The sequence below is a fragment of the Acartia tonsa genome, chromosome 9 (genome assembly GCF_053477335.1).
Source record: "Acartia tonsa isolate MP-2025a chromosome 9, ASM5347733v1, whole genome shotgun sequence".
Classification (NCBI taxonomy): Eukaryota; Metazoa; Arthropoda; class Copepoda; order Calanoida; family Acartiidae; genus Acartia; species Acartia tonsa.
The window spans coordinates 12,464,851-12,536,939 of NC_137268.1; the positions used below are offsets into that span (position 1 = coordinate 12,464,851).

General features: G+C 32.6%; 2 protein-coding genes across 2 annotated transcripts; one reads left to right on the top strand and one right to left on the bottom strand.

The window, feature by feature from the left end:
• Nucleotides 1-5,301: 5,301 nt before the first annotated feature.
• Nucleotides 5,302-37,222, bottom strand: LOC145328232 (uncharacterized). The gene is made up of 12 exons (XM_080171840.1): nucleotides 37,132-37,222; nucleotides 33,191-33,295; nucleotides 25,528-25,604; nucleotides 24,642-24,681; nucleotides 24,044-24,095; nucleotides 23,785-23,843; nucleotides 23,009-23,124; nucleotides 21,651-21,729; nucleotides 19,859-19,934; nucleotides 18,751-18,830; nucleotides 11,448-11,512; nucleotides 5,302-5,454 (listed from the first exon to the last, which is right to left on the bottom strand). The coding sequence occupies exons 1-12, from the start codon at nucleotides 37,174-37,176 to the stop codon at nucleotides 5,364-5,366; spliced, it is 885 nt and encodes a 294-aa protein (XP_080027966.1). The 5' UTR covers nucleotides 37,177-37,222; the 3' UTR covers nucleotides 5,302-5,363.
• Nucleotides 37,223-64,418: 27,196 nt separating this feature from the next.
• On the top strand, nucleotides 64,419-67,405 carry LOC145328236 (pro-resilin-like). The gene is made up of 3 exons (XM_080171851.1): nucleotides 64,419-64,488; nucleotides 66,083-66,313; nucleotides 66,672-67,405. The coding sequence occupies exons 1-3, from the start codon at nucleotides 64,483-64,485 to the stop codon at nucleotides 66,822-66,824; spliced, it is 390 nt and encodes a 129-aa protein (XP_080027977.1). The 5' UTR covers nucleotides 64,419-64,482; the 3' UTR covers nucleotides 66,825-67,405.
• The last annotated feature ends 4,684 nt before the right edge of the window (nucleotides 67,406-72,089 follow it).

Consider the following 72,089-nt stretch of genomic DNA (forward strand, 5'->3'; position numbering starts at 1 on the left):
TACAACCGCTGCACATTGATGGCGGCTGTATTCCCAAACTTTCAGTACTCAGGAACTCCATCTTGCTGACCTCCAACTTCACAGCTTTACAGGCGACAGGATTTGCAACAGTCCTGCCATCTGCAGACACAACTAAATAGCCTGTACCAAATAAGCTTCTGTACAGTCTAGAATCACCAACCATTTTATCTGCACACGGGAACATAGCTGGTGTTAAATGGCCGATAAGAATATCAATCTTACCGTCGACCATAGAAAAATTATCAGGCTTCATGTTGAAAATGTCGGCGGCGGCTGTAGGATCAATAGAACGCAACCCTTCTTCAGTACCAATGCTGGGCACTACCGCCCACAGTTATGGAATCTCAGCAACAAAGATTTTTTTATCCAATCTTGACAAGTGAGGTATTTTTGGAAAGAGGAATATATATAGAAAACGCCTATGAAAATTAGAAAATCCGCAGAAATCATATTTGCAAGTTATTTGCAAAAATCTGCAATGCTAATTTGCAAAATTAATTTCATGCCTTAAATGACTTATTTAGAAAAAAATCTTTTTATGAAATGTGTTTATTTGTAAGTTTAGAACATAATTAAGGCAAAAAAAATTTCTTTAGTGTTACTTTTTTCACCTTATATATGAAAAAAGCAGTTTCTCACATGTTATGATAAAAAAAGGTATAGGAACAAAAAATTTGTTTTTTCTTGATGTAAACACAATAATTGGCATAAAATCTATCATCCTAAATGTAAAAATCAGATATAGAATCCTATTTAGAGCTAATATAGTGCAAAAAGCAACCAAGACATTTTTGCAAAGTATGAAAATCTGAAGAAAATAGTTCTTTTTGCATTTGATATACATATCAGATAAATGTATATAAAATTAGTGATTAAAAACTATAAAACATGTTATAAGTTTTTTCAACACTGTCATTGATTAAATTGCACTTTTAGGTTTAAGAATTACCGAAGTAGTACATAAAAACTCTTTTTATGATGTGATTAAACAAAATAAATGCCAAAAAACCAACTACAAAATGGTCTACTGCATTATAAAAAACGCCTAATTGTTGATTTGAATTTATTTTGTTTAATAACTTAATAAAAAGAGTTTTTATGTGCTAATTTGGTAATAAGTAAACCTAAAAGTGTATTTTAATCAATGATAGGGTTGAAAAAGTTATAACTTGTTTTATAGTTTTTGATCACTAATTTTATAAACATTTATCTGATATGTATATCAAAATCAAAAAGAACAAATTTTTTCAGATTTTCATACTTTGCAAAAATGTCTTGGTTACTTTTTGCACTATTTTTGCTCTAAAAAGGATTCTATATCTGATTTTTAAATTTAGGATGATAGATTTTTTGCCAATTATTGTGTTTACATCAAGAAAAAACATATTTTTTTTGTTCCTATACCTTTTTTTATCATAAAATGTGAGAAACTGCTTTTTTCATATATAAGGTGAAAAAAGTAACACTAAAGAAATTTTTTTGCCTTAAGTATGTTCTAAACCTATAGATAAACACATTTCATAAAAAGATTTCTTTTTAAAAAAATCATTTAAGGCATGAAATTAATTTTGCAAATTAACATTGCAGATTTTTGCAAATAACTTGCAAATTTGATTTCTGCGGATTTTCTAATTTTCATAGGCGTTTTCTATATATATTCCTCTTTCCAAAAATACCTTACTTGTCAAGATTGGATAAAAAAATCTTTGTCGTCGAGATTCCATAACTGTGTGCCGCCTCCAGAATATGTGAATTCCGGTTGCGGTCAACCAAACAAATCTTGACTGTAGGACATGCTTGGCTCTTTCCATCTGCCAGAGAAATAGTAGCTGTGCGACCAGTTGATGGCAACTCTAACTTCTTGGCAATACTTCTAGAAATCAACGTCAAATTTGCTCCAGAGTCCCACATGGCATTGACGGTGACTTGACGTTTGTCAGCCGCCAATGCCGTGAGCTGCTGCAACATCAGCATAAAATTGTTCTTGCTAAACAATTGTGATTCATACACTGCCGCAACTTGTCCACCAGCAACAGATTCGTGTAACAATGAATTATGAGGCTGGTTGCAGCTGTCTATGGTACAGCTGCCAAGTTTATCGGCTCTGGGACAATCGGCCACCCGATGCCCTTTTTGTAAGCAGAGCAAACAGGCGCCTATCTTCTTGATGAAGACTTTGCGTTCAGGAACAGACATATCCCTAAACTTGGAGCACTTAAACAACAGGTGATCAGAGTTACAACCTTCCGACGGGCAAGGCTGTTTCTTCTTGGTCTTAGCTGGAGACCCAGGTTTACCAACGGCTGTAGCTGCGGCCGCAGGATTACCTTTCTTCTTGGAGGGGGTGTCTACATCGATTGAACACCTCATCAAAATGGCGCCACGCTGTTCCTCTATAATCTTCAACAGCTTAGGAATATTTGGGGTATCCATCGAGCCCAACGCCAGGTTGAGCTTGTCTTGAAAATCACGTGGCAACTTCTTGGATAACATCTCCAGAAGGATCACGGTCAACCACTGGCTTGTGGTGACTTCCTCATCATCATCATCTTTAGTCAGCTGCTCGAGCTGGCTAACTGCACCACCAAACTCTGCTAAGACTGTCACAATCTGGTTGGAGTCCGACGGTTTAGGCTTCTTCTCCCATTGGTTGAAAAGGCAGAGCATCTGACGTGTTTTGGACTTAAAACGTGCGTCGAGGTAAGCCCATTGAGATTCATGCGATTGAATCTGAATTAACTGAAGTCTCAACTCTTTATTTTTGCAAACCTTTTCACTGCTCAACAATAACTGTAAATATGACGGGTCCTGTCCTACGGTAAGCTTTTTAAAATTGTCCTTGAAACTTACGTAGGCTGACTCTGAGCCGTCAAAGCTTGGAAGAAGGCGTTCGTCGACACGATTCATATATCCTGGCGTGAATATAGAACCGGTGCCGAACTGTGGTGTGCCAAATGGCGACACAAATGGCGATGCTGTCGAAGCACCCGCCGTCGTTGTAGGCGGCTTCACAGGTTCAAGCTTAACCTCAGCCAGCCGTTTCATCAAAGCAGACAAAGTGTTTATAATTGGTTCTGGTAAGGGAAAGTATGACCCTTTAATAACTTTCACAATCTTTAAGCATCGATCATATAGTTCAGCCTTATGGTCAGGCAAATTATCACCAACTAAATCAACAACACTTTGAATGTCACTAAGCTCCTCCATAGCATCTAGAGCATCTTTCAGAGCGTTATAATCCTTTTGCACAGTAATTATATTAGAATAAATGTCACTAAACTCCTCAAGCTCTTGGATTCTCACACCAAGCTTGCTAAAACCGACCATGATGCTATCAAATGTCTCGAACTTGTCATGGACAAGGATTGACTCCTTAGTGAAATGTCTAACATCAAGCTCTGAAGATTCACTGACCAACTTCATCACTTTATTTAGTTCACTGGTTAGGGCCTCGACAGCTGGGCGCAGCCGTAATCCCAGTTGAGCGCCTTTATTCTTTTTAGGACCCATGATTGTCACAATAATTAACTGTACTGATTACGATTATAATAATGCGTGGTAAGGTATCACAACCAACACATTCACAAAACTTCACAGATATTTTCTTAGCCGCATCTGTTCTGTCTTGTTTTCATTGTTTCGGAACGCATGCCTTGCCGTTCTCGAAATCTTATCTCCAAGCCCTCCGAATGACCAACATAGCGAAGTTTACAAATGTGTATTTATTACCATGAAAACAGTGAGTCTAAAACAAAAATATAAAAATTAATTACATAATATTAATGGTTTATTATTTTTGTAAGATCGAGGTTGCGTGATTTCAATTTAATTAAAAATATAAAATTTCTAAAAAACTTTAAATTGGCACGAAACATATTAAATAGCATCAGAAATTGATAATTTTAGATTCAAATGATCAATAAAATTAAGGAAAATATTCGTATGTCAAAAGTTAGCAGTTAAATGGTCTATTTGTTGAAAAATTAATGTTTTAGATTTCTTCGTAAAAATATACCATACTACGCTTATTATTAAGAATTAAAGATAAATTTTTACCACATATGATGTCAAACTAAGCAGGAAGGCTTATTTGAGATCTTCCACGGATTAGAGGGCATGTATATTCAACCAATACATTATTTTCATTCACGTAGCTCTTCACATGGGAATCATCAAAGGAAAAATGCGCGGCTTCTTGTTTGTTTACAAGCGACGCGCGGAGATAGTTAGGAATGCCGCGTAACACACTCATTCTCTGGTGTAAGGAAAGGGGAATTAATGGGTTCGAACTTGCCAGGGAATACAAGAAAAATCATTCCAACACAATATGTCAAACTTGACATGATGGTATCCGAAAAAATAATTACAATTTAGAAACCAATTTTAAACTTATTTTTTAACATCTTATTTTTTTGCTTTTTAATTTTGAGGAAGATTAAAACAGTATTATAAAAGAAGAATAATTATAATAAAGTCTTTAAATAGCAACTGTGTAATGTTCGTTTGTCTGTCTGTCTGATTTGTAATTACATTCCTCTTTATGGATGTTGTCATCCTTGTTTTTATATTTCATCACATAATGTATTGTGTACCTATGTATTAATATGATGCAATTTCCATTCGAGCTAAGAATAGAATATCAATGATGTATCATATTTGTTGGTTTTATCATCTTAAATTTGTTTTTTTGATCTTTAAAGTAAAAAAATAGAGGGGGCATGAGCTATATGTAACTCTACCCATAAGGAGGGGGACACTAATAGCGTCACAAAAATAAACACAGCCGACATAATAACAGAAAACAATTTGCAAGCAGACGAAAAGGGAAGGGGATCATTGCTAAACAGGAACTTTGTGTCAAAGTACTAAATAAAATATGTAGAAATAAAATATATACATGAAAAGATGGAAAAGAGTAAACGGCCCGGGACAAAGTTTAAACATGAACACAAGTGATGAAAGTCACGTAGAAAAGTTTTACAGTACAAAGTGCAGAGATTTCAAACACAAATCGGAACACAGACATATACAGTTTTCTAAGGAATACGACAATGGCTGATAAATTGATGTACTGTACATCCCAATACATACAAAAAGTTCCCTTTTTGTAGATACAACTAGTGGTTGAAACGTTTGTACACTCAACTTAATGAACAAACCAATTCATATATTAGTTTTACTTATTTAGAAGTGAAAACCATCTTTCTGAAAATAATGGCCGCACCCCGCTCTCTCCCAAAAAGTCCAAAATGGCTAAAGGTGAATTTTAAAAACAACATATTATCAAACAAATATTTATTAAAACATTTTACATTAACAAAAACAACATATGATAGAAATCTTTAAAAATCAATAATTATAATTCTGGGTACATTTTCACTCTCCATATGTTCGCATTTATCAAACAGTAGACTATGCTTCTTACAAGTTGTTCTAAAATAAAACAAGAATGACAAAATTCATAAAAGCGAAGCTTTACAAATTTGACAGTAGAACAAACGAATATCAAGAAATATAGAGTAGCAACGCATTTTATTTTAAACATTATTTGAGGAAAATTGCGTTTAAATCTATCCCAAAATTACGTGGAGGATGCTTGATGATATGGCCATGGACATTCTGACTTGATCGTAGAGATGCTTTGCTTATAAAATCATACAAAATTACCATGGTAATCCTCATTCTTAGACGAAGTGAATAGGATTCATATAAAATATTGTTTTAAAATGTACCTCACTGTTATAGGAACATCGAAATGACATGTCGTTTAAGGACTAATGTACTGATCCAACCAAATTTAGAAAAGCTTCTCTTATAGATAGATAGATGTATTTCAACATAAGCATACAAAATGATAATAATATTTCTTACACATATTTACAAAATTTTATGCATAGTTTGGTACTTTCATAACCTGGGTTGGCCGTTGCAAAAGCTGGAAGTACCGATTTAAGACAAACATATTCAAATGATTTTTTAATGTTTCTAGCTACATAGAAATTTTAATCAGATAATTAAATTGGATATATACATATAACATATAAATAGGTTTAAATAGTATAAATAAATAGTAAGGTATTAATGATGCTATTTACACTATGATACAATGGGGTTAGAGAAATTCAAATTTTGATAGTAAATTAAGGCAAATTTTAATTATTTTTACAGACAAAACATTTTTGCTTATTACAATTAAAACTCTTATATTTATCTAAAGCTTTCTTTTTGATGAGATTTTTAGTGGAATTTTTAGTTTCAGCACACCTTATAGCAGTGTCTAGGTTGTTCCATATTTTAACAAAGCAAACATTAGGAAAAGTTTCTAGAGCTTTATGTTTAGGTAAAGGTACTTTTAATTTCATTACTCTGTTGGATAACATTGGTTCAAAAATATTATTGAATGAGTCTGGCATTTGTCCTGCAAGGAAACTTTTTACAAAGCTACCTATGTTAACAGTCATAATATCTTCAAGTTTAAGTAAATCAAGTTTTTCAAGTAATGGATCTACATGAGCATTGTACTTTGCATTAGCGACATATCTCACAGATTGCTTTTGTTTTAATAATAATCTACTCATTCCCTCACATTTAGCATTACCCCATGTTGTAATAGAAAATTCCAAGTGCGATTTTACAAGGGAATTATAGATAGATTTACGAATTTTAGTTGGTGCAAACTTTTTCAATTGATTTAATACAAAATTAGCACTAGATACTTTGTTAATAACTGAGTTTATATGGTGTTCCCACGTTATAAACTCATCTAGATGAACACCTACAAATTTAAAAGATTTAATATTACAATCATTTCCAATTCTTTCAATCTTTTCACCACCAATTTTTATGACTAGAGAATCTTGGACACACTGCATTTTTTTGGTTCTAAAAACCATAAACTTAGTTTTGGCAACATTAAGTGAAAGTTTATTTGCTTGAAACCAAAGTTTAGCTTTTTCTAGTTCAATGTTAACCCTTTCCTCTAATCTTTTTAAATTGCTATCACTGTGTGCAAAAATTGTGTCATCAGCAAAAAGTGAAGAAAATATATCAATTGCATTTGGCAAGTCATTTATATATAATAAAAACAGTATAGGACCCAGAACACTACCCTGTGGGACTCCATGGGTTATGTTTTGAATAGATGATTTGACACCATTAATTTCTACATATTGAGAACGATTATTTAAATAAGAATGAAACCATTTATTTGATAAACCTTTAAAACCATAATGGTTTAGCTTGGTTAAAAGAATTTGGACATTGCAAGTATCAAATGCCTTTTTTAAGTCAATGAAGCACCCCAGTGTGTATTCTGGTGTTTGAGAATCAAGACCTTGGTATATTTTATTCAATAATTGAATTAAGGGCTGTGTTGTGTTGTGCTTGGGTCTAAATCCATACTGATGTTTATAAAGAATATTGAACTTATTTAAGTATTTAAACATTTGACAGGCAACTATTTTTTCCAGTAGTTTAGAAAAGGCATTTAATATACTAATAGGTCTATAGTTATCAAATGAATTATTCCTTCCTGATTTAAAGATTGGCAAAATTTTAGCGCATTTATAATTGTTTGGAACAAAGCCATGTTTAAATGAAAGATTAAATAGGTGAACAACAGGATCTATAATACTTGGCATAATTTCTTTTAAAAGTTTAGTAGAAATATTGTCAGGTCCACAACTTAGTTTAGGTTTTAGCTTATTGAGAGTAGAAAAAATTATTTGAGGGGTGATTTTTTGAAAGACAAAATTTTCATTGACTGGAACCCCAAGGTAGTCATTAAAATCATTTTCGCAAAATGGAATTTCATCTGCTAGGCTGGGACCAACATTAATAAAAAAATTGTTAAAACCCTCACAAATATCTTGAAAGTTTTCATAAGATCTGTTATCATCAGTAAAAAGATTTGGGATAGAATGCGTTTTTTTATTCTTGTTAATAAGTTGATTAATTGTAGACCAAGTTTTTTTCATGTTAGACGAAAATTCATTGAATTTAGAAAAATAGTACTCTTTTTTGGCTTTCCTAACTGCAGATTTATAAATATTATTTGCAATGACAAATTTTCTATTGCTATCAACGGTTTTATCCTTAAATTTTTGTCTTAATAACATTTCTTTTTTCTTTCTTAGGTTTAATAAAGCTGGTGACATCCAGGGATTTTGGGGGATAACTCTTTTGTTGGGTTTTATAGTTTTAAAAGGGAAACATTTTTCAAAGTTTTCATTGATAACATTAGAAAAGTTTTCAAAAGCACTCTCTGGATTACAATCTGTAGTTATGTCAGACCAATCAAAAGAGGATAAGGATTGCTTAAATATTTCAGTATTTTCATTAGACATATTTCTTTTTTGTATAAAAGAATCTTTGTTTTGCTTAGGATTACTAACATTTAAGTAAAATATAGGGAGATGGTCAGATAGACTTGAGTAAATAAGTCCGGCATTGTAATTATCCATCCTTTTATTTGTAAAAATGTTATCAATCAAAGTGGCACTTGTTGGTGTAATTCTGCTAGGTAATGTAATAACTGGTAAAAAAGAATGAGAGATTAACATATTTAAAAAGTCGTTGGTTGGAGAATGTTCATTATATTTAAGCAGATTAATATTTAAGTCAGAGCAAAGAATTATTTCTTCTGCATTCATAATTTTGAGCGAAGTTAGAGTTGTATTAAGCCAATCAGAAAAAAATTGTATATTGCTATTAGGTATTCTATAAATATTTGCGATTATCTTAAACTTGTTTCTTGAAATGTAAACTTTAATTATTAAAGATTCAAAATTGTCATTAAAGCACGAGAATTCTTTGATAATTTCATAGTTTTTTAAGTTAGATAAATAAATAGCCAAACCCCCTCCCCTCTTTACTTCCCTATCTTTTGAGATTAGATTATAATTATTTAGACAGACTAAATCTTGATTTTTGATTCCCCACGTCTCTTGGACACATAAACAAGAGAAATTAAAGTCTTTGTTTTTGGATTCCTCTATCAAGTCTCTAAGATCATTTGATTTATTTGAAATACTGCGAATATTTAAGCTTAAAACGGAAAAAATTTCACTTTTATTACTAACTAGCGATTTAAATTCATTTTGATCAACATACTTACAACTATGCCCAAAATCACTATTCAATACAAGCTCATTCTGACCATTACTTGAAATTAAATCTATATCATCATCAAAGCCCTATAATAACAGATAAGTTTAAATTTTACAATTAAAAAGTGCCAGTTTGGAAAATTAATTTTATAAGTTATACTATTAAACCCCAAAATAGTAAACTTGATTATCATATAGTAAGAGATTGGTGACATACAATAGAGATAAAGTGTAGAGTGGTGACGTTAGTTTAGACATATATTAGATTTGATATCAGAGAATGATTTTTAAATTTAGAATCAATTTAATTCTTTTTCACATATTTTGGCTTTGTATCAGATTTAACACCAACATGGTTAGGCAGATAGCTGTCGATATCACTTATGGTGTAAGTAAACGAATTTTCACTTTTGGGATAGTAAGTTAGCCAAACGGGTTTTTCGCCTTCTTTGACAGTCATGTTAATGTCTCCATTTTGGTTTGTATCAAATTTGTGAATGGATCCTTTTTTCTTTAGAAATTTGATATGACCTAAAATCTTATAACGATTTTTAGTTAGCTGGAAGTTTATAAAGAACCTTTGTCTGGGAATGTATGACTTTACCTTCGGCCCAGGATGTGAAGAGTCACATTTCTTGGTCATATCCTCCCCCTCCTTCTTGTCCCCCTCCCCCTCCTTCTGGTCCCCATACCCCTCATTCTTGACCCCTCCCCACGCAGAGCCCCGCCTCCATTTTTCGGTATATCTGACTTCTTTACTCCTCCTCTTTTGACAGCGGAAACCAAATCAAAATAGGGTGACCCATTTTTTCTGTTCCAAATTTTTAGCAGGACTGAGTTGTTTTTTAGTTCATGTACTGCTGTTATGTCAGGTTCAGGAATTCTGACTCCGTAGCACTCCTGGACAAGATCTAATGTCCTTTCTGTCAGAGTTCTTGTGTCCTGTTCACCATGGGGTTCAAAGAGACTTTTCCATCCTTTTTCAACATTAGGCGGGCTAGTAAGTATAAAGTTGCCCTTAAGATTACGTTGCAATGAGTAATCTGCCGTATTCAACGCTTCTTTAGCCTCAGCCTTAGCAGTCTTCACATCATCCTTCAGATTTGTGCATTTGCCATCTTTGCCAACAGTTTTCCACTCTGATCCACTAGTGGAAATTATGTGCTGGCAAACAATAAATAGGTAGTTTAAAAGGGCTTTGTTGTTATTAACATCGACTTCACACTTTTCTCTTCCTATTTTCTTGTTTTAAAATGTACCTCACTGTTATAGGAACATCGAAATGACATGTCGTTTAAGGACTAATGTACTGATCCAACCAAATTTAGAAAAGCTTCTCTTATAAAAAATTTACTGAAAGCTGTTCAATTTAAATCTTCTTCCTTTTGATTTATGTCATATTATTTGAATTTTAGGAATATTTTGGGGAATAAAAATGTTTCCTAGAAAAACTTTAAAAAAGAAATTGTTGATTTTTTTCTCAAAGGCCATTATAAAGTTCATATCAAAGTCCTTATAAAAGCAACATTTTCTATGTTTCATAGTATCATACTTTCCATATGCTTGGCAGTCAATGTCAATAAATCTCTCAATGTGACATTTTTGATAGATTTTAACAAAAACAAGGATGACTACATCTATAAAAGTGGAGCTCTGAAACAGTAGGCCAAACAAACATTTACACTTTAACGAGTGTCAGAACTGAATAAGCAGAATATAAATGTTAAGTTTTAACAAAATGGTCATTTAATTTTGTGACAAAACTTCTTGAATACAGAATGCTGTTTAAGGACATACTTAGATTTATAGTACTTGATCATAGAGATGCTTTACTCATAACATTGTACCTTTTTGTAATATGAATTAGTACTCCAAAATCAGATAAATAGGATAATTATATCATACAAAAAATCTGCATTTTAGAAAAGTACGTACGGACTTTCAGATAAAACAATTCCGGGACTTATGTAAAGCTTCCCTAAAAGGGAGAGCCCGATTGGTTCAGTGGTTAACTAAATCTTAATCCTTTATATAATAATAGCGGCTACGCCTCTAGAGGCCTCTATTGACACTTTGAATTTAAAAAAAATAAATACGTAACATTTCTATGTTGCCTTCAAGTCTCTACGTAATATTTCTATGTTACGCTTAAGTCTCCACGTAAAAACATTTTGATTTTTTTCTGATTTCTCTTGGGAGGGTGGTGGTACCCTCCCCCAAAATAGTCCCGGGACCGATCGGTTCAGCGGTTAGCGAGATCCTTCGGTACAGACATACAGACAAACACACATCCTGTTACTGTATTATGAGGATGATTACCTTGTAGATTTAGTGTAGCATCTACCAATCTTTCTCCATATCTCTATCATTCTTGAAGCAACCTCCTAAAAAATTAAGATTAAGTAAAGCAAAACAAACGTTCAACGCCACCCCTGCTGTTTATTCTATCTCATTTACTGTGTGTGAAAGATAAAGTGCCCAAACTGAGTGACTTTTAAAATATGGGTATGACACATAATTGAAAGTTGGAATTTTTTTAATATTTCAATCCTCGTGGATACAGGATGCCTGCAAACTTTGCAGAGTCATCCAGGTAAAGAGCAAAAAATATTTTTTGACTTAAACAAAGCAATGTTTGTTACCAAAATACTAAAATATCCTCTAGTAGTACATCCTTATATGAAATACAGTTGTTCAAGTCAATTCAGGTTCCAGGTATAATCCTGCAGCTCCTGATCCTCCAGGCCTCCAGAAATCTTTAAAAGGCTCCTGTGACCACAATTTTGAACTTAGAGACTTCAAATTTTAAACCTTAGCTTTTCTTACGTGTTTATGTGGTACACCAACAGCTGACCGATCCCCTAATAGCTATGCTCCTACCCTGTTTATTTGCCTTTGTTATCAAGAGAAGCGGGCTATAAATAGAATCTAGATAAAGGCATTGTCCTGTGTCATTGTTTAGCAGCTGCAGCACACCAGAGGGGCAAGGGGGAACTGCCTTCCTCTTTCCCCTTCCCTTACCAGCTATGGAGCCTTCCCCTTTCACCCCAACTACACCTTCACCCACAGATTACTTCACAGATGACGCCTACCACCACCCAGGCATGGTGACTGTTGAATCCACCGCCCTCTGTTATCTTTTTATATCTTGTACAATTTACTATATATAATACTCTGTTTCATGTTAAAAGTTAGTTCTAAATAAACCACATTTGAATCAACAACTGCAGTTTTACTCCGGCCGCCGATTAAGCCCGCGGAATTTATCAGACCTTACGCCACTTGGGTAGGGATTCGAACCGGCACCCTACAGCATTTAAAAAACATATTAAGATATCCGCCGCAGTTTTCCTGCCGACCTGCCAAGTACAGCTGCGGCCGCCGAAATTTATGTTTTGATATTTTTAATATAAAAATACATAAAAATAAACATTTTCTGAGAGTAAATTGTTCTTCTAGCTTCAAAAATAAGAAAATTACAACCGTTTGAAATTTTTAAGTAAACAAGGATGACAACATCCATAAAAGCGAAGCACTGAAACGGTAGGACAAACCGACATTAATACTTGTCTAGTGTCAGAACTGAATAATCAGAATATAAAAGTATAAGAGTCGAAAAAATTGTAAGTAAATTTGATGAAAAACTGCCTGATACTGGATAATGTTTATGGACATACTTACATTTTTAGGACTTGGTTATAGAGTTGCTTCGCTTATAATATTGTACTTTGTTGTCCCAGGAATCAATATACCAAAAATCAGATCAAACGGATAATTAAATCACATAAAAATTTGTTGTTAAAAAAGTAGAAAAATCAACATGTTTAAAATGAACGTACGGACATTCTGGTAATGATTATAGAGTTGATACGCTTTCTAAATCGTACCTAACTACTACAGGAATCACCATGCAAAATTTGAAATCGATAAGACAATTCTAACATGCCTAAATTAACGAAAAAAGCTATCTATCTCGGACGGACGGACGGACGTACGGACGGACGGACGGACGTACGGACGGACCGACCCTAATTATAGAAAAGCTTCGCTTTTAAAAAGGACCTAAAAACAAATATTGTTGAATAAAAGAGTGAGGGAAGTGAAAATTGACTTTGACTCACTTAAGGTCGGAAATTCATTATCAAACAGGGGACTTTGTAGCTTTCTAGCTCTAATAGAGACTGAGGTAAGTGGGGGGGGGGGGGAGGGGCAGGCGCCCGGCAGTTGAGGGTTAAACTAGCGAGTACGCACTAAGAGAACTGTAGGACACCTGTAGGAAGGAAGGAGGATTTAGTGGAACTTCCGCTTTTAATTTTAGTTTTATAAAGAAAAAACTAAAATAATATAAACATAGTTAATAACCTTTCCTGTACCTATAAGAAGCTTCACTGAAAAAAAGACCATCTTGGCCAAGTGGTTAGCGTGATATTTAAGCAACAGATAGACAAACAACCTCTTACTTTGATATGCGGATTATATATATTTCGCTACTTATGGACAATTAAGTTCTTGTTAAATTCAACTTATTTACTTTTTATTACATGTTAAATTTTTAACCTAAAGAAAAATGATCCATCCTTGACGAGAAAGAAATAATAATGGTGCTTTCAAACAAATTACCCTTTTGAGCACTGAATACCTCTCCGCTTTTTTTAATCAAATTGAAAATATGGGGGGGGGGACGTAGTTTTTAAATATTTAAGGTAAGGTTATATTAAGTATTGGATATCCCCGCAAATGAATGAATAAGTATAGATGTATAACTCAGACAACTACTTTTTTGGCTGCCAGCAAATTACTTTCTGCTCTTTTGTAGCGACTTGGATGTGTTAATTTTGCTAACGCTGTTATCTGATATTCAAAGACCAAAATGAAAATCGGCACAGGGTCCCAACCCCGTGAGTAGAGTTAGCCCATTTTACATAAATACTCCAGAGTTAGGGCCCGCAGGATTAGGGTCTTTTTTTCACAGGTGATAGGCATCAGGAAAGAATCAATTAATTTCCAAAATAATAGAGGGTGCTGGCTATGAGTGCTCAACTGGCACTTTGTGTAAACGGACCTTTATAATTTATTAACCAAAGACAGCAAAGATGAAAAAAAAAATGAGAAAGTTTCAAAGAAAATCTTGGATGATATTTAAACTTTAAATATTCACAGAAAAAGTTAAATGTTTCGCAATTGTTAGAGAGGGAGGGGATATTGGACTCTCCTTCATTGATTTAAAAACTTTGGATACCTATTATCAAATCTTTATCTGATGGTGCCAAACCTTTCAACGAATGATTTTTAATTTACAGATAGGATATTTTTACTTATCATCAATTGCATCTATCGCCTTATTCTTTCAGATACTTCTTACCTTAAGAAGCGCAGCTATTTCATAAATCTGTTTTTGTACAAGTATCTGATCCATATATTATAAAAAAAACATGTATTATTACCGCACGCCACTGGAAGTGAATAGCCGCACAACTAAGAATACACATAAACTACTCCCACAAAAAGAGATTTATCTTTATTTTTACTTTTTCATTTAGCTGTGAAGAAAAATATTGTTTGTATATGAGGAAATTGTATACTTTTCTCAGAAGTATGAGAGAGTGGAAACATTACCTTACCATATATTTTACTATTTTCTCTCTAAATAAAATTAGATTTAGCTTTTTAGTAGTTTTTTTGGCTGCGGCTCCAATAAAATTTCGTTAAACTAATAATTACACTGTAAAAAAAGAAAACTCTATCTAAAAATTAAAATTAGCATCAAGAAATAATGACTAAAAACTAATTTGTGATATCCAGGTATAAGGTATAATCAACAAGCAAAATAAATCTAAAATAATATTGGGGGGGGGGGGGGGGGGGCACAGTGGGTTTTTTGGCTGTTTTGGGGATTTTTTAACTTTATGAGTCACAAATACAAACAAAAGCTTATTTTATCTAAAAATAAAGTTAAATTCTTTCATATACAGGTTATAGCTTATGTAATATAACATATTATATACATATTATTGTGATTTTATATAAGAAAAATGTCCCTAGAACTACTCTACTCATATGGTTAAAAGTTCGAAATTTCTGATATTATTCATATTAAAAAAAAATTATTTTAACATCGACTGAGACCTCAATTAAAACTTTTGGAGAGTTTTTAAGGTGTATATGATTAATATACATAATATATTATTCTAAGTTATCAATAAATAGTATACAGGGCTCGGCAGCTGCGCATCAGCTGTGACTAAGCCGTAAATTTAAACCCATTTTGATGCTTTAAAAGATTTTTGATAAGAGGGATTGTTATACTTGGGTCAGGTTCAAACTTTCAGTTGATATTTAAAATTGTAAATGGTTTTCCTGAGGTATACAGGCTGCCGAGCCCTGCAAACATACACCATACAAAATAGGATAAAAATGTGATGTTCTTCAAGATTTTATATGCATTCTCAATTCGATACTGATTTTAAGTAAAAATATTCTTCTATTCTTCTGGATTCCAGGGGCTTTTTATTTAAAGGGACAGCGAAGCGCTAGAAAAATAGCCTAAACCCATCCCAAGTCTTAAATTTGAGAATAAATTAGCATAAAACCAACACAGGGTTAATTTAGAGAAACCAATCGGTTCAGTATTCACTGAGATCTTAATCTTTGGACAAAAAAAATCTTACTACTTTATATTATAGGATATCTAAGAGTTTTTTTTTAGTGTATCGTGGTATTGCTTATACAAAATTTTTTTTTTAACTTCCTTGTTGATCGTTTTCTTTTAACTATCTGCTATTACTTATCAAATATGACTTTTTAAACATTAAAAAAAATATAACATATGATATCAGTCCGTAACGCTATGGGGGAAATGTAATTTTCACAGCTAAAATATATGTGCATCTAATCTATACATTATCTTGTCCGTTTATCTGTCATGCTTCAAAAGAGTTTTTGCTTATTATCTCTCTCTTTTTATGTTAAACAACTGCTCTATAACTCAATTTGCCTTTTTTGTTTATGTCAAGTTTTTTGGTGCTTTATTACTTATGGATGTTGTCATCCTTATTATATTGTAAAATCTTTTTTAAAAGTGAAGCTTTTCTATAATTAGTGTCCGTCCGTACGTCTGTCAATCTGTTTGGAACGGATAACTTTTTTTCGTTAATATAGGCATGTTAGAATTGTCTTATCAAACTTTACTTATCATACTTTGCATGGTGATTCCTGTAGTAGTTACGTACGATTTAGAATGTGTAGCAACTCTATAATCATAGCCAGAATGTCCACTTTTAACATGGCAATTTATCCTGTAATTATTAAGTTTTTCAACAAATTTACTTACATTTCTGTTCAACTTTTATACATTTATGCTCTGATTATTTATGACAATCTATAAGTGGTAATGTTCGTTTTTCCCACCGTCTCAGAGCTTCGCTTTAATGGATGTTGTCATCCTTATTATTTTCAAATTTTAATAGTTGGATGGAATATTTTAGTAATACAGTAAATGAAAGTAGATTTAGGGACTACTATAAATTTAGAAACCAAGGCCATTGAAAGGAAAGAACAATATAAATTAAGTATTTCAAACAAAGTTAAAGGACAGACAGAAAAAATAGTGGCTTAGAAATCAAATTTAATTTAAATGTTTCAGAAATACAGAAAGGAAGACATACGCACATTTATAAAAATTGAGCAGCTTTGTTACTAAAACTATTTCATAATAATCATTGTATATATGTTTTCAGTATATCCCATAATATAAAGTACTAAGCTTTTTTTGTGTGTAGCGAAGAATCTCACTCACCACTGAACCGATATGGTTCTTTAGAGGGAAGCTTCTTATAGGATGGTTTTAGGCTATTTCATTTTTAAAAATAAGCCTGGGTATTGTTTTAAGCTATTTTTCTGCCCTTCTATATCCCTTCGAATACCCTAGATGCTAGGGGCGCATTACCATCAATGAGGTAAATCTTTCCCCCCCCCACCCAAAAAAAAGCTGTCTAGGATTTCTATAATTAGGGTCAGTCCGTACGTCTCTGCGTCCGTGCGTCCGTAACGTTAGCTTTTTCGTTAACTTAGGCATGTTAGAATTGTTCTATTGATTCCTGTATTAGTTCTGTACGATTTGGAAAGCGTATCAACCCTATAATCATTACCAGAATGTCAATACGTTTATGTTGATTTTTAACTTATATTATAAGTACAATATTATAAGCGAAGCATCTCTATAATCAATTCCTAACAATGTCCGTTTACCCTTAAACAGTATTTTATATTTAAGAACTTTTGCAACAAATTTAGGCAAAATTTTGACAAGACTTATTTATATATATTTACATATTCACGCTGTTTGTCTGTCACCCCGTTTCAGAGCTTTGCTTTTATGAATTTTGTCATCCTTGTTCAAATATAAATCAACTGGTTGTCAGACCATTACCGATAGACTGAAGGACTTAGTAAATTATAATCTGGATGCTTCTTAGTATGGTAATAAAGTCTTTTAAATAGCAGCCGAGAAATTCACGTTTTCCCTAATAATGTTTCTAACGGACAGATGTACCGACAGACGGACGTATCATTTACAGAATAGCTTTGCTATTAAAAACGGAAAGGTAACCTTTAAAGATTAAATATGTGTCTTATTAAATTATATCAATTTTTAGTAGTTTGACTTCATAATGGTATTTAATTTATATTAATACAACTTCACAGTATCTATTTTCTAAGCTGGATTTCTCATTTGGGGCTACGAGGTGCCAAGAGTTATGAACTAATCTTGAATTATGAATACTTGAATTTAATCAGGGCCTAAATAACTTTTGGCACCTCGTAGCCCCAAGTGAGAAAAACCTTTAAACGTAAAAAATACATGTTATTTTAAGATGCAATATTAGGTGTTCTTGGATTTTAAATTACAGATTTATGACAACTTTTCTTATTTTTCTTTGCATTTTAAAGTAGAAACATCTGTATATATCAATGAAATATTGTTACATATCATTTAATCAGATTTTTACACCAATTTATTCTAGGAAAAAGTAGGAAAAGCAATGTATGATGATTTTAATGAAAAAATTAACTTTTTAAAAATATTTCTTTGACCACGTTCAGCAAAACGGCTGTATTTTGCCTAATTTTGTAGTATATAAAAAAATCTGTTGCATGGCAACTTTTGAATGGTAATACTAGCCCCTGGGACATTTAACTAAAAATTAAGGAAATTTAAAAAATGACCAAAAATCCCACTGTGGGGGGGGCAGATGGAAAGGTTGTCAATTTTACTATGTGATGGTCCCCAAAGACAGCTGAAAATACTTATAGGTTTTGTGATTTTTTTTTTGAATTAATTTTTTTATTGGTATAAGCTGTATGATATCACAAAATGCAATATCAATAATGGATGCATATTTTTGATATTATGATGGGGGAAAAGTTGTTGTCAATTAGCTTGCTAACATGGAACTCGTTTATTGGTCAGTTTGTTCATCCATTAAGAGGGGAGAGGATGGGGAAAAGGGAGCAAAAAGGGGATCATTATTCTAGCCTGCTTCAAGTTTCACTTAATAAGAAAATCTGGTGTAAGATCCATGTAATTGTATCAATTATGTCATTTAATTCTTATCGTTTTTACCTTTTGATTTTGTTCTTTAACAGACCCCAGACATGCAAAATATTTGTCCATGCAATCACAGGAGTATACAGGTATTGTATCTAAACACATAAATTTTTTATGTTTTTTGTAATTTTTGTGAAAATTGTCTTTAATTTGATGCTATCCATGATATTTCAGTATGGCTGAGAACCAAATTGAATCCAGAATATAATAATCAAAGCCATACTGGAAATACTGCTATTTGTTACACTAATGCAATAACACATAAAAATTGTAATTTTATCCTTAATTTAGGGTAGATTAAGTAAACTACATTTCTTTTAATAAAATAAAATAAGGGGAGAGGGGAGGATTTGGGTTGGAAAGATTAGGTTTCAGTGGAAAGAACCCGGTATTAGTGTCGGACTGATTATGACGTAACAAAAAAAATTAGCCAATGAGAGGACATTATTGACCAATGGTAAAATTCATAGTAGCCTCTGATTGGCTAATTTTTTTTGTTACGTCATAATCAGTCCGACACTAATACCGGGTTCCAGTGGAAACACTGATTTTCACAGGTATACAAATATATTAGATGAAAATATATATTGATGAAAACCATTAAGAGTAATAATTAGCAATTAGTCCAACTAATTAATTACTTGTAATCAATTCATCAATAATAACTTCTACATAATAACATCTACATGAGTAATGAATGACAACACAAAATATATTTAGTAGAAAAGATATTGTACAAGTACTCATGTCAGCCTGTACTTATTTCCTCCTGTCTGTCCAAAATGCTGTACTCTAATTCTGGCATAAATTACTTGCAAACCACTTATTTTTGAGAAAGCCCAATCTGTACCACTTTTGCACCACTTTTGATTCCTGTGACGTCATAAAATGATAGAGATAAGAGAAGAAGTGGAAAAGAAAACCCCTAAAATATAGATGGAAAATCTATAATTTTTATCACGTCACAGGAAGCAAAAGTGGTACAGATTGGGCTTTGTCTTTTTTTCTCCAAAATGTGTTATTTCACATTTCATTTATAATTTTTTAAGACAAAAAAGATATCATCTACACCAATAGCAACATTTGCAAATATAAGAAAATACATGCTACTTACATTACATACCTGCATTTAATGTAGTATTGAGAATATGAACAGGCTTGATTAACTCATCCTTACACTCAAACTGTAGCTTACAACACTAAAAAATTATATGTTAATTATGTCTTAACAAGGATGAAAACATCCATGAGTAGCGGAGCATCAAGAAATTAATGGCTTTACACACAGACAAAATGAGTTATATTCTGACATTTAGTGGTCAAGAAACTATTATAAATATATGACCAGGACTTCACAAAGAATGTCATCTGTAACCCAGGGAGGAAACGGACATTGGGCTGTTTATTACACTAGCCCCCAAAGTTTTGTAATAAAATTTCATATATGTTAGCTTAACAACTTTACAGACAAAGTTACAGACCAAGTAGAGTGTACTTTGTAATGAATCTTAAAACAAACAAAAAATCCACCAATTTGGAATAGTAGCAAGGAAATTTAAATTCCACTAAAATTTTCAGACAGACAAACTTTTCAAATTATAGAGCAGCTATGTTTCTCAATAGACATTTCCTTGAATAAGTTAAAAATTAGATGTTACCTTTATAATTTTATTTATAAATTTGATTAAATTAATCATTATAGAGGCGGAATTGTGGGTGAGGGGAAATATTTCCTTCAGCTCCCCCCCCTCCCGTAAATTTTCTTAATATTGTGATCACTAAATGTGACATATTGCATCTTAAACTAATTGTACAATATAGAATCTTTGTTCTCTAAATGCATTACTATCATCCCTGCAAATGACAAAATGACCAAAGACCCTCCCCCCTCTCTCCCTGAACTCAAAAGGGTGTTTAAACATATCAAAATTTTCAAAATAACACTAGAATACCCCCTCTCAAACCTATGAACCTCTAATTTTACCCCCTTTAAAATAGAATAGTTGACTCCTGATTCCCTTTACTTTTTGTTTATGTTGTTCAGTTTTAGTATTTTTTGTAGGAATCATATTGAGGTGCTATACATTTGTGGTGTCCCAACCAAAGATAAAACAAAAAATGTTATCATATTTTCACAAAAAAAACTTTGTTTTGTTGGTCCATTTTTAATTGCAGTGAACTTGAAAATGCATCCTTTGTTGGTAAACCATTTCACATCAGGAAGGAACAATATTTGCGTAATTTTATGCAAATTTGAAACTTAACTTAAATCACAAACAATTTCATTTAATAATTTAATGAAAATTTGTTTCATTCATAAGGGACAAAGCAAATTAATTGGGGATTTCATTCAATGTGAATGTTGATCAATAATACCTCACCTCTCCTATTTGGCGGAATAGTTTTTTTCTTTCTATGCCTTAAATCTGTTGAGGTTGTATCCCTGTGGAACTACATAGATCCTAATCTAACCTAGCTTAACTTTACCTAAGTAATAAACAAATAATAAACTATCCCACCCCCTCCCCTTAATTTTCAATTTTGTAGTATTTTGTGTGAAAGCCTTCTGTATTGTTTAATATCAATTTAGAGGATGATTTTTTAAAGTGTATCTTGAAAGTTTGTGCACTCTGGCCCTCGAGAGATATTGCGTAATAGTGTATCATGGTCAGGAACCAAAATAGATAGGACAATGGTCGATAAATTGATGTTCATCCCCAACGATAATAAACAAATTTTTAAAAAATGATTGAAAAGTTTGAATATTAAGAATCAATCAATCAACATTTATCAAAGGCATCAGCAGTTTTTCCACCTATGAATAAGAGAACTTGTTTTTGAAAAATTTGGGTAATAGTATAATTTACAGTACAATGTCCCCTCCCTCCCTCTCTAATTATGGTGAAATGTGAAACCTGATCAATTTCACGTTGGCTTCCGAGGCCTCCGCCATTTTCTTCGGACAGGGATACAGACAGAGATCCTTTACCAACACTAGATAGATAGAGGGATCAGTTGGATAGATGGATATATAAAAGGGCTTGTCACCGCGCGTCAGCAGTGACTCATATGCCTCATATGTATACCCAGTTTGAAAGCTTTGAAAATTGTCTTAAAAAGAACGATTGCCATATTGTAGTCGGGTTTAGGCTTACAGCTAATTTTTAAAATTGTAAAAGGTTTATTTCCCTGAGGCTTACAGGCGGCTGACGCCCAGCTGCCGAGCCCTGTTAAATATACATTTATTGATTGATATATATTATTGTATTAAAAGATGTAGTTAAGGATGAAAAGATTGCTAAATAATGGATGTTTTTTAAAAATATAGCTAATTCATAATAAGTGAATGAATTTATAGAATTAACAAGGATGACAACATCCATAAAAGCGAAGCACTGAAATTGTAGGACAAACAGACATTAACACTTATATAGTGTCAAAACTGAATAATCAGAATATGAATGTATAACAGTTGAAGCAAAATTGTAAGTGTAAATTTGTTTAAAAACTGCTTTATACAGGATAATGTTTATGGACATACTTACATTTTTAGGACTTGATTAAAGAGTTGCTTCGCTTGAAATATTATACTTTGTTGTCCCAGGAATAAACATACGAAAAATCAGATCAATCGGATGATTAGATCATAAAAAATAGTTGTTAAAAAAAGTAAAAAAATCAACATGTTTAAAATGGACGTACGGACATTCTTGTAATGATTATAGAGTTGCTTTTTAAATTGTACCTAACTACTAAAGGAATCACCATGCAAAGTTTGAAATCGAAAGGACAATTCTAACATGCCTAAATTAACTAAAAAAGCTATCCGTTTGTGACGGACGGACGGACCGACCCTAACTATAGAAAAGCCTCGCTTTCAAAAATATTAGAATAGATGGATAGATAAATACAAGGATGGAGATTTAATAAATGGATAGATTATAGATATATGGAGGGATGGATAAATGGATGAATAGATGATTGGATGGGTGGAGGGATACATAAATAGATAATTAGATGGATGGATGAACTGATGTATTATGCATATGTAGATGAATAAACAGATAAACAGATTGTGTTGATCGATGGAGGGATAGAAATAGATAATAATATTTTGTTGAAGATTGGATCGGTGGATAGATGGATGTATTAATGAGTAAATGGATAAGTAATGTAGTAATGGATAAATAGATGTTTCAAAGTATGAATGTATGCATGCATGGATGGATGTGTGAATAGATGTGAGATAGATTGATAGACAGAAAGAGAATACCTCATTTTACAAAAGTTAGTGCCCTCTAGACCTTTCTCTAACCATTTTCTGTCAACAATTTCTTGAACAAGATATTTTTCTTCGTCTAAAACTTTATCATACTCAGCACCTCGCAACTGAAAGAAAATAAATATTCTTTTCTTCATTTATTTTTTATCCCAATATTAGCATACATACATTTTAGATAAAATGGAATGAAATTTCAACAAGAAAGTTCATGGAATTCTTATGAGGTATGTTATTTGACAATGTGTACATTTATATTCCAATTGTCTATCAAATAATGGATACCTATAACCTTTAGATTATTATTGGGCTAAGATTTTCGAACCTTTCCTTTCTGGCAATGCTACTAGGGATGGACGTTCAATGATGGGGGTAAAGGGATGTTTGAAAACTTAAAGGTTGAAACCACTCATTTACCAACCCCCCAAAAAATATAGATTACCCCCTCAAAGTTAAAAAAAAAGTAGATTACCTTTTAACCCTATGAAACCCCTCATTTAACCCCCCTCAAAATAAAAAGATTGGACGACTATGAATGGAATACCATATTTTAGTACGTTTTCAGCTATGGATTCCCCTATATTTATTGGAAAGGACTAAAATTTTGCTTTTCCACTTTATTTAAGAAATCAACTAATACACTTTTCACTGTTTTCATCATCTCAAGAAATACAACCCCATTGGCAAAACCCTATGCACGCTGCTGATTAAAATTGATTAATAGATTTTGGTTATATAGTTAGGTATTTATTTTTAAAGAAATAACGCACTTTGTCCCTGATAAATTTTCTACAAAATCTGCCAAACCAGCCCAGATCTGTTTCTGTCTCTAAAACAATTAAAATTCATTAAAATAAGCAAGGGAGGGATGGGACATTGGACTGTTGATTGCACTAGTACCCAAAGATTTATAACAAAGTTATCTTATTCGTTGGCCTAAAACCTTTGGATACTTTAATTGAATTTCGATATTTGGAATTATCCTCTTAGGACTTTGGCCAATTGTTTTTTTTACACATATAGACTTACCTAGGTATTGAACATTTTCTGGGAGGTGTAAAGTTTCTTCAGCCCATTCAGACTAAAAGAAAAAAAATATGTTTTTCATATTGCTCGCAGAAGGGTGTGAAAAGAGGATTCCCCCCCCCCCCCCTTAAATAAATATTATGAAGGCCTGCTTTCTTAAGAAGTACACCCCCCCCCCCACGGCAAAACTCTGTGCACTACGTGATCTAGACTAACAGATTTTTTTTTATGCTTTTGTTGGTTAAATCGAAATTGAAGCGGGGAAGGGTACTGGGTGCCAGGTGCCACAGGCACCAAATTAAGTCAAGAAACTTAAAAGCTATAAACTATCAAATAATCACCCAACCTTTTCATTTAAAAAAATTTGGATTGTAAACTAAACTGGTACCCAAAGATTTGTAACCATGTGGTCTTATTCGTTGGATCAAACACGTTTGGTACTTTTATTTATTTTTGATTGGTTGATTCCATTCCAATAGTATCAAAATCTTTTAAAAATTTTATTTAACATACAGAGAAGGTAATTTTGTCTAGCACCAACAGATATGTACATCAATTTATCGTCCATTGTCTTATCGCTAAATAAAGAAAGTAACTATACTTCTGTAACCAAATTTTCTAACAGAAAATCAACTCTCCTCCTAAAATCAATAAAAATATAAATTTTAGAATTTTTATTATTATATCATAGGATTTTTTTTAAGCCTAAGAACCTTTACATATGAACTTTTTATTTCGTTTTGAAACAAAAGTGTTCGAGCCCCTAGAAACTAAGGGCTCTGTATATACTCAAAGGGGCTAAGAAAAGATAGAAAGATAGCTTAAAGCCATCCCAAGACTAAAATTTTAAAATAAAAGAGCCTAAAACAATAATTAGACCTTTGTGACGATTAGTTAGATTATTAGTAGTTATTGAGATCTTAAAAACTACTTTACAATAGGAAAAAAATGAGTTTTGTCTCAGGCACCCAGTAAATACGTCTATACATCTTATACATTATGTCTAAGAAATTACATTCGTCTGAAAAGTTTTGGTTACAGCTGAATACTGTAATAAATCTTTAAACTTTTTAGAAATGTTTAGATGTTCTTTTCTTCTTTTTTAAAGAAATAAAATGTATAAATAGTTATATAAGTAGAGAAATAGATAAATAGATAAAAAGATGGATAGAAAGATAGATAGGTAGATAGATATTAATGGATTTATTATTACTTGGATCTTACACCAGATTATTATGTTTTCCGATTAAGTGATACTTGTAGCAGGCTATAATAACGATACATCCAATCCCATCATACTGGATGAACGAACTGACCAATAAATGATAGGGGAAATAGCAACCCACATTAATGATAATTTTTCCCCTGTCATTATAATCATGAATATTCTACATCAATTGATATAGATATACAACAGATAGAATGAATCAATGGTATAGCAATATATAGATAGATAGGAAGGAGAAACAGATAGATAGATAGATTACCTTGCCACGCAGTCCACAAGAAAATGGTCCAAATAGTGAAATTGAACAAGCTTATCAGGATTAGCCATAATAACCAACTAAAAATAAGAAAGGTTTCGTGATTACATACTTAGGTTTTTTATTTTGGGAGGAAAGGGACATTTGAATGTAAATTACACTAAAAACAATTACTTTGGGAACTTATATTGAATTTTGATTGGTTGGTTTCTTACTAGTAGTTTCCAAACATTTTGATTAATTATTTTAATCTACGAGGGGATATGTTATGTAACATCATTGAGGATGTATTTTTTGTACATTTTCTTATCCCTTTAGATCTTTGTTTATAATACAATTAACCATTACTAGTCATTAGCTAGATATAAACTTTGCTAGCTTTAGACAAATTAAAATCTTCCGTAAAACTCGAACCACCCATTTTTGAGGTGTCAAGCTTCAGACAAAAAGTTTCATATCTAGTAATGATATTAATCTGGTTGATTTACCGTGGAATAGAACCAGTTGTGGATTTCATTTATTGATCAGTTCGTTCATACAGTAGAAGGCGAGAGAATGGGGTAAAGGGGGTCAATTGGGGTTATCATTAATTAAAATCAGTTACATGCATCACTTTATCAGAGTACATGAAAATTTGGTGCAACATCCAATTAATAATATATTGGTTATTTTAATAAATCATAAAATTTTTATTCTACTATCCTAAGAAACCTGGTTATATGACGATTTGATAAATTACTATTCTACTATTATAAACACATTTTAACAATACAAGTCGCTGCGTTCAACGCCCCCCCCCCCCCCCCCCCAACTACCGTTAAGAGTTAATAGTGTCCAAATATTTCAATCAATAATAATAACCTTCTAGAGGAGAAATTGTATTTATCAACTTTGAGATGTATGTTGTATATGGCTTTATAATCGACGGTCTTATACCTTAAGATTTCAGCTAAAACGTGTAATAAAGTCCTGTTTTCCATAGTATATTATTCCATTTCCATTGTAAGTATTTAGGGTTATCAAGGGTGCTTTGAAACAAATTGCATGTTGAGCAATGGTGACCTCCCCACCCTCATTTTCTAAATAAGTTGAAAGTAATGATTGGAGGTGAGTTTTTTTCATTCTCTATCATAACCCCTGCGGTGGTAGCCCTGTCCCAATATAACCTAACCTGACCTTAATAAATAAATAGACAAACGCAAAATACTCCCAACTGACTTTCATTTCATTTAAAAAGTAAGGGGAGGGGGGGTTATCAGTGCTCAATAATATACTTTGTGTGAAAGTGCCTTATCAAGTTGCAGATCTTGTAATCATTTATGTTTCTGCGCGCAAACCTCTACGCGCGTTTTTCTATGGATTAGGGATAGATAATAACAATTGTTTTATTTACGTGCACAGACATTTGCCCGCAGGATGTTAACTTTGCTGGGGTAAAATAGAATAAAGGAAGACCTCATATTTAATACATATTTTTAACTAAGTATCGACTTAAAGTAAAACCTACTGGACACTTGTTCTTATAGTAACAAGGATGACAACATCCATATTGATTATAGAGTTGCTTCGCTTATAATATTGTACTTTGTTGTCCCAGGAATCAATATACCAAAAATCAAACCTATCGGATAATTAGGTCACATACAAATTTGTTGTTAAAAATGTAAAAAAAATCAACATGTTTAAAATGGACGTACGGACATTCTGGTAATAATTATAGAGTTGCTACGCTTTCTAAATCGTACCTAACTACTAAAGGAATCACCATGCAAAATTTGAAATCGATAGGACAATTCTAACATGTCTAAATAAACGAAAAAAGCTATCCGTGACGGACGGACGTACGGACGGACCGACCCTAATTATAGAAAAGCTTCGCTTTTAATAAAAATAGTAGAAATCTACGTAAAGAATTGCTAAATAGAATTTAAAGTCAGACCCTACTTATAACACAACATTATCGCTTTTCTTGCTACGACCAATCCATGATTTCCTGAACCAGAAGAAATGTTCATTTGGCACGTTCTAGAATATCCTATACTATACTCTTTAATCAATGATTATAGATGTGTAGTCACTCTATAGATTTAGTATGTTCTAGAATATCCTATACTATACTCTTTAATCAATGATTATAGATGTGTAGTCACTCTATAGATTTAGCATGTTCTAGAATATCCTATACTATACTCTTTAATCAATGATTATAGATGTGTAGTCACTCTATAGATTTAGCATGTTCTAGAATATCCTATACTATTTTCTTTAATCAATGATTATAGATGTGTAGCCACTCTATAGATTTAGCGTGTTCTAGAATATCCTATACTTTACTCTTTAATCAATGATTATAGATGTGTAGCCACTCTATAGATTTAGCATGTTCTAGAATATCCTATACTTTACTCTTTAATCAATGATTATAGATGAGCAGCAACTCTATAGATTTGGCACGTTCTAGAATATCCTATACTATACTCTTTAATCAATGATTATAGATGTGTAGTCACTCTATAGATTTAGCATGTTCTAGAATATCCTATACTATACTCTTTCATCAATGATTATAGATGTGTAGCCACTCTATAGATTTAGTATGTTCTAGTATATCCTATACTTTATTCTTTCATCAATGATTATAGATGTGTAGCGACTCTATAGATTTAGCATGTTCTAGAATATCCTATGCTATATGCCCAGTTAGCAAACAACTTTTAGAGTTCGACCAATTTATTCTGTAGGTCAACCTACACAAGTACAACTAACAAATGCCTTTATAAAATCGGCCAACCTAAAGCTTTTTTAGGTCGAACTAAAATATCCAGAGGTCAACCTATGTCTTTTGTGAACTAGGCTATTCTCTTTAATCAATGATTATAGATGAGTAGCCAGTCTATAGATTTAGCATGTTCTAGAATATCCTATACTATACTCTTTAATCAATGATTATAGATGTGTAGCCACTCTATAGATTTAGCATGTTCTAGAATATCCTATACTTTACTCTTTAATCAATGATTATAGATGTGTAGCCACTCTATATCTTTACATGTTCTATAATATCCTATATTATACTCTTTAATCAATGATTATAGATGTGTAGCCACTCTATAGATTTAGCATATTCTAGAATATCCTATACTATACTTTTTAATCAATGATTATAGATGTGTAGCCACTTTATAGATTTAGTATGTTCTAGAATATCCTATACTTTACTCTTTCATCAATGATTATAGATGTGTAGCCACTCTATAGATTTAGCATGTTCTAGAATATCCTATACTATACTTTTTAATCAATGATTATAGATGTGTAGCCACTCTATAGATTTAGCATGTTCTAGAATATCCTATACTATACTTTTTAATCAATGATTATAGATGTGTAGCCAGTCTATAGATTTAGTATGTTCTAGAATATCCTATACTTTACTCTTTCATCAATGATTATAGATGTGTAGCCACTCTATAAATTTAGCATGTTCTAGAATATCCTATACTATACTCTTTAATCAATGATTATAGATGTGTAGCCACACTATAGATTTAGCATGTTCTAGAATATCCTATACTATACTCTTTAATCAATGATTATAGATGTGTAGCCACTCTATATCTATACTTGTTCTAGAATATCCTATACTATACTCTTTAATCAATGATTATAAAGATGTATAGCAGATAGCTACTCTATAGATTTAGCATGTTCTAGAATATCCTATAATATACTCTTCAATCAATGATTATAGATGTGTAGGCACTCTATAGATTTAGCATGTTCTAGAATATCCTATACTTTACTCTTTAATCAATGATTATAGATGTGTAGCCACTCTATATCTTTACATGTTCTAGAATATCCTATACTATACTCTTTAATCAATGATTATAAAGATGTATAGCAGATAGCTACTCGATAGATTTAGCATGTTCTAGAATATCCTATACTATACTCTTTAATAAATGATTATAAAATATCCTATACTATACTTTTTAATCAATGATTATAGATGTGTAGCCACTTTATAGATTTAGTATGTTCTAGAATATCCTATACTTTACTCTTTCATCAATGATTATAGATGTGTAGCCACTCTATAGATTTAGCATGTTCTAGAATATCCTATACTATACTCTTTAATTAATGATTATAGATGTGTAGCCACTCTATAAATTTAGCATGTTCTAGAATATCCTATACTATACTCTTTAATCAATGATTATAGATGTGTAGTGTAACCACTCTATAGATTTAGCATGTTCTAAAATTTCCTATACTATACTCTTTAATCAATGATTATAAAGATGTATAGCAGATAGCTACTCTATAGATTTAGCATGTTCTAGAATATCATATACTTTACTCTTTAATCAATGATTATAGATGTGTAGCCACTCTATAGATTTAGCATGTTCTAGAATATCCTATACTATACTTTTTAATCAATGATTATAGATGTGTAGCCACTCTATATCTTTACTTGTTCTAGAATATCCTATACTATACTCTTTAATCAATGATTATAAAGATGTATAGCAGATAGCTACTCTATAGATTTACCATGTTCTAGAAAATCTTATACTATACTCTTTATTAATGATTATAGATGTGTAGCCACTCTTTAGATTTAGCATGTTCTAGAATATCCTATACTATACTTTTTAATCAATGATTATAGATGTGTAGCCACTTTATAGATTTAGTATGTTCTACAGCATGACCCTCCAAAAAGTATTTTTAAGCATCTGCAGCATATATTTCTCAATAAAATATTAAAAGATTCATATGTACTTGTTCTCTATAATTTTCTACATCAAAGGATATCAAAATATTTTTTTTACATCAATTAACAGCCGAGATTTTTAAAGCCAAAGTTTGAAAAAAGTGCTTGAGAAACTGGATATTGCTAAATATTTCTTAGTTTTTTATTAGTATATTACTTTTTATCAACCAGTTAAAAAACAAATAAGAAAGAAGAGCAAGTTTACAATTGATACATTTTTTATTGCATTAAAAAAACGTTACTTTTACATATAAAAAACTACTTTTCAAATTTTACTAAATACATTTTTCTTATAACCATTTTCCCACTTATTAATATGACCTTAAATAAACCCCTCCCCAATTTATGCTCATTACCGGAGGATTAGCGCCACCTTTCACCATTAAATTCACGCCCACTCATCAAATTAATCTAAGACACATAAAAATCATTTAAATTGTTAAATGTTTAATAAAAGTTTGTAGCTGTAACTTTTTGGTTTTTTAACTTATTTTGATAAAAAAAAGTGTTTGATTTCTGTTTATTTTCTTTCAATTTGCTACTTTTCTTTATAGGATTTCTTTCTGTAAGGGTGTTTTTGCAATTTACACTAATCTAAAAATGCCTTTTAGAGCAAGTGAAAAAAATGCTTTCAGCATGAAATAAATTTCATGGAAACATCTTTATATAAGTTTTATAAAAAGTATTGAAATTATGAGGTAAACACGCCATTTCACTTTAAAAAAGTTACTTTTTCCTCAGCCACTTTTTCAAAACTTTGGCTCTAAAAATCTCAGCTGTTAATTGATGTAAAAAAAATATTTTTATATCTTCTTATGTGGAAATCTACAGAGAACAAGGACATATACATTTTTTGATAATTCATTGAGAAATATGGGCTGCAGATGCTTAAAAATACTTTTTCGAGGGTCATGCTGTAGAATATCCTATACTTTACTCTTTCATCAATGATTATAGATGTGTAGCCACTTTATAGATTTAGTATGTTCTAGAATATCCTATACTTTACTCTTTCATCAATGATTATAGATGTGTAGCCACTCTATAGATTTAGCATGTTCTAGAATATCCTATACTTTACTCTTTAATCCATGATTATAGATGTGTAGCCACTCTATAGATTTAGCATGTTCTAGAATATCCTATACTATACTCTTTAATCAATGATTATAAAGATGTATGCAGATAGCTACTCTATAGATTTAGCATGTTCTAGAATATCCTACACTATACTCTTTAATCAATGATTATAGATGTGTAGCCACTCTGTAATATAAAAATCTTTTTCTTAATTGAAAGCAATGAAGCACCATTAATTTTCAAATTAATTTAAAAAACGGGAGGTTTGGTTTTTCGAAACCTTTTGGGAGCCCTAACCATGCAAGGCTTCCCAGTACTCAATATAACCTATCCTACCTGCCCTTAATTAATAAACAAGATAAAGATAAATAAACTATACTTTGTGCGAAGGCGCCTGTTTTTATATAAATAACAACTTTGGCTTTAGTTTATTTATATTGGTATGTTTCTATCTAGCTTAAGCTAATTCTAAAAAATATGTTTAATTAATATAAGCTTTAGGCAATGTTATCTACTTATTTTTAGAAGCTGATTTATCGGTCTGTAAAAAATGGTATCTTTTTTCTAATCTTGAAACCATGAATAAAAATCTGATGTTTACATAAAAATGTTGAAAATTTACATTAACAATATAAAGGAGAGCATGCATTTATTTAGAATTAATTCTATATATACTTCATTTTGCCTAGTTTATGCGCTGCCATAACATTGTGGGGCAACCCATTGCCAAATGTAACCTAACGTAGTCTGACCTAAGTAATAAAGAAAAAACTAAATTATTCCCTTCTCATTCTGCAGATGCTATAAGGGTCATATAAATTGATATATTTGCTATATTGTATAAATACCCCATTCTTTTATCCATGATAAGAGTTGAGTTCACACGTGCTTTGGAATCTACAACAATAATGTTTATACAAAACCCAAAAAAATGTCATTAGATTAGCATTATCGACAATATGTCAATTATAGCACTAAAATAGCATTAGACAAGTGGGGTAATCAAAGTTTTTTTTTTTACAAATTTAAAGTTTAATTAGCTGCATATTGAAGATTGAATTTTTGGTTAGTTTGAATGGACACTTTAGCAATGTGAGGCCTATTTGGCAAATTCTTATTTTGACATTTACATATTTATCCTTGAGCTTATACTTGGAATTACAGGAGTTAATGTATGAGGTTGCTTAAACCACTTTTTAAATATATTGAAATTTTTATTAATTTTCGTCACATCGTCAGTTAGTCTATCCCCCATAGGATAATGGATTTCTTAGTTGTTATTTAAGATATACTGCTGATTGTTTGGTTAAAATACCCCTTACTAAAAGAGTATCATGTATACAATTTACTTCGTCCGTTAGTCTGTCGGTCATGCTACAAAAGACAAATTATATTTATTTCTAGAAAGGTTTTATGATTTTAATAGTATTTCTTTTTTTTGACAACTGAAAACTTAAATTTCACCCTATTTCAATGGGGGGGGGGGGGAGGGGGTGGTAAGTGGTGTATATAAAATTTCTTTTACTAAAATTATATGCATAAATTGACTTTTTAAAAGGGAATCTTGTTTAAGACTATAAGTACGAAATAATTGAAATATATTTAAAAAGTAATTTGGAATAGAAATTGTATTCATTTTTGTAAAAGATTTTAGGTGGGTTAAAGTGTGATAGGTATTATTTTATTAGGATTTACCCTCTCTCTCTATGTGGTCTATTTAGTACAGATATTTGCGAGATCTTAATAGACAGACACTGAAAAATGTTAATCCTTTGAAAATAAATTAAAGAAAACAGTTACCTTTCTGTTGTTTGGAAGTTGTTCAGTTCTAACAAAGACTTGATCCAGTTCAGGTAAATCTGTATCCAAAGGTCCAGGGCCAGTAAATAATTCCCAGCTGTACACCTAGGTAATTCATGGGATATAGTTAAGTTATATCATACCCAGGACTAGTAAATAATTCCCAGCTGTACACCTAGGTAATTTATGGGCTACAGTTAAGGTATATCATATCTAGGGCTAGTAAATAATTCCCAGCTGTACACCTAGGTAATCCATGGGCTACAGTTAAGGTGTATCATATCCAGGACTAGTAAATAATTCCCAGCTGTACACCTAGGTAATTCATGGGATACAGTAAAGGTATATCATATCCAGGACTAGTAAATAATTCCCAGCTGTACACCTAGGTAATTCATGGGATACAGTTAAGGTGTATCATATCCAGGACTAGTAAATAATTCCCAGCTGTACACCTAGGTAATTCATGGGATACAGTAAAGGTATATCATATCCAGGACTAGTAAATAATTCCCAGCTGTACACCTAGGTAATTCATGGGATACAGTTAAGGTATATCATACCCAGGACTAGTAAATAATTCCCAGCTGTACACCTAGGTAATTTATGGGCTACAGTTAAGGTATATCATATCTAGGGCTAGTAAATAATTCCCAGCTGTACACCTAGGTAATCCATGGGCTACAGTAAATGTATATCATATCCAGGACTAGTAAATAATGCCCAGCTGTACACCTAGGTAATTCATGGGCTACAGTAAAGGTATATCTGTATCCAAAGGTCCAGGGCCAGTAAATAATTCCCAGCTGTACACCTAGGTAATTCATGGGATACAGTTAAGGTATATCATACCCAGGACTAGTAAATAATTCTCAGCTGTACATCTAGGTAATTCATGGGCTACAGTTAAGGTATATCATACCCAGGACTAAATAATTCTCAGCTATGTAACTAGGTATAATCAAGTATATAGTTGAGGTATATCTTTAGCTAGATACCCAGGACCAGTAACAATTTCCAGCTGTATGTAAAATTAGGAATGTAAGAGGAAACAGATTAAGTCGTTCTAGACTCGAAGGATGGGATCTTTTACCATTTACTTACATTGTTCCACTAAAAGTGTAGATCCAAGGAAAGTTTTATTAAAATAAAAGCACAGATATTTGAAAAATCACTTTTATGTTATTTTTTTGTAGATAGTATTTCAATTCAAGAACTATTGAAAAAGAATCTTTTTATTTCATATGGTTTTGAATTTATTGATGTTTTGTTTAAAAATTACCAATGTTTTTATCATAGTTTTTAAAAATGATTTGAGATATTGTTTGTTCACATAAGGGAAAGACAAAATTTTGAAATCACAAATTTTTTTTACACATCAAATCATATAGTTTTTATGGGTTTTTAAGTCAACAAAAACTGTATACAATGGGATATCAAATATGAAGACAAATTTTCACTAAAAGTATCCAAAATTTGATTTTAGCTGGCTAAACTTCATTTTGATAAAGTCAAGAATTTCTTGAGATGAGACAACCCAGTAGGTTGGCAGCACCCAGAGGAACCAATCCAAAATAACATTTGCTACATACATTGTGTTGACTGTTATTCCATTTAGGAATATATTACTCAGTAGCATTAGTGATATAAACATTGGTAGCACAATTATGCTAATGTTTATATTTCGAGAAAAGGAAATGGCTGATTGTAGAGTGGAGTTTTGGGGTTCAAAGGGCATCACGTTGTTGCGGGATTTTAATTTTTTCCAGAGCCTCTTCAATCTGATTATAGCCTCTAGAACTATGAACATAAGATATAGCAGCGATCTTGCTTGTAGTATGTGAGGTTCATCTAGATTATCTAGAATATAAATGTTAAGTTTATACAACAAATTTTTGCTGGAATGTTTGAAGAACAAGTTTCTAGATTGTAAATAATAGCCCAAACTTGCTGCAGTTGAAATGAGAGGTACTGAAGCTGCCAGGGCATAGGCTATTATATCACAATCTAGGGATAAAAACTCATATGGATATAGTTCAAATATAAGTCTGAGTATCTGGAATTCAATGATTGCAATGGCCAATGTTCTGCCCATCCACAGGGTATTCCAATCACACACCAAGTTTGATTTTTCCTGCATATGATCCTCAGCAGAACCACAGAATATGGAAATTTGTATGAAATAAATATATGTAAAGAGAGTCATGACAATATGCCAGACAACAACAGATTTTGCAGCTGTGGTCAACAAAGAATATTTTTCACTGGGCACACAGTCATAAAACAAATAAACTAGTGCTGATATTATAATACTTGGCAGGACTAATATGGAATACGTTGTGATTCTAGCCACTGCATACACCACAGGTACATTAATCAACACAAAAAAGAAAACATAACAAATAAACAGCACTTGTTTTAAATTCATTATTAACATTCTCTGATTGAATTAGCAAATTATTTGCATTGTTTTTTTGTTGTTGATATTAAAAAAGATCACTTGCTAGCTTGATAATTGAAGTTATACTGAAATAAAATATTTTGAAATCCATGGAAACCTCAAGGAGTATCAGAAACTGGGCTCGGCAGCCACAGCCGAATTCAGCAAGCCGGCTATCAGAAGCCTCTTTGTCTACCGGCTTAGAAAAAGACGGAGCCAATCTAAGCCGCACCCACAATCAACCACAACTAATCTAAGATTTACTAAATCAAAGCCATTCTAAGCTGCAGCTGCATTGCTGTATGGCAGCTGTAGCTCATGTGTTATGACGCTCAACGGCTTTAAAAGATACAGCTACCGTCTCATCGCTTTACTAAGAAGAAATGTCACACTTAGGCCTAAGCTACTCTCAATCAAAGCAACACTTAGCTTGAGTCCAGTCACTCCATCAGCACATGAAGCTGAGTAAATAAATGCGCGGCTGCCGAGCCCAGATTAGAATTCTTTATTATGTTTTGTTAATACTGAATTAATAACATATAAGTGCACAAATAAACAAATATATTTTATGTTATTTTTTAAAAATACTTAAAACTCTATGGCTTTCCATGAAAAACGTATTATAAAGAAATTTTAAACACTCATAATAGATTTTGATCAAAACTAGAAGTGTCCAAACTTTTTAACAAATAAATTTATCTGTAAGGGGTAATTTTGTTTATCATCCTTGAGGATGTGAATAAATTTTAGCAATCTACCTTTTAATATTTCTACAGATTTTTAAGTCTTCAAAAGCTTTAGAAGTTTTAATTGGCGACAATAGTTATTTATCGCATCATATTTTCGTGAAAACTTTTTGCGGATAGAAAAATAAAAAGACAATCTCCAGTTTTGTTGGACCCTAGGGGAAAAAGGCCCGTGCTAACAAAGCTGGTAATATGTTCCTTGGAATCTATTACCTCTAAAAATCTATGAACTTTATGTAAATGCTGCTAATGACCAAACGGTGGAACGTTTAGATTATACTCACTCAAAATTTTTACCGACAAAAAGAGACCTATAAATAATCAGGAATAGTCATTGTTCATTAATGCAGTTTTCTCGCAGTTTACATAAATGCGCAAAAAAACTCGTTTTTACTTGTTTAAGGATCTATGCAGGGAAAAGGGTATGATATTCCGACTAACAATTCTCAAGAAGAATCCATCCTCAAACCCCTTCCCCTTTTCCTCCACTTCTTACCCACCCCTCTTCAGTTAAATAAAAAATAAAAGGTTTTGTGATTTTTTTTGTAGAATCGATTGTTAGAATAGCTACCCCTGGATCTATGCTATTCCAGATAATTAATAGGCCTTCTTATGCCACATAACATAAAGTGTGCGGGCATGAGATGTGCGTTCAGCTGTTTGGCAGCTAACTGCCTTTAAAGATCATAGATTTTTGAGATAATCGTTAATAGGAAAAGTCTACCGTGAACTGCACTTGATCAAATGAATCTCACCTGGTAAAAAGACAACAGGACAACTGTAATGATCAAACATTTCATTTTTACGCAGTTATCTTAATATTTTCTGTACATTATATTATTTTCTTGAAAAATACAAAATTTTATAAAATATTTATTATGTAAATATGTAAGGGGAATTAAGATTAAGATACTCTACATATATTCTTATTTGCTTCCCAACACATAACGCAATTTATTGAAAATATGGCCGGGGGGGGGGGGGGGGATAGTTTTTAATCCCTAACCCCTGCATCTGTCTTTTATCCTGCGCGGCTACCCAGTAGCTGTACCCAATATAAGCTACCCCAACCTCACCTGAAGTAACAAACAACAACAAAAAATATTAGTCACTTATTCAACTCTTGTGTAATAAAACCCTCTAAAAATTTTGACAAAAATAATATTGATATTATTATCCAATGGTACTTTATACTGAGTACAAAAATTTGCAAATAAACCAATACAAAATATTTAAATATGTTTTTAAAGAAGCATTAAATAATTCTTAATAAGATTAAAAAGAAGACAACATTCTTGAAAGGTCGGCTAAACAAGTATGACAACATTCATCTAAGCTAAGATTAACAAATCAAAAAGTTATAGGATTCAGTATAGCAAATTTGATATCAATAAGACAATTATAAATAGTCTAAATTAAGTTATTTCTGTTACACTCGGATAGATCGACGACATTAAATATAATAGCTTTGCTTTTAAAAATAAAATTAGAAAACGCAATAACAGACAAACGGACAAATCGATATTAGATGTTCATTCATATTAAAATTCTTGACAAGAAATTGCAAACATCTATCTGAAATGGTACCCGAGAAAATATCGAAGGACAAATGTAAGGACAGTCAGACGGACAATTTGTATTTAAGAGTAGATTCGCTATTAGAATTGTAACTAACTTCTAGAAGCATCATCAGAACAAAATTAGTTTATTCTAATTGTCACGAAAACTAAATGTCTTTTACTATAATTTACATTGCATGTAAGACAAAAAAAATAAAAAGAGATAAAAAATGGAGTTTTCATAAAACAGTAAAACAATGTTGACAAATTTAAAAACTGACTTAATAGTTATATATCGCATCGTATTAAAACAAGGATGACAACATCCATAAGTAGCGAAGCACAAAAATCATAGATGGGAATACGTACAAGTAGATTTAAAGGGTATTTATTAAAATCAAGAATAGATTTATTGAATAAAATAAACACGAAACCTTGTTTTATTTTGTATGATGACGATGGTCAAAGTAATTACATTAAAGATGCACATAACAATGGGGAAAATTATGTTGATCCTGATATTCCAAAAAAGTTGGATAAAAAAAACCAGAGATATGAGGAAATATGTAAAACATATAAAAATAGCCAAAAACCTGATAAAAGGCAATCTGGCCGCTATGGTTGTTTTCTTAAAACGACAGAAAATTAAATTTGTATATCCTTAATTTAAAAAATTTGGAAAATCGGACCATATACACTGAAGATATGAAGAAAAATGTGAAAAATATAAAAATAGCCTAAAACCTGCTAAAAAGGCAGTCTGGCCGTCATGGTTGTTTTCTTTAAAAGACGGGAAATTTAATTTTGATATCAATAATTGAAAAAAATTTGAAAATCGGACCATAAACACTGAAAATATGGAGAAAAATGTGAAAAATATAAAAATAGCCTAAAACCTGCTAAAAAGGCAGTCTGGCCTTCATCGTTGTTTTCTTTAAATGCCGGGAAATTTAATTTTGATATCTATAACTAAAAAAAAATTGAAAATCGGACCATAAACACTGAAGATATGGAGAAAAATGTAAAAAATATAAAAATAGCCTAAAACCTGCTAAAAAGCGGTCCGACCGCCAATGATGTGTTATAGTCAATTGTGCTCCTTAATGATGGGAATGTTGTCAAAAAATTTCAGCATTCTATCTTTTATAGGAGCTGAGTAAATCCCATTTCCCCCATAGCGTTACGGACTGACGGACGGACGGACATAGTGAATTATAGAGTAGCTTCGCTACTAATAAAAATTATAAGATTAAAACCAGTTTTGTTAGCATCAAGGGTCCGATGGCAGAAAACATGTTATTATTGAAAGGATATTGATCGGTTTCGAAGCAGTACTGGATAGAATAATCATTTTATCAAGTTTTGCGCTCGATGTTTATTTTGCATTCATTATTAGCTAGAATATTAAATTTTTTGTTGTGTTTTTATTTAAACATAAAATAAATTGTTGTCCTAATATGTAAGTTGGGTTTTCAAAATGCTTATTTAAAGTTCTTATAAAAATACTTAATATCTAAAGAAAATTAATTCAATATTATTTTTATTGTATTTTTAGCAATTTGTCAAATTTAAGTAATATAGTTATTTTTCATATTTCTTGAAGAAAAAAAAATATTTTTAAATATTGTCACTAATTTAAAGATAAGAAATTAGCTTGAAAAACTCTTAGTTTTATCTTTTTTTCTGCTATTATTTTCTCGTAGACTTTACTTCCCAATTTGTTGATGAGGTGTTAGGTTCGAAACTCGACTCAAACCGCATCATAGTAAATGACGTAAAAAATATCTTGCTGTTATGCGAAATAAATAGTTAGAAAGGAGTAGAGACTGCCTTGGTCTAAAATAGGCGCAACTTTTGTAATATGATTTTTAACCTTAACATGATGATTCCTATACTATTCAGGTTCATGACAATGCCAAAAAGGCATAGCAGCTGTATATCATAATCAATACCAGAAATTATTATCTAAAATTATGATTCCTGTAAAGATTAAGGTTAATGTAAGTATGTCCATATTTTGCATCATAAATTCAAATAAGTCTGGGATAGTTTTACACGAAATTTTGTTTATACTTTTAAAAAAATGATGAATGATTTTGCTAAATGTTTGTCAATGTTCGTATGTCCGTCAGTTTTCTTAAGCTTGGCAATTTCATGGTTTTTTTTTATCCTTGTTTGTATGCTATGTGCCGTATTTTCTATGAAACTAAAGCCTTAGTCAAAATGTAATATATCAGCAGCACGATTAAGTTAATTCAAAAGATGCGAAGCTGCTCAATAATTCACTTTGTCTGTCCGTCCGTCAATCTTCCGTAACGCTGTAAGGGAAGTGTGATTTTCTCGGCAATTTTTTAAGAAAGGCAGTTGACATTTTTAGTTAATGTTTCATGTATCCATTAGCATCTCGTATATAATTTACTTTATCTGTCATGCATAATAGTTATTTCTCGTATCGTATTATAAACGACTTTCAGCGGATATAGAATGTACGATTAGAAGATTAAAACTAGTTTTTTTAGCCCCGTGGTGCCGAAGGCACCGGCTAAAAAAACTAGTTTTAATCTTATGATTGTACATTTCTATATTCGTAGAAAACTGGATATAAAACGATGCTAGACATAGTTTTTTCGTATGGATGAGAACCGGTTCCTATAAACCGGATTCGAATGAATACGAGAAAAAGATATAATTATACATAAATACTTTTTTCTCTAAGGTTTTCATTATTTTCATCGCATATTATCTCTTATTCTTTTTTTATGACAACTGAATATCTTCTGTGTACCTCACTGTGCCCGTTTGTACTTATAAATGTTATCATCCTTGTTTATTTCATACTTCATAGTATGACTATGATTAATAGAATATTTATATAATGACAACTAAATTCAAGAACCAATTTTGTACAGTGCATATTTTGTACATTTTCTGGATTTTCTTGAGTAATACAAATAATCACAAAAAGGTTTATTTACTTCAACGTATAAAACAAAGATTTTTAGATGCAAATATAACCAATTAAACTTTTGGCAGACGTATTATAGTAGTTACATGCTCTTTTACTTAAAATCTCTAAATACTGGGGGTGTACTGTTAATCAATTTATCGTCCATTGTCTTATCCCTTAACCCTTAACGGTCGGGGGGGGGGGGGGGCGTTGAATGCCCCCCCATCCGGTTTTTTCTATCTCATTTTCTGTGTGTGAAAGATAAAGAGCCCAAACTGCTTGACTTTTTAAGTATGGGTATGACACATAACTGAGAGTTGGAATTTTTTGAATATCTCCATCCTGGCGGGCACAGGATGCCAGCAAACCTGGCAGGGTCATCCAGGTAAAGAACAAAAATATTTTTTCGACTTAAACAAAGCATTTTATCTTACCAAAATACTAAAATATCCTCTAGTAGTACATCCTCATATCAAATACAGGTGTTCAAGTCAATTTCAGGTTCCAGATATGATCCTGCAGGTCCTGATCCTCCAGGTCTCCAGAAATCTTTAAAAGGCTCCTGTGGCCGCAATTTTTGACTTAGAGACTTCAAATTTTAAACTTAAGCTTTTCTTTCATGTCTACATAATGTATTTAAATTTCATAAAGATCCGCCGCGGTTTTCCCGCCGACCGCCGACTGCGGCGGCTGGCAGCTGCCAAGTACAGCTGCGGCCCCTGAAATTTATGTTTTGATATTTCAAATATAAAATTTACATAAAAATAAACATTTTCTGCAAAAAAAATTTTCTTCTAGCTTCAAAAATAAAAAAATTACAGCCGTTTGAAATTTTTAAGTAAAAAAGGACCTAAAAACAAAGGTTGTTAAATAAAAGGGTGAAGGAAGCGAAAATTGACCTTGACTTACTTAAGGTCGGAAATTCATCATAACACAGGGGACTTGCACAAAAAATTTTAGCCCTCTAGCTCTAATAGGAACTGAGATAATAAGGGGGGGCGTTGAACGCCCCCCCCCCCCCCGACTGATTAAGGTGCGGCAAGGGGCCCGACTGTTAAGGGTTAAGAGTCGCTTTTTGAAATTATATCCTGATTTTCACTCTTGACAATTTTACATTTTCAATAACGAAGCTTTTCTATATTAAGGGTCGGTCCGTACGTCCGTGACGGATAGCTTTTTTCGTTAATTTCCATGTTAGAATTGTCCTATCGATTTTAAACTTTACATGGTAATTCCTTTAGTTGTTAGTAATCTGCCCACAGACTGACAGACGAACATTAAAGGCTTAAAATTATTCCTAAATAAATGTATATTTATCTTAAGTATATTATAAAGATAACAAGGATGGCAACATCTTTAAGTAGCGTAGCACAAAAAACATGGAAATAAAGATTTTCAGTGATCATAAATAAAGAAAACAATAGAAAAAAATAACCAAAAAAAAAAGATTCTTCACAATACAATTTCAGCTACCTATCTTGAATAGCATTCTAGACAATCAAATTTTCCCCTCTGTGTTACGGACTGAATGATGGACGGACGGACGGACAGACACATTAAATTATAAAGAAGATTTGCCACTAATAAAACTACTTAACCACACTAGTGTTACTTGTATAATAATATTGACCTTTTCTGTTTATATACAGGGTATTCAAAATAAGAGTGAAGCTGCTACAAAGTCTGTCTTTTTGTATTATCCACCCATACCTTTCTTTCTTTTTTTATCTCTCTTTTCTCTGCCTATCATAAAAATCCCATCTATCTCCAGTTTTATATTTTTTTCTTTCTCTAACTGATCTAATAAGACAATAATAAGATTATAAGAGAAAGGTCAATAAATTGAAATACCTCCCCAATGATGATAAACAATTACCTCTTCTAATATTAAGACTTTTGGTTGAAAATTTTGGACTGTACTAGTTTGGAATCAACCAATCAAAATTATAAAAGTTTTCTTCTCTTATTTTCTCTTTTTTCAATTAATTTTAAAAATACACTCGGCACCACCCCTATTGGACTCAAGGGACACTTAAAGAAATAGGGGAGGGAAGGGGAAACACCCACTTTTAGTATTAATTTTTAAAGATATTTTTAAGGGGGAAGGTCATTTTTTTCTTATGTGAGGTTGATGGTAAAAAAAGTTATAAAAGTTCTATTTAAAAAAATTTATAGGTCCAGTGATTAGCAAGATCCTTCGGTAAACGCAGATACCAAATATTCTGTTTTGTTTTGGGACACCCTGTATAGTAGGTATGAAAAATGGCCTAAATGGGTATAGAATTATAGGTCACGGAGCGTATTAAGTTGAAAAAAACCGCATAGTAGCGAGGCATTTAAAATGCAACTTCATAAATTTTCTTCTCATAATATGATGGTGTTTATAAAAAGCTGTTAAAGGCTAACATAAGCAAAAATCTGCTAAAATAGCAAAATCTATTGCATCATTTCGCATCCAGGGCAGCAAGTGTTTTGAACTTCTAGCTAAATCGCGTCAAAATAGAGACATTAAAAATTACCTGATTTCTGATGAGATGCCTTGGCTGAAAACAGGCGCAACTCATCACCATTCACAGTTAGGACTTTAATAAAAGATCGTACAATGAAAGGGTCTTATGTCTGCAAAAGTGTATGGGTGATTGAACCAATACAAAAGTTTTCTTCCGCTATATTAAAACCGGTTCTGATACTGATATCGTTCCATGAAAATAATAAAAATTAGCCCTTTAACTTCTTATTTCACTATCCGCAAAAAAATGTCTGTAATACGAAATTAAAAATAAATTTTAAATTTTTGTGTTATTTTATATGGACCTAAAACATAAAGAGTTATAGGTTAGGTACAGGGAGGGGTAAACTACGCCCTTCCGTTTATACTTTATCATTTCTTTAATCAGCTACAAACTACCCTGTGAAAAAAAAGTATATTTCATCGTTTTTAGAGAGGTAAGGTGCTCGAATTTTTACTTACATTGCGACATACGTAAACAAAGACACTAGATTTCACATATATCTATGCTATGTAAAATAAGAATGCCTTGACTAATAACAGACGTTGTTACTATCATTCAAGACTTAGACAAAGACAAAGGTCGAACAATCAACGGGTTTTGGGTTAAATATTTCCTATAGACCTTTACACGAGGAAGATCTGTTGCTGCTCCCCTTAAAGAGCCTTGTTGAGCTTAGAACCTCCGACTCTATTTACAAAGAAATAAAATCAAGAATTAAGGGAGGGGATGAGGGATCTTTGTTTACTTTAGGTTTGGCAAAGTTAGGTTAAATTGTGTACACGGTAGCCACGCATCTTTACGGCACTGCAAGGGTCAGTCAAATAAAAAAAAACATTAAATCGCCCCCTCCAGTATTGTTTTCATTTTATTTTTTCATTTTTTTTTTGGGGGGGGGGGTGGAGGTTACGTGTTGCAGTGATCGATAGACTTTTTCAGGGAAAGTACAGATATGGTTTTAAGGTGATAGAACTAACAGGGTTCTTATTAACTGCAAAGTTGCAAAAATATAATTCTTTTTTAAATAGACATGTTATTAATGATTTTTAAATTAACTAAATTGCTACCTTACACCTTTTTCTATACGCCTTGTGCCCATTATCTATTTGTGGCGTAGCTACTACTGCTAATTTAACCCGCGACTGTGGCATAACCTGCTTGTTCTTTACTGCTGCTATGCTAGGGGTGCGACATAAATAGTTGATGAAAGGTGAATACCTTAGCCCATAACTTGTGTAATTGATTACCATGCACAATTAAGACTTCAAGGCAAAGGTTGTGCCATCAAAGGGTTGGTTGTATGAAGGTCGTTTGACATAAAAATCATACATTCAAATTAATTTGGCTAAAAATTTCACTAAAAATAAGATTTAGTAGTATATACCGTCCTATAGAGGTTAACGTAGCTTCTTTTTATCGCTTTTTATCTTTATTTTTCTCTTTCTATCTCCTTATCTCTCTAATAATTTAAATTTAATCAAAAGATTTTCTGAGATAGAATACAGTTATATTCTTTATGCTTAACATGACACTCGATATAAATATACATCCTTAAATCAATTACAAATAATGCCACGGAGGCCAGGCATCTAATGGAATAAAACAAACACTAGCCGAAAAATAGGTGTACATAAAATCATTCCCTCTGTAGGTTACAATTAGTGGTTGAAACGTTTGGACTCTCAACTTAATTAACTAACCAATAAAAGTTCAATAAAAGTCCCCAAAGTTGATAGGCCAAGGAATAAGAAAACTTTGGAAACTAGTGTATTAAAAAAAAGCCTAATGTATCCTCTCTCCCGGTTTGAAGGCTGTATGCTATAACGTCTGCCTGAAGCATTTTTGAGATAACTCCTTGAAAGTTTTATATATCATGTTCTTGTATTTGTTGGCTTAAACATTTAGGTAATTTTTAGTTGGAATTTAATCTACAGTGGGGTAAATTTTGTTCATCATAATTATGAGTGTGGATCAAATTATCCGCCATTGACTTATCCCTTGAGATCGCAGCATACATGTCATATCTAAGTGTCATAATAATTTGACTCAATAATTCTTCAAAGGGAAGCTCACGCTTTGTGGTTTATGTGTTTTATAAGATTACAGTAAAAATTACGTTAAACAAGGATGACAATAAACATAAAAGTGAAGCTCTGAAAAAACAAACATGAACTCTTGTAGAGTGTCTTAAATTCAAAAGTAGATAAGATAAAGATAAAATTGTATACAAACTTAGATAAGATAAGATAAGATTTTATTTCCTCTAAGGTGCATATAATTAGGGCGAGTTACTAATAAAAGTTTACAATTTTTTAACTATAGGTTTCTTCCTGAAAAAGATTGCATGTTAATTAAGATACTAGGTTTCTTCCTGAAAGAGATTGCAGGCAAGGTAATAAATAAATTATTACATATTATAGTGAATAAATAATCAAATTGTAATTTATTAGCAATTTTAAGATCCTGCAGTACATTTACTATTTATGTACCTAGCTCAGGGTTGTAGTGAACTTCTCCTTCCCCGTTCACCTACATTTTACATTTTACTATACAATTATTATATAACTGAACACTGAGCAAGCTGTGAAGCGAGTGGATGGCTTAACCCCGGCCGGGGTTGTTGAACCGCAGTTCTTCGCGGCGCTTACCAAATCGTTTCAGAGCTTTAGAAAATAGTTGTAACAATTTGTTTTAGTTACAATATTGACATATATAAAACATATATAAGACTACTATACTACGGTATGCTGAATATACCATCTGACAATCATTCCACTAGAATCCATACGGGGTTTCCAAAAATAAGACCAATACAATTATGTTATCGGTGCCATGGAAGTTAGCCATGTTTTTTTTCCCGTTATAAACTGCGACTCCCACCGCCCTAACGTTCCCGGATTAAATGATTATAAGAACTGAGTAATTTAAAATCCTGTGGGATTTTAATCCCACACTTCTTTGATACCTGTAATTTATTTCCAAACCCGTCACTATATTCCTACATCCCTGATGGCGTTTATTAAATAAGAATAAATTTACATATTTGAGTTTTTTGTTGAGTAAAAACTAGAGGGCTTGATGGATTTTAGCCACATTTAAACATTTAAACTTTGCAATAACAAGGAATACATATGCGTGGTGGGCGCGCATATGTACCTAGTACGTTAAGTAAAAATTAAAATAAAACTAGAAAAGATATGAAATCTGAAAACTTATAAGTATTTTAGAGAAAAACTGGTTTTATTTGGATTTTTGTCAGGCGTTTTAAGTGGCGATGTACTTAGGTATCCTAAGTTGAAAGTGTATTCAATATCGGCTATGCTAGTTGTAGAGTGGCTTTGTGGCTTTGAAATTAAATTCTTGTTTAAGTTTGATATTAAGAAATTGTTTTTGCACACAAGCCGCCGTCCCTATCATCGAGGAACGGCTCCTGGCGTGCGCGGAAAGATGCGCTCAGACTCTTAGTGGGCGGCGTCGGTCACCTTACCTGCCAGAAATTGTTGACGCTAATGAGGATTGAATGACTGAGTGATCTGATCTGAGGAGGAACTGACCGACGGTATGGCTGAGTGTGAATAGAGATAAAGAGGAGTGTGAGGAGAGGAGAGTGGGCTACAGACTAAAGACTGATAGACTGAGTGATGGATTTAATTTAGGTTGAACCCTGTAATATTGACGCCTAATTTGTAGTGATGAATGTATACGTGAAAAAGTATGTATCAACCTATCGTTTATATATTTAGTTGAGTCTGCTAGAGCCACCCTGCCCCGGCGCTTAATAACCTGTAACTGCAGCAACATATAAAATAAATAAAAAGTGCTTGAAAAAAAGTTTGTTTTGTTTGTAAGAATTGTTAAAATAAATAATTTCTCCAATTTAATGGATTAATTCTTCATGTCAACAACCTTGCTGTTGTTGCAGTTGTCAGTAACCTGTATCGCTGTGTCCCAACCTCACGCCTAAGCTAATGCTCAACGACTTAATAACGTCAACGCTGCTCTATAATTGGATGTTTCCGTGCGTTCAAATATAAGACTTTCCGGCCACGACAAAAAACTAATAAATTGTAGAATGGATGACAATGGAATTGGTGAAATTATGGTTGATGGAAAAAGGATTTTTGGTGAATTTAATGATATTTGATGAATAATGAGTATGAAAACATAATTAAATTTGAAGTTAGAATGTTAGAATGCAAGAATTTGGTGAAGTTTTGTAGGAAGCACTATATACCCCCCTCCCCCCCCTCCTTAGCTACCCGGGTGAGAGTTCGGATCTTACAGATCCTATTTTTGGATTTTTGAGTATAAGACATGGATGAATAAAATATTATTAGAACATTATTAGAACACTTACCATTTTAAAAAGAGGTCTTTGTTTGTTAGTTATAGGTACCTATGTAAAATCAATTTGGTTAAGAAAGTGGGTAAAACATTTTCTATTGAATTCTTTTTCATTTACTATTTGCTTTATATTGTTGGGGAGACTGTTAAAAATTGTGGGAAAAGAATGAAGGGGAGAGTTTAGTAAAAAAGTTCTGTTTACTCCATTTGCATATGCAAAATTATTTACATTTCTTGTATTATACCTGTGGCGATCACGGGAGATCTCCCAGGTATTATTAAAAATTTCTGGCTATAAGCCATGTAGGTACCTATACATAAATTTACAAACGTTAAATTTAATTAATAAATTAATGGGCAGTATCCCATTACTTTTAAAATATTCTGCTGTGTGTGCTCTGCTAGGTAAGTTTTCTATGATTCTTACTGCCGCCTTCTGTATCTTCAAAATGGGATCTAAAAGATAGGCTGGACAGGCTGTGAACAGAAGGCAGCAGTATTCCACATTTGATTTAATATAGCTGGTATATAAAATCTTTAAGTGTTTCTTATCGAGCAAGTGGCGCATGACGCGCATAGAGTAAATAATCTTTGAAATTTTTGCATGTACTTTTTTAAGGTGATAAGAAAACTTTAATTTTGTATCCAAGCTGATTCCTAAGTGCTTTACAAAACCCTCATTATTATCATCTACAAGGTTTAACTTTGTGATCTTTTCAGGGATGCTTTCACCTACGTTGTTCATGTCTATGAAGACATTAAATTCTGTTTTTAATTGAATTTCTTCAGGGGTAAGATTTTCTCTAGGGGAAGTAAAGACCATAACTTTGGTCTTGAGGGGATGGATTAAGAGTTCATTTGCGTTATACCAGGCGGTCAGTTTAGGGATGGTTACTTTTGCAAGTTCAATCAATTCTGCTAATGAATTTCTTTCCATGAAGGTTAGGGCATCATCAGCGAAAAGATTAATAAAAACTTCTGGGCTGCAATTTGCAAGGTCATTTATGAAAATCAAAAACAATATTGGGCCAAGGACTGACCCCTGTAATACGCCTATGATAATCTCTTCCAACGTAGATGAAAACAGCCCCTTAAAGTACACCTTTTGACGTCTATTACTATAATAAGAACGGAACCATTGTAATGGTAATCCCCTTATCCCTGCATTCTTTAACTTTTCAAACAACAAATTCCTAGGGATCATGTCGAAACACTTCCGTATGTCCAAAAATATGGACATACAGGAATTGTTTCGACCTAGACACTGAGTGATCATATTTGAGAGGTCAAGGACATTATGGTAAGTTGAGATATTTTTCCTAAATCCAAACTGTCTGCAGTTAAAAAAGTTTTTTTATCCAAAAAATTTACCAAGCTATCGCATACGTACTTTTCCAGGGGCTTGCTTAGGTTATCAATCAATGATATACCACGGTGGTTATCCATTTGATTGAGTGAACCTGATTTGTGGAGGACAAGAATTTTGCTTACTTTCATACCGTCAGGAAAGACGCCAGATTGGAGGGAAAGGTTATAGACGTGGCAAAGGGGGTGTGGGATAACATCCGCACAGCGGGAAATTAAGAACATGCTGACATCATTGATGTCTGTGGACCTTTTGGGCCTGATGTTTCTAATCAAATTTATTACTTTGAAAGGGTAAAGGGGTTCAAAAAAGATTGAGTCTTGAATGGGGGGGGGTAAAAATTCTGCAAAGTTTTTTTCTGTTGTTGGGATCTCAGGTTTAAGGGAGGTTCCAATCTGGCTAAAATAGGAATTGAATTCGTTAGCGATAGCTTGGTCACCCTCAACTTTCCTATCCCCGACCTCTAAGTATGAGCACTCAGCACTCTTTTGATCGAATCCTAGCATATCTTTTAAACGCCATAATTTTTTACTATCTCTGCCGCAATTTCTTATACTTGACCTATAGTATTCTAGTTTTGCACGACGTACATTCCTATTATAAGAGTTTCTATAAGAGTTATACAACAGCTCACTTTCCCTTGTTCTTTCCCTAAGAAAATTGTCGTGGAGGGTGTGTTTGTGTTCCCTCATTCTCAAGAGGTACTCGTTCATGAAGGGCTGCTGGGGTTGGACCCTAGAATTTTTTTTGACTTTTACAATGGGGCATGAGATGTTATATAACTCAAGAAACTTAGCTATGAAATTACTATAGGCAACATTGACGTCATTTTGGTTAAGTACATTTGACCAATCGGTACTGAAAAGTGCGTCATTTAGTGAATTAATGTTATCATCGCCTAGCAATCTTTTTTCATACGTATCAGGTTGTTTTGGTTTTTTGTTAGCATTAATTCTATACGCATTTATCAGCAACAAGTGGTCACTTATTTGTGATGTTAGGACACAAGACAACATAAGATTTGGAATAAAATTACCAACGCCGAAAATGTCAATCAATGTTGAAGTGTTTTTTGTAATCCTGGTGGCCTTGGTAATCGTATTCAAAATGCCGTTGAAATTTAGCGACTCTAGCAGACGCATACTAGGGCTGTTGTTTTCATTAATCCTGAACAAGTCAAGATTAATGTCTCCAACAATAAAAAACGGTAGGTTGAGTGACATAATCCTATCCAATAATTCAAGGTAAATTTCAAAAAATTCATCAAGTTCAGCACTACTTTGATTAGGGGGTCTATAGGTATTCAACACTAAGAATTTAAATCCATTAAACGAACATTTGAGACAGATAGATTCGCATATACGTTCTTTAAAGGAGATATTGTCAAACATTCTTACTACTTTATAATGTTTTTGCACGAGTAATCCCACCCCTCCCCCCCTTTGTGCTTTCCTAAGGTTGACATGCCAGTTATAGCCTTCGATATTATACACATCAAAATTTGCATTGGAATTTGCCCAGAGCTCTTGACACGCAAGAACGCTGGGCCGTATTCCTTTGCAATTAAATTTATCTATGCACGCCACCAATTCATCAAATTTAGAATTTATCGATTGACAGTTTAAAGAAAATAAAATTATCAGTTGTTCTCTAAAAGATTTTAATTTTGTTATTGCTTCATTTTCTGACATGTATTGACAGTTAATACCAAATTCTTCGTTAAATCCATCAAAATGTTGGCCATATATAGGGTTTAGGAGGTCTAGTGTAGGGTTAAGATTTAAATTAGCAGGTACCTGTTCATTTAATCCATTAGGGAGGCTTGTAGGGTACTGGTGTGGAGTCTAGGTTTATCGCAGGAGGATTAGCACGTATATCATCCAGTGGGAACGACTGAAAAACAATATATATCAGCATACATAAAACATGAACATATTTACAATAGTAATAATAGTGAAATAGATAAAACATTTAGTTAGGAGGTGATGTGCCTCCGCTCTTTACTTTCCCCCCCCCCCCCCCCGTGGTATATTAGCTAGATACAAAAAATCTTTTAATCAATATTTTTTTATCTAAAAGTTGGCATAGGGGGTAGGTAGGTAAAATAGAGTTAAATTCTGTACGTTTTTTAATCTTTGACAGACGATGACATGACATGACATGACAAGAAAAAACGGATTAATTTAGTAATTAATCAATAATAATAAGGACAGTAAGTATTTGTTATCTGCTAAAAAATACTATCTAATCATTTTATCTTACTGTCGTTGGTTTTCTTTGCAGTTCTTGCAGGCATAGATTTCAGTTGTGGTAGCGGCTGCAGTTTAGGTGGTTCCGCTTCTGGCTCCCTGGCTGCTGGGCGGGCTGCTGTTGTGGCAGGGGCTGGAGCTGCTGGAGCTGCTGCTACGCTGGCATCGGCTCGGCTGGGGCAGCTGCGTTCTCATCCTCGGCCTCAGGGACATCGGCGGCTGCCGTGTCAGAGGTGGTGGCGGACTCCAAGGGTGGGAACTCGTCCATGTTGGCAGCGTTGGGAGGAGGTTCAAAGCTATCCTCAAAATCATCCTCTGTGATGAGGGGATTGCAGAACTTTGAGTTGGGGAAGAATGATCCTCTGTCTGCATAGGGCACGCTGTTGTATTTGATCAGGGGGGGCTCCATTGATGTGCTGAACAGCTTCTCGGTGCCAGGTATTGGTTTTGTCATACCAATTAATGTATCGGCAAATGGATTCAGAACTTTTTGCCATCTGGATCCTGACTTGATCTGAAAGGCCACAGTTTCCCCCATTATTTTCGTGCGGGAGATCAGCTTAGTTGAATGCAAAAACGTCTGGACGCTTTTATTCAAACGCGTTGCATCGTATTGCATTTTTATCATTCTACCTGGATAATAGGGTGCAGGGGACACACTCTGGCTGGCTGCCTTGTACTGGTTCAACTTAGCTGTGTATTCCTCGAGGACAGGGCGCTTGGATATCATTACCGCTTGGAGGTGGACGCGGGAATGAAACCTGAAGATGGCCTGTGGGACTTCCTTCTTCTTGGGGTTGAACGGCAAGTGATGTGCGTACTCGATGACGTCCCCCCAGTACTGGGGGACGAAATCGAGTAGGCCGTTACGGTGGGCTATTTTCAGTGAGGGCAGAATGAGTGTGTTGTATATCATCAGCATGGTGATCTTCTCGCGGCTGTGCGGCGACTGGAAATTCGTCACCCTCAGGCTCCACGCCCTACTACGCTGCTCGCGGCAGGAGTTCTGAAAAAACGAATAGCGTTTAAAATTGTCATCGTTTTTTGCTTGATTTTCGAACTTACTCTGGAGGACCGCAATACTATCCTTTATCGCTTTTAGAGTTTCTGCCGATATTTGGGCATCCTTAAAATTGTCAATTTGTTCGAGAACAGAGATTTTATCACTAAGTTCGGAAAATTGTTTTTTTACCGCATCTATTTCTTTTTTATGGCTAGAGATAGTATTAAAAACTTCTTCATGTCTTACCTTGGCTTTTTTGTTATCGTATTCCTCAAATTTTTTGTCGAAAATCACTTCCATTTTTTCCCAAAATGCAGGAGATGATTGTTCCGGCAACATTTTCAAGCGAGTGAAGCCGTGTGGCTAAGATGGAGGTGATTTTGAGTGCAGCTAGCCAATAGGAAGCGAGGAAAATTGATAACAGCCAATAGCGTGGTTTGTTGTGGACGCTACTTACTATCTAGCCAATGAGAGGGCGACACTGATTTGGCCCTCGTGTGACGTGGCCAAGTTTTAAAAATAGAAATAGATAAAATATTGCGGATTTTTATTTCACTTGATTAGGCGATTTTTCACAAGGATAGTATTAACGGTTTTACACCGGCGATTTTGCCTAGACGGCGGTGTAAAATATGGTGCCAAAACTATATATGAGTTTGCCCATGGCTACCATATCTTCCCAGTACCAACACGCGGAGGGACCACGGACGTGGGGTAAAGGGGAATTAGTAAAGAGCGGGGGGTGTGCTGTACAGACTAGTACATACACATGGGCTAGAGAGAGAGAGATGTTGTTCGCTCCACGCTCTGAACTTGCTGCAACATTGCGTGAATACAGATTTCTATTTAAGAACATAATTACATTTTAAGGGAATTTATTATAGAAATTCCTCGCTCAAAATATTTTACCTTGTTTCTTAGGAATCATTGTTCCAAAAATCAGATTATCAGGATATTTATATCATACTAAAGATGGTTATCAAGTTAAAATCCACATGTTTTGATTAACGTACGAACTTTCTGGTAACGAATTAAGAGTTGCTACGCTTTCAAGATAGCACCTAACTGTTTGACAGTTTTCTATAAGCCTAAAGAAGGGAGTGTCTATTTAAAATGATTTTTATGATCTGTAAAATAGGGCGGAAATTTAAATTACAAATTGTTTAGTATATATTCTATATAAATTCTTAAAAGTACTTTATAATTTAGAATTTGTGTCTGTTAGAATCTTTACAATATCATAAAATTGTAATAATTTTAGATGCCTAGCAGCTCTTAAAATATCTTTTGTTTCCATGTAAGATTTCTTTATGGAGGTTGCCCCACCCCTCCAAAAAAAAATAAGAAATATTGGAAAACCTTACCCGGGACTATCAGAAGCTTCACTATAAAGGAGAACCATATGGGTTCTGCTGTTAGTGAAATACAGAATTCCAAGGGGAGGGGGTAGGAAGAAAAGTGAGATTACAACTCCCCCCAACCAAAAAAAAACTTAAATCTCTTCCAATGCTGTTGATCTTTTGTATCTTCCATCCCTTTAAAAAAAGCTGGGACATACTTGTTCTTGTTAACATCTTTATGTTGATAAATACGCTACTAGAACCATTTTACAATCATACATAAAATATTATTAAGTAGTATATGATAGTAAGCGAATAAAGCAACCAAAAAATGTAGAAAAAGTCCCGGATTTTTTTTAATCCTTTGATTGAAAGACCCTTGTCTGTAGAGGCGTCTGTTAATAGACTTACCCACTTTCTAGGGATTTTAAGGGATAAGACAATGAACGATAAAATAATGTACCCCAAATCATTACAAATCAAACTTATATTGTGTGGAAAAGTTTGAACACTGTTGCTTTGTCTTGACCTATCTTAAATCAACCTAAAGATTTAATGCCATTACATGGCAGAAAGTTGTAATAGAAGAAAATATAGGGGGTCAAAAATAATTAAAATGTACCCCTTAAATGTCTATTAAAATACAAAGGAGGTGTAAAGTTTGTCTGTATGACTATGTCGGTCCTGATACCCACTTGACCGATTTGGTTTTCCTTCGTGTTGTACCTAATAAGGTAGGATAAGGGTACTCAATTTTACGTTTTCGCTATTTCTAAAAAAAAATTAGTAATGTATGAAAACCGAATATGAGCCAAAAATGCCAGATAAAAAGCAAACGCCTTGGGCTGTATAGATACACAAACGGTCAAAAGTTATTTTTGTCTAAATGGGTTAAGGGCAATTTAGCTATATAATAAATAGACCATATTTATAAATTTATGATTAAATAAAAGTTAAAATTATATCTCCTTCTTGGTATCTTAGAATTCAAGAAAAATATGGCATTGATTATTTTAAATAATATTAAAGGAGTATATTTCTTTATAAAAGAGAGATTAGCTTTCATTTGAAAATTATTTAATCAAAAGTTTATTTTAATATTTTAAACGATAATCAACTTTTAACTTAATTTAACATAATAACTTGTCAAATCTAAGTAATTTTTTTTTCATATTTCTTTTAATTGTGACATTTTTAACTTGACTCGCCCCCTTGGCAATTTTTTTTTTTAGGGGGGGGGGGGTTGTATCAGGGGATGTTAGATACTTGACAAGCAGGGTTTAGAGTAGTGGACACCTAGGGGAGTGTATCCACCACCTTAAATTTTTAAGTCACCACTTTTCCCCCTATTTGTTTACAAGCGCTAGATTTAACAAAACATAGATGCAAAAAATTCAACTATGCCAAAATGGTGATCATTTATAAAAAGCGCTACATTCCAAAGTAACATTTAGCAAGGAAAGAGAAATTTAATCAATAATCTATGTATAAAAGTATCAGGATGTGTGTCTGTCTTAGTGTAGAGAAGAATCTCTTGGGTACCTTCAACCTCCCAGTCCAACAGAATATTTTCATAATCTAAGATTTATAGTAAAGGGTTTGCTAAACTAATTGTCATGGGAATCGCAATTTAAAAAAAAGGTTACCAGTGATATAGCTTTTAGGGTTTACTTTATTTTCACAGGAATCTCCTTGTAAGGTTTACAATCCTGGATTTAAAAGCTAATGTCGGAAATACATATTTTGCTGACTTCCCTGATTTTTTACATTTTTATTGTGTCCAAGCATTACTGTTAAATACCTATATCTACGCTAAAGCCATTTTTAGATGTTGACACCTAAGTTTTGAAATTTAGATTTTACTGTACTTTTTAAATGAAAACTGAAATATTTTTTTGTTGTTCTATTAATTGCCTTAAAAAACGAAGAAAATAAGCCATTAATCATTAAATTCTGATAACTATAAGTGGGGTAAAATTGCTTCCAAAAAAGTTCTCATACAAAAAACACACACTGTTTAATGCCAATTTTATATTGATTAACCATGTTCGTTATTATCTGTAATATAAATCTACATATGGTCAAGATAGTCAAATTATTCCAATCAAAAATGCCTCTAAATAATGCGGCTACAATTTGCTTTTTATGGCCTCTCAGTGGGTTTAGACAATCGATTTAATATTACATGGACGTTGCACCAGATTTAAATGTACTCTGTTAAAGTGATAGTTCAAGATGGCTAAAATAGCGATACTCTCATCAACTCCCTTTCCCCCATCCTCTCCCCTCCTTTTAGATGAACGAACTAACCATTGAATGAGGTCCATACTAGTAACCTTAACTAATAACATATTTTACCTTGTTAATATATCCAGGTATAAAATATCCATTACTCTCAGTGGGTTTAGATTTACTTTAAAATACATGTGCAATAGATGAAAAAATTTTAAGGATAATATTTTTTTTATAAAATTAGATTAAAAGTTTAAAAGGTCTCAGCAGTTAAAACACAATGTAATAATAAAAGAATAATGATATAAGCCAGAAGCCAAAATCAGAGTCATGACTTTAAAACAATTTGTAGAGGCTAAAATGAAGGAAGAAAAAAAATAATTTTATTTCTATAATACAAAGTAGCTTGATGTCTGTCCATCCGTCCGTCCGTCCCCTAAGATCTCTGTAACCACTTAACTGATCGGATTCTGCTCTTCAAGTGGTCCTGTGATAGTTTTAAGCTACCCCGGCCCCAACCTCCAAAAAAAAAAAATTCCCCCCCCCCAAAAAAAAAAAAAAAAAAATCTGGGAAAACTACTTCACATAAATTATTGGCGGCAGCACCAGAAATTAAATTTTTTTTTTTTTTAAATTACCTCGCTAGTATTATTATATTTCATGATAAACTTTTACATACAAAGTATTAAGTGTTTTACGTGAAACTTTCGTTTAACCCTTTTATATACCAGGAAAGCTTCACATAGGACCCCGGATGCTATTTGGCTATTTTATTTTTAAAAATCAAGTCTTGGGGTGCTTTTAGGCTGTTTTACTTTGCCGATAGTTGTTCTAAAAGTATAACAAGAAACTATATATCCATGGTTATTATAAAAAATGTAGCAACTCTATAATAATCATAATCTTCGGCTCATAAACTAACATTATGGATAATATATTTGTGTGCAATGGATGTAAAATATACATGGATATTATGACAGGGGGAAAATTTTCGTCAATCGTCATTTATTGGTCATTTTTTCATCCAGTAGCTGAGGAGGAGATGGATTAAAGGGTGTGGATGGTGGTATCGCTATTTTAACAAGCTACAAGTTTCACATTATTAGAGTACATGATAATCTGGTGTAAGATCCAAGTAGTAATAGATCCCTTTTGAGTGCATATTTCCTATCTCTAGAGTAGTATAGGGTATGTTTGTATGTCTTATGAACTTAAAGTAAGCTAATATAATTTTCTGTAACCTAGAATTAAGTCTTTCAGCTATTAAGGTAATGATTCTGAAAATGGGAAAAAAGCTAATTTTTGGGAATAAACATTTTGATTTAAATAATAACAATCTAAAAATGTATGATATTATTTATTTAAGAATCTGTCTCAATTTGTATTTTTATAGTTTTCCAGATTTTTCAAGAATATAATAGTATTTTATGTTCTTTTTATAGCTATACCCCAACAAAAAGCTCCAAGGAAAGTCATTCAAAAATATATAATAGACCGATTTTAGAACAAATGAACTTGTCCTTATTCAACATAATACTTAATAATATCAATTTGATAATACTAGTGGTTTCATTTATATAGAGGGAAAAAATAATATTAAAAGATTCGAATATAATACATTAAAAGAGTTCTTTTTAGATTTCAATTGTTTTAGTAAGGCAAATTTAAATTGAAAATGACTGTCATGAGTTGATGAAAGTCGGATCACCAAAATTATTTTTCTAATATTTTCATAATAGCCAACCTATAGATTTCAAACACTTTTTGAGATTTAAAAAGTATTTGTTGAAAATAAGATTTGCAGTAAAGCTACCATATAGATGATAAGTTTATAATTCAATTTTTAGAATAAACTCCCCTGTCTTGTGAATGTACTATTGAAGAAAAGGTTTGACCTACTTCTTAAATCCTTTTGACATTTAGACTGTCAGTGGGTTGTTTGCTTGTTGTAGGAATACAGGGATAGTACGATGGATAATACGTTAATTGGCTGTTTATCTTCAAGTGCCTAGTTGAGCACCACTCCCCACAACCCACCTTATTTTGATATATAGTGAAAAAAACGAGGATAGGATAGTGTTAGGTTTCTTTATTTTTACCTTAGGTCAGGTTGGGTTAGGTTTGAGTGAGTACAGGTTAACCCTGCCGGGTAATAGGCCCCACTGGGTTATGTCCTCCGGCAGGAATTAGGCTTAAAGTTAAAATCTCAATTTTATTTTAAAAATAAGAGGGGGGGGCGGGGTTCGTGTTTTCTGGGAACTTTATGGGAAAGGACTAGTCAAATTATTACAAAATTGTAAATAATAAAGTTTATATCAGATGGGCATGTATTGTAGATTAATTGAACAGTTATTGTCCTTTCCCTCCCTGAATAGGTGAGAAAGACAATGACCTTTGCACAGCTAGTACTACCCAATAATATCCTGTAGCAGCAAGGCTACTCTATAGGTTTTTAATGTTAACACTTGTAACTTTGTAACTCTATGAGCTTTTCCTAAAAGCAAATGTCAAACACTGAAACTTTACCTCTTGTTTTTTAAATAAATTGTAGGGTCTATATTACTTGTGGTTCGTTAATCCTGCGGGGCTATCCAAAACCCATGGTAACCTGACATGGCAATCTACAAATTAGGATTTATAAGGGGGTGTCATCAACCCCCCTTTGATTTAGTCCTTTCAGATTTTATTGAGGGCGGATTGGGGGGTAGGAAAACCCTCTCCCTTACTAAAATAATCTAATTTTTTGCTAAAATTATGTGTTAAAAATTCTTAAGACATTAATCCAAGTCTATTAACCCTAGAGGCTAGGATGAAATTCAATAGGCTATTTTTCAATATATCTGTGCTACTGTGCTTTACATCACCCTTGTTATAATTTAACAATAGTTAATTTTATATATCTAATAAAATTTTAACAAAATACCGATCAAAATAGCAGACATTGTAATTTTTACATCAAATTTTAAACACTTTTACACACAAACAAGAATGAAAATATTCGTATTAGGCTATTGAAAAGCAAACATGATCATAATGTTTAGACATTTTAGATCAGTGGCGTGGAGAGAGTTTTGTCACACGGCACTTTCGATTTTTAACACCACCCTTAAACAAGAATCGAGGGGGGGGGAGGGGTGTAAGCTTTAGGAGGGTATATTACAGACAATAAGATTGGGATATTTTTAAAAGCGAAGCTTTTCTATAATTAGGGTCGGTCCGTCCGTCTGTACGTCCGTCCGTCCGTCCGTAACGGATAGCTTTTTTCGTTAATTTAGGCATGTTAGAATTGTCCTATCGATTTCAAATTTTGCATGGTGATTTCTTTAGCAGTTAGGTACGATTTAGAAAGCGTAGCAACTCTATAATCATTACCAAAATGTCCGTACGTCCATTCTAAACATGATGATTTTTTTACTTTTTTAACATCAAATTTTTATGTGATCTAATTATCCGATTGATCTGATTTTTGGTATATTGATTCCTGGGACAACAAAGTTTAATGTAATAAACGAAGCAACTCTATAATCAAGTCCTAAAAATGTAAGTATGTCCATAAACATTATCCTGTATCAAGCAGTTTTTTAACAAATTTACTCACAATATTGCTTTGACTCTTATACAAGTGTTAACGTCCGTTTGTCCTACCGTTTCAGTGCTTCGCTTTTATGGATGTTGTCATCCTTGTTAGTGTTAGGGGAGGGTGGTGTCCACTAACTCTCTAAAAACTGTCCCTGAATTGGTAAAAGGACACGCAAAGCATGTAATTTAAGAAAATATATTTTATATTGTATATTTTTAAATAAGCATGTCGATATTATGGCAGTCACGACCACTTTTAATTACTGCTTAAGTTGACATAGGACATGCCAATAAACAAACTGAACCAAATAGCAGTTACTTTAAGTATAACTGTATTTTTTCAGAGGTTTTTACATTTTGCCAAAAAACATCTGTATGTCTGCCTATTGTAGAAAGGCCATGTATCCAATGAGTTTCAGAAAAGCTTCAGAAATACTTATCTTTTCAATCTTGTAAGAATGTGTTTTAAATTGATTACGAAAATTTAGATTAATTTTTGTTCAAATTTTAAGCAATTTGTTCAAAAGTTACCACACTATCAAGATTGTACCGTATTGTTACAGGAACACATAAAAAAACAATAGAAATTTTATAATTTAGTTAATCTATTTCAGACATACCATAATTATACAGTTAGGGAGTTGAATCCATTTTTATAGAAGCAGAAATATAATCTATGATTATGGTTTGGACTCTCTAAAACTGTAATCTACCTTTCCACTTTCCCCTCTCTTGGTGAAGATATCTTCAACGCCGATACGATTTTTGAAATGTAAGATTCTACTTTCCCTTCTCTTGGTGAAGATATCTTCAACGCCGATACGATTTTTGAAATTTAAGATTCCACTTCCCCCTCTCTTGGTGAAGATATCTTCATCAAGAGAGGGGAAAGTGGAAGGGTAGATTACAGTTTTAGAGGGTCCAAACCATAATCATAGATTATATTTCTGCTTCTATAAAAATGGATTCAACTCCCTAAATAAATTATAGAAATGCTTCGCTTTGAAAATAATTGTAGTTTAAATAAACTTTGCAAATGGATGACAAGAATGGATGATAAGAAGTGAAGTACAAAAAGTACAATTTATCCTTTATTTTCTTATCCCTAAAGATTAGATGACTTTAATATTTTCTTTAAATTTTGCTATTTATAGGAAGCCGTGGCTGTAAAACATCGGCTGTAATTGTTGAGTTTTTCTTTTTGTTGCAACCTAGTCGCCCTTATCAGATATTTTTTCAACCGCAGCCGCAAGAATTTTTAGCTGTAATGTTCAGGTTCAAGCAGCATCCATGCCTCGAGGACCGTGCAAGCAGCCAACATGCTTGATTTGGCAGCTGTTAAGTCCCAAAAAAAACCCGCCTTCCTTGTTTTTCTAAGAATCCATGAGAAGGAAAGGGAACAAAAATTTTATTATCAAAATTCCTGATTTTAATATTTTATTTGAAAACTTGAAATTATTGGCAGATAATGCTGTTTTGTTCGTTGAGTAGCATACTTATAATTATTTGTGCCCGTAGTTTTGTTCATAATAATTTGCTATGTAAATTAATTCATCAGCCCTGTTGGAATATTTGTTTTGCAGCTAAAGCTGCCAGTAAGGTTAAAATTTGCAGCTGCAATCAGCCAGTATAGAATTAGAGACTGCTGGCCATATTTGATGTTTATGACCTACTAAATTTAAAGGAGGGGGGGGGGGGATATTGGAGTGAAAATTACTCTGGTATCTAAAGACATAAAAAATACCCCCTAATCGTATATTGTTAATCAATTTATCCATTGTCCATTGTATTATCCCTGTCTATTTTTTTTATTTGTAACTTTGCTGTGAAAATACTTGTACTTGTTTCGAAGAATGAAAAAACTGTAGTTTTAAGATTTTATGATTTTAATAATGATTACCTACAACCATATATCTAGGTCATTTTACACTTTTTTATGCTCTCAAACAAGTTACAAGGATTGCTAAGTTCATTACAGCGAAAAAATATTTTCAAAACAGTAATTCAAGAAAAAGGGGGGAAGTCACAGTTAATCAAAAAAAAGTTTAGAACCATCCAAGAGGACGGACATACCAAGCACAACTGGGATTTGAAAACAAGGATCGTAAAATTTGAGGGACATTTAGCCGCGTAATCATTAGGGATCTTAAGGGGTAAGACATTAAATGGCTAGTTTGTACAACCCAATCTAAGTTTAATAAAAGCCCCAAAGTTTATAGCTAACCAATCAAAGAATATTTTTTAGTTGTTGAAAGATACTCTGCTTATCAAAAATAGATTTGATTTACAACCATCAAATAATTATAGAGCAGGTTAGCTTAGATAATCAATGCAACATTCCACCAGCACCCCACCCAACCCCCATCTACCCCCCAACCCAACAAAAATCCACCCTTCCTTCTACGGTTTCTTCAGGAAGAAAGGGACATTGGACTGTAAATTACACTGGTACCCAAAGCTTGTATAAACGCTCACTCTTTGATTTAATAACTTTAGCTACTGATTGGTTAATTCTTTTAATAAAGTAACAGGATGTCTATGTGTTTGTAAGTTTGTACCGAAGGATCTCGCTAATCGCTGAACCGATCGGTTTCTCCTTAACAGGGTAGGTTCTCATATGTCCCGGAAAGGTTTATAACTGTTTTTGGGGAAGGGTACTACCACCCTCCCCAGAGAAATCTACAAAAAAAACGCCGCCCTGCGGACATTTTTGCTAGCTAAAAACATAACTAACACAATCTATCAGCGAAAAAATATTTTTGGTAAATAGCTGATGTTAAAATAGATGGAGAAAAAAAATGTACGTGTCCCTAGAGGCCTCTAGGGGCGTAGCCGCTTGTATTAAAAAAATTATAATATCCAAACCTTTCAACAAATAGTTGTAATCCACACTAATTTTATCATTCATTGTCTTATCCCCAAAAATCCTTGGTTATTATCATTATAAAGAACTCAAATACTATTTCAATTAAACCAAAAATGTTCACCCTCATTTTTTAGGCCTCACCACAAGGGTGGGTGATTGTGTGTGTGTGTGTGTCTGTGGGCGTCTGTATTGGTGTGTGTGTGTTTCCTATTAATAATTCGCAATTTTCAGAGATGTGGACTTATTTTCAAAAAACTATATATGCTGTATATAAAGTCACTGGAAACCCGCCACTGTAGCTTCTTGTAGTCGGAACCAGTAACGTCCAAGCTTCTTGTATCCAGAACCAGGGACGTCCAAGCTTTAATTTTATGGCGCGTAAAATGGTGGGTTTCAAATGTTTCAAGAGGTAATGTATTTTTTTCCCTCATTTTTTGAGGGGGAAAAATGAGGAAGGGATCCAAAGTTTAAGGGGGATAAACACCCCTTTACCCCCACACTTGGATGTCTATGTGGTAGAATCGAATCTAAGCCCAACAACGCATCATAACTAAAGAAAATAAATATAATTCCTACTGCTGCTATGTCAGGTGCGCGACATAAATAGTTAGAGTAGGGGGAATTCCTTTTTCCAAAAAAGGCCCAACTGATAAATTATGCAGGTTAAATTTAATAAGTTATGTAGGTATAATTCTACTTCTCTAAAACTATTGGCCACAATAACGAAAATAAACATTATATAAGAAATAAATATTTTTGGATTTATCTATAAGTAGCTCAGCTTATCTTATTGTAGTTATTAATAATGATTACTTCGTATTATACCAAGGATCTCAATAATGGCTGGAGGGATTGCGTTACGTTACACATTTCATCTTTGGATTGTTTTAGGCTATTTTCTTTCCTATTGTAGACTCTTTAACGTCTATGGACACTGCCTCTATTAAAATGGAAAAGAAAATAAAAAAGGCAGCAAACTATTTTGTTTTGGACATTCCAAAACCCTGGGCTTAAAGGGTGCTAAAAATGCTACTGGCTTCTTGTAAGTTGCCTATATCAATCTATAAACTTGTTCTATCAACCTATCACCTACTTCTATCTATCTATAACCTACTTTTAGGAGTTGTATAACTTGGATAGTTATCCTTTCTTTTTCCCTCTATTTCTTTTGATACACACACACAAACAAACATACACACACACACACACTCATACTGTTTTTACTCCTTCCCCTTTATTTTGTATAACTCAAAAACAACAAAAATTTAGTGCTTAGCGAAAATCAACTATAGCTTTTTTGGTATAGTCCCTTTTGTAACATCGCACCTTATGGGGCGATTCTTCGTATTTTTCACAGTAGCTTTTCTCCTATTTTTAGCCCCTGCGGGGCCAATTACCTAACCCTGTGGGGGCAATCACCTAAACCAATATAACCTAACCTTACCTAAAATAACTTTAAAAAAGCCATTTTTAAAATACGACGAATCGCCCCTGGGGCGATGTTACTAAAGGGATTATTCCCGATTTTTTCACTGTTTATTTTTATCTATAAAAAATGAACATGACTTTCAGACAAAGGTCGTGTAATCAAATGATTGGTTGTCTGTTGGGTTACCCAATTCCCATTCGGCTCCTTGTGGACTAGTTCTCGATATGTCTCCTAGACACCGAAATAGAATTGTAGGTATATAAAAGTAACAGGATGTCTTTGTTTCTGTCTGTCTACACTTATAAACTTAGGTCTTATGTTGGTCTGTCTGAAAGACTTACATATCTTTTTTTAATTGGCGGATTTTTAAAAGGATTTTAATACAAATATTTATTTAAAATGCATGTCAATATTTTTAAATTTCTTGTTTTTTCATTTTGTAAATACAATTGCCTAATAATTAATGACATTTTTGAATAAAAATGTAGAGAGCTTTAAAACTATAGAAAAATCTTTTTTTAATGTTTTGTATAAACATACCCCGAGAGCGTACAAATCACGCCCAAGAACTTTGACGCACCGCGGACGTTCGAGTTACGCAGCTTGTGCGTAACTATATATACGCTTTTGTGCGTCATTTTGCGTCAGTCTTGAATTGGAGCTCATACACACATATCCCACCATGAAGGTAGTTTACAGTGGCTTTTTAAAAAAGATATTGGAGTGTTATAATTTTTTTTATTAACGACAAAATAAAAATAGCTTTTCAGTATTTTTTTTATAAATATGATCCGTGTTTTAGCAAACATTACAATGCTTTCATTTTTCTAGTGTAGATTCCTTTAACTGGCTATGTAATTTGACCATCGTATATTTTCATAACAACATTTTATTTTCATTAAAATGCAGAAAAAAAATCTATTAGCCTGCCTAATTCTCAGTGTCTCGATAAAAAAATAAATGGCTTAAGTCGACTGTTTATGGTCTTTAGCTGACTGATTGTCGACATATTGTTATATTTGTATGATATTTTCTGCAGCGAACAGTGATAATAATAGAAAAGTACATCTAATGTAACGACAGTAAAACTTTGAATACTTTTATTATATATTTATTATCAGATATGATCCTAATTCTTTGTTTCAATCTAGCAGTGTCTGAACCTTTCAACCAATAGATTCGTTTAACTTAATTGGGTCCCTGATTATGCTTCTAGTTTCATGTTGTTATAATAACAGCATAAAGTTGACACTGTTTGCCAATTTCAAAAATCAGAGGCGTGCCAGGAGCTTTTATTTCTTGAGGATATGAAAAATGGAAAGTCGGGCGTTCGCATTTTCAATTTTAACACCCCTAATAAGTTATTTCAATGGTTTAAATAAAAAATCTCAAATATCTTTTTTTATCTTTTATTGTTATCTAAATTATTGTTTGTAAAATCAGTGTTATCAGATTGATTGGTCAATTATAGGTTTTAAGTTTATCCACTTAAGATAACATTGGTTTGATAAGATATCTTAAAAGGCTGTTAAAGTTGCAATTTTAAAAGCGTAGCTAATCAGTTGCTAGAGCTAGTTCTTACGTCAAAACGTCTTAAGTATAAGGACAGTTTAAGTTTAGTTTAATAATGATAAATGATAATCTATGATAAAATGTATCAGCTATATTTTTTAATTTGAAGAATCTTATAAATATGACCTCATCATTCACTCTATTTACAATATGTACATTAAGAGATATAAGTTTTCCGGAATTTTAATGTAGGGAGTAGATTTGAAATCTGCATCAAATTTTAAGGATTTTTTTTATAAAATTCGTTTTTTGTAAAATTCTTTATCTAAAAGCGAAAATACATTTTAAGTTAATTAATTTTGACCAATAGGATAGGTGGATTTTAAACTACCTGCGCTCTAATTGGTTGAATGATGTACGACATCCAATCAGAGCGCAGATTTTTTAAATCCACCAATCACAGATGCCAAAATTAATTAACTTAATTTGTATTTCCGCTTTTAGATAAAGAATTATACAAAAAACGAATTTTATAAAAAAAATCCTTAAAATTTGATGCAGATTTCAAATCTACTCCCTACATTACAATTCCAGAAAACTTATATCTCTTAATGTACATACCAAATTACATAAAAAAAATTTTTTGAGGAAGACCATTTTTTCATTTATTGTCGACCTATAATGAATTTTACTACTGTTTGTATTATAATTTTGTTTATAATCTTTACCTATATGAGACAGAGCCATTATAATAAAATTATTATTCTTAGGTATTATTAGCAACCAGCTGCCTCCTTGCCGTTTGCGCCGCTCTTCCCCGCCCCGACGGGCCCGCCCCCGCCGCCTATGGTGAAGAACCCTCCGCCCCTGCCGCCTATGCCTACAGCTGGGCCGTCAAGGACGACTACACCGCGAACAACTACGGCCAGGAAGAGAAGAGAGATGGATACGCCACCAGTGGTTCTTACTATGTTCTTATGGCCGATGGCCGTGTACAGAAGGTAAATTCATTTTTATTTGGAAGATTTTTTTCTTTATATTGGTACATTTTTAAAAAAATGTCAAGTATAGATTTAGATTATTAAACTTTAAGATATTTTTTGTATATAGAAATGTCTAATATGTTTATGATGTTATACATACATGTAATCATTTTCTCTGACAAACAAAAACTCAATTATAGCCCCATTTAAATCATTTTAAGAATCCCCCCCCCCTTTTTTATACTTCGCTCCTATATGCCTCTAGGGGCACTTGAAGGAGGTTTGAGGTCGACCATATCGGTTAGCGATATCTTAAGCTACAGACATATAGACAAATATTCTCCTACTTTTATTAATTACTTCAATTTGTTTGCAGGTGTCCTACTCCGTAAACGGAGACGGAGGATATGTTGCTGATGTTACCTACGAGGGTGAGGCTAAGCCCTACGTTGCCCCCGCTAAACCCGCCTACGCTCCTGCTCCCGCCCCCGCCTATGCTCCCGCTGCCGAGAAGCCCGCCGCCTACTAAAGAAAACGAGAGAGCAAAACTTGCTGCCAAATGAATTAAGTATGCTGCCATTTTCCCATTATAATGTGACATAAAATTGTGTTTCTTTAAAGTTATTAACAAAATTTGGAAGATTTTTTAGCAAAAATCTATCAACTTTGGTAATATGTTTTTAGGGGCACAAAAATAGTGCCTATGTGTCATATTTATTATTGTTCCTGTAACGTCCTATTCATTTTACAGGGCAATTTGTTCCTTAACAGGGCATTTTCTCCTTTTTTTGAATAGGACAAAAATTATTAAATGAAAAATCCTCCAGATAAAAATCCACACAATAATGTTTGTAAAAAAACTATTTCTCCTGTTATCCCCAATATTGTAAACCTTTTTTTATTCCTCAAAAGAAATAATCAAAAATTTTGTTATTGATTCCTTTTTTTCTCCTTTGATCTCCCTAAAAATTTTTAAAAACTTAAAAAAAAATTCCTTGAAAAACCCTACCTTAAAAATGTAATTGAGGGCATTAATTTCAACTAGTCAAGGCTGTAAATTAATTATTTATTTATTTATGTTTAAAATAAAAATAAATTTTCATAATTGAATTAAAGGTGTTTTTTTTGTAATAAAATATACGAGTCTATGTCAAATTAAATCAAATCATTACAGTTTTACTTTAATTTTAAGAAAAATGTGTTCAATTATCTAAACGAAGTCTTTATTCCATGCGTTAAAATTACCAAGTTGAAAAATGAAAAAGCATAAAACGCTTTTTGTTTAAGAAAAAGGTATTCGGGGGATAAAGTTTAGGGGTAAAGTAGTAAATTATCATGAACAGTTCTTTCTAGATATTTATGAGATCTTACGGAACATACTTTTACACATACATCTCATTATTAACGGCTTAATATTCTTTCAATACTTGTCCCAAAACATTTACAATAACGTTTCTTATTTTTTGACCCAACAATTTTGGGTACTTTTATCGAATTTTAATTGGTTATTTCATAAAATTATGTTTCAATCACTAACTGTAATATAGAGAAGGGGTGAATTTGTATATCATCATTGGGTATCTACATCAATTTAATGGCCATTGCCTTATCTCTTTCAATCCCTGCGATTGTCTAAAGAAATTAAAATTCCAACAATTAACACTTTACTGTAAAAATTTTGTTAAAAAATGTTTAGAAACAAAAGACCATTGAGAAAATATCAATCAAAATTTATCAAATCAATCAATTTAAATTTGATAATGAAGGCATTGTGTTCTATTGCAAAAGTAATTAGAACAAGGATGACAACATTCATAAGACGAACCCCAAACTGTCCCAGTTTTGAGCAAGACGATTCCTGTGACGTCATATAAAAAGGGAAGGGGGGAAGAAAATATCTTCCCTTTTCTCCCATCTCTTTTGAAGAGATTTTCTTCCCCCTTCCCTTTTTCTTTCCCAAAATGTATATAACGTAACTGGAATCGTCTTGCTCAAAACTGGGACAGTTTGGGGTTCGTCCATTCATAAATTTAAAATCAGACAGTAGGACAAACGAACGTTAATAAGCAGAATTTTAATTTTAATAACTTGATTATGCAAATGCTTCGATAAAATCATTGTACCTAGTTGTTCTTGATACCATTATTTCAAAAATCTAAAAAATAAGCCGGATAATTATGTCATATGAAAATTTGTGGTTAACATGAAATGCCATTCTCATTGATTTAAATAACTCTTTCTAATTTTAAAACCACACACGAAATGCTAATCAATAAGAATTGTTTTTAATAAGTAACTAATATAACTAATCGTTGACAAGCATACATTTCGGATCTAGTGCAGTTCATGGTAAAATGTTTTTGATAACGATTATATCAAAAAAACAATGAACTTTAAAGGCTACAGTTACCAAATAGTCTGAAATATCCATTACTTAAAAGTGAACAGTTATCTCGCAGCGCACATAAATGCGCAAAAAAACTTATTTTACGCGTATTTTCTTCAGATAAGCATTCCCTGTGCATCCATGAATCTTGACTATTCCAGTTAATATATTGGCCTTCTTATACCGTTATAACGATGTACGGGCATAACATGTACGTTCAGCCGTTTGGCCGCTAGCAGTCTTTAAAGTTTATAGATTTTTTGGAGATTATCGTTACCAGGAACATTTTACCGTGACCTGCAATAGATTATAAATTTAACTAATTAAAGTACAATTTAAAAATAATAATTTGCAAACTTTTTAAAACTCAGATACACTATCCCTAAGACTCATATCCACAAGTATGTTAACCGCTAATGTCCATAAAGGTTACATAAATTGCACCCTGGCTTAAAATCATATAATAGCAGCAAAGCCTAAGGCCATCTTAAGATTTAAATTTTAAAAGAAACTAGCCTAAAACCAGCAAAATTACATAAGTGAAGATTCCCTAAAATGGAGAATAAATTGATATCTTAGCTACAAGCAAAAAACTGCTTCCTATAATGAAATGGTTTAAACAAGTAGTCTATACAACATAGATAAATGAATTGAAAAGTCCCTTGAAAACTTTAGCACTGAATCTGTTTAAGCCTTCTTACATAAACCGTATATGTCTTTTGGTTACCAAGATATTTGGGTTATAAGATTTTGTCAAGCCTCACAAAAAATAGCTGCCCAATCCTTATTTGTATTATAAACAAGGATGACAACATTTATAAAAGCGAAGCTCTAAAATCAGAAGTATGGACAAACGAACTATAATTCTTATAGAGCGTCAGAACTTTATAAGCAGAACATTAATTTGTAAGTCTAATAAAAATTGGACATATTGTATTGTAAAATTGCATAAAAACAGGATACATGAAAAAAAGACATACTTTTATTTTAAGGATTTAATTATAGAGATGCCTTGCTTTTAATATTGTGCTTTGCTGTCCTAATATTTCAAAATCGATAGAAAAATTCTAGCATGTCTAAATTAACGAAAATAAATAATCGTTACGGACAGACGGACGATAACTATAGAAAAGCTTCGCTTCTAATCATTTGTACTATGATCAAGAATTTAGAAAAATAGGGATTGATTGATAAATTCTACTTTTTTCTAAATTATGCACACACACTGCACTAAAAAATAGATGTTAAAATTTTATTTTAAAAAAAGTAAAGTTAAGGGAATTAAAAATTTGATACAATATTAAATTTTAATCCTTTAAAAAATATCAAATTTTATGGCCTCAAGCATTGGTCACAACCCTTGGAATTTAGATCAGGGAGTAAGGGAGGGGACAATGGACAATGGGCAATTAATTTAATTTTAGAGTTTTTAAAGAAAGGCCATGAAATCCAGATTTATCCAGAAACTTTGAAGAAAATTGTAAAGGGTGTGTTAATCAAATCTAGAAAACTATAAAATAAGAAAAAAATTCTAAGAAAAAAAGCATTAATTTGAAAATTAAATTACAAGTACATCAGACTGACGTAATCATTCTGTAATTAATTACTAGAAAAATCATTTTGAAACTTGTTCACCTCATATTCTTATATTTTCCTATATTCTCACAAATATCACAATAAAGTTTTTTATCTATAAAATTATATTTTTTGGAGAAAACAAATGTTAAAACCAGCCATCTCATAACAAATTTTTCTGTCTGCTAGAGAAATGCTGCGCTGGTACCCAAAATCAGTCAGAACCTGCTAAATTCTTACGCATTCCTTTAAGCCTTCAATTTATTAGACGTTTCTTTACTTATTTGTACTATTTACATCTTTATCTTATTAGACCTAACCTACCATCTTCCTATTATATAATAGAGCAAGATTTTGTTTTGCACGCCTCTGGTTTTACGCTATTCTTCTAACCCTTCAAAGGAGTTTTCGGTTATTTTTTTACTCGCCTAGGGACTAGGGGCTAAGCAACCAGTATAATATAAATTGGTGATTTTTTGTATAAAGAAAAGTATCTTTTAAATGTCTGGTCCAAATTTATTGGGTTTCTTGGGAAAGCCTTTAGTTATCTTTGGTTTATTTTATTTTTCCCCTATTATATGAAGATCGAAAAATTTTATCGCAACTTAAGCAATAAGCAACACTTAAGAAAAAAATGGTCCTTCAAAAATATTTTTCTATAATAAAGCACAAAAAATCAATATTTTCTTAAGTTTAACAAGACACACATAAGTGTAAAGCATTAATATGTGAATACCATATTCAAACTTATAATAAACAGTTAAACCAATTATATAGTCATAAAGTAATTATGGAAAGTGAAGCTTTTCTGCATTCTGTTATAGTCGAATGTATATTTGTAACGGATAGTTTATATATTTAGACATTCTGAGAAGTTCCTGTATTGAAAGGAAAATTTCTAAAACTCTATAATCATTTCTAAAGGGTTCAATCGTTTTTTTTATTAATTTATACTTTTAGATATCTTTACACAAAATTTGTATATGTTAAAATCATTCTGAAAACTTTTTTGAACGATTAGGCTTGTTACATAGACGTCCAAGGGGGGGGGGGGGATAAAGGGGTGATTACTCCCCCCAAAATTTTTATTTTCAAACTTTTACCCCCACCAAATAAAAAGCTTGGACGCCCCTGGCTTGTTATAATAATCTTTAAAATGTTAATCCTTCTGGATTAAGTATCCTTAAATATTTTGAAACAATATAAAATTGTATTTGTTCTAATTTTTGATTAAAACTTAATTTACAATATAGGCAGCTCCCCTAGCATCTAAGGGCCCTGTATTTTAAGATTGAAAAAATAGCCCAAAACCTTACTTAAAAATTAAATGAAATAGCCTAGAATCCCTCTAAGACCTATCTAAAGCTTCAATATCAAAAGGGCCGATTGCTTTATGTCATTAAGAATAAGCTTCCCTTTTATGAATATTATCATTCATGTTGATTTACATTTTCGGTTTCTACTATTATTTCCCATGACAGAATCTTTAAACCATAAAAAATATAATTATTGCCGTGTAAAATACTAGTTACTGCGCCCCTTTCTTCAATTCAAAGATTGAAAACAAGCATAAAACTCGGGACCTATTTATTGTATGGTATAAGTATTCTATTAATCTGATCTTGAAAAAATGATTCTTATTTCAATTTTACAAGCGAAGCTTCTCTATACTCAAGTTTTAAAAATATAAATATGTCCATAAACATTATCTTATATTTATAAAGTTTTGCAACAAGTTTTGCAACAAGTTTTGCAACAAGTTTTGCAACAAGTTTTGCAACAAGTTTTGCAACAAGTTTTGCAACAAGTTTATTTACAATTTTAATTATACTT

What these genes read in the sequence shown, in the direction of transcription:
- LOC145328232 (XM_080171840.1), bottom strand. Translation starts at nt 37,176, where the DNA reads ATGAAATGTTTGATCATTACAGTTGTCCTGTTGTCTTTTTACCAG. An exon ending in AGAAAATGTTCAATACCTAG is followed by an intron (nt 23,844 to 24,043) that starts GTAAGTCTATAT and finishes TAATTGTTTTAG; the next exon opens with AGACAGAAACAGATCTGGGC. An exon ending in GCCAACGTGAAATTGATCAG is followed by an intron (nt 19,935 to 21,650) that starts GTTTCACATTTC and finishes ATAATTTTTTAG; the next exon opens with TGTTGTAAGCTACAGTTTGA.
- LOC145328236 (XM_080171851.1), top strand. An exon ending in CCGATGGCCGTGTACAGAAG is followed by an intron (nt 66,314 to 66,671) that starts GTAAATTCATTT and finishes ATTTGTTTGCAG; the next exon opens with GTGTCCTACTCCGTAAACGG.